The 72,089-nt window shown below is 30.8% G+C and overlaps 9 protein-coding genes across 12 annotated transcripts in view; 6 read left to right on the forward strand and 3 right to left on the reverse strand.

Moving 5' to 3' along the window:
* Positions 1-738, forward strand: part of LOC114383223 (glycine-rich cell wall structural protein-like) — a 1,413-nt gene extending 675 nt beyond the window's left edge. Inside the window, exons 2-3 of one of the 3 annotated variants that reach the window (XM_028342848.1) lie at positions 346-435; positions 463-738. In XM_028342848.1, coding sequence (XP_028198649.1) covers positions 346-435; positions 463-539 — 167 coding nt within the window. In that variant the 3' untranslated portion in view covers positions 540-738. Of the gene's footprint in view, positions 1-345 lie in introns of all 3 variants that reach the window. The other 2 variants (XM_028342846.1, XM_028342847.1) reach the window with 2 other exon arrangements.
* Positions 739-5,103: 4,365 nt separating this feature from the next.
* LOC114384479 lies at positions 5,104-6,158 on the forward strand. The gene has a single exon (XM_028344146.1). It carries the CDS (start codon positions 5,274-5,276, stop codon positions 5,646-5,648), a length of 375 nt encoding a protein of 124 aa, XP_028199947.1. The 5' UTR covers positions 5,104-5,273; the 3' UTR covers positions 5,649-6,158.
* A 17,430-nt stretch (positions 6,159-23,588) lies between these two features.
* On the forward strand, positions 23,589-25,794 carry LOC114383267 (protein transport protein Sec61 subunit gamma). Its single transcript, XM_028342898.1, has 3 exons — positions 23,589-23,757; positions 23,855-23,970; positions 25,412-25,794. The coding sequence occupies exons 1-2, from the start codon at positions 23,664-23,666 to the stop codon at positions 23,968-23,970; spliced, it is 210 nt and encodes a 69-aa protein (XP_028198699.1). The 5' UTR covers positions 23,589-23,663; the 3' UTR covers positions 25,412-25,794.
* A 2,969-nt stretch (positions 25,795-28,763) lies between these two features.
* Positions 28,764-34,508, forward strand: LOC114384948 (indole-3-glycerol phosphate synthase, chloroplastic-like). Of its 2 annotated transcripts, XM_028344801.1 has the most exons (11): positions 28,764-29,061; positions 29,167-29,297; positions 29,547-29,807; positions 29,909-30,085; positions 31,461-31,535; positions 31,647-31,691; positions 31,763-31,927; positions 32,337-32,415; positions 33,461-33,543; positions 33,638-33,706; positions 34,207-34,508. In XM_028344801.1, exons 3-11 carry the CDS (start codon positions 29,634-29,636, stop codon positions 34,291-34,293), a joined length of 954 nt encoding a protein of 317 aa, XP_028200602.1. In that variant the 5' UTR covers positions 28,764-29,061; positions 29,167-29,297; positions 29,547-29,633; the 3' UTR covers positions 34,294-34,508. The 2 variants fall into 2 exon arrangements, with proteins under 2 accessions (XP_028200602.1, XP_028200601.1); XM_028344800.1 differs by having other exon boundaries at positions 28,764-29,297.
* A 2,010-nt stretch (positions 34,509-36,518) lies between these two features.
* On the reverse strand, positions 36,519-39,118 carry LOC114385158 (WEB family protein At2g40480-like). The gene is made up of 2 exons (XM_028345159.1): positions 38,636-39,118; positions 36,519-38,266 (listed from the first exon to the last, which is right to left on the reverse strand). Exons 1-2 carry the CDS (start codon positions 38,840-38,842, stop codon positions 36,806-36,808), a joined length of 1,668 nt encoding a protein of 555 aa, XP_028200960.1. The 5' UTR covers positions 38,843-39,118; the 3' UTR covers positions 36,519-36,805.
* Positions 39,119-43,791: 4,673 nt separating this feature from the next.
* Positions 43,792-44,731, forward strand: LOC114384420. Its single transcript, XM_028344086.1, has one exon. The coding sequence runs from the start codon at positions 43,949-43,951 to the stop codon at positions 44,513-44,515; it is 567 nt and encodes a 188-aa protein (XP_028199887.1). The 5' UTR covers positions 43,792-43,948; the 3' UTR covers positions 44,516-44,731.
* Positions 44,732-48,513: 3,782 nt separating this feature from the next.
* LOC114384326 (peroxidase P7-like) lies at positions 48,514-51,119 on the reverse strand. The gene is made up of 4 exons (XM_028343990.1): positions 50,833-51,119; positions 50,043-50,234; positions 49,425-49,590; positions 48,514-49,166 (listed from the first exon to the last, which is right to left on the reverse strand). The coding sequence occupies exons 1-4, from the start codon at positions 51,061-51,063 to the stop codon at positions 48,775-48,777; spliced, it is 981 nt and encodes a 326-aa protein (XP_028199791.1). The 5' UTR covers positions 51,064-51,119; the 3' UTR covers positions 48,514-48,774.
* A 10,367-nt stretch (positions 51,120-61,486) lies between these two features.
* Positions 61,487-64,677, forward strand: LOC114385289 (peroxidase P7-like). Its single transcript, XM_028345301.1, has 4 exons — positions 61,487-61,800; positions 62,101-62,292; positions 62,412-62,577; positions 64,147-64,677. Exons 1-4 carry the CDS (start codon positions 61,567-61,569, stop codon positions 64,530-64,532), a joined length of 978 nt encoding a protein of 325 aa, XP_028201102.1. The 5' UTR covers positions 61,487-61,566; the 3' UTR covers positions 64,533-64,677.
* A 204-nt stretch (positions 64,678-64,881) lies between these two features.
* LOC114385290 lies at positions 64,882-67,489 on the reverse strand. The gene is made up of 4 exons (XM_028345302.1): positions 67,082-67,489; positions 66,832-66,973; positions 66,074-66,143; positions 64,882-65,245 (listed from the first exon to the last, which is right to left on the reverse strand). The coding sequence occupies exons 1-4, from the start codon at positions 67,293-67,295 to the stop codon at positions 65,108-65,110; spliced, it is 564 nt and encodes a 187-aa protein (XP_028201103.1). The 5' UTR covers positions 67,296-67,489; the 3' UTR covers positions 64,882-65,107.
* Positions 67,490-72,089: the final 4,600 nt, after the last annotated feature.

Here is a 72,089-nt window from a genome sequence, read left to right on the forward strand (position 1 = left end):
AAGGCGTGTTTCTCCTCCTTTTATTGCCAATTGAAATTATACGGTATATAAGACATTATATATTTATTTTCTACATAATCAAAAATAAATTTTATATTACATTATTGCTTGCGCTCTGGCATATATTGGCATTGTTATATAAGTAATGCATACCACCACAAGACCCCATTTCTACCATAATATATTTTTTTCGGGTGCTACAATGAATATTAATAATGGTGTTACTGTTGATTAATTTTATTATGCTTAGTAGTTATGCATGTAAATGTAACTTTTGAAAAAAGAAAAAGAAATAAATTAACAAATCAATGTCATATTTAAAAATGTTAGTCTATACCTGTGCAGCAGAAGAACCAAAGACACAGCCAGATGCCTGGGGAAGAGGTGGAAGTGGGGGGCATGATGGAAGCTGGGGACACGGTGGAGACTGGGGGCATGGCGGAGGAGGACACGGTGGAGGACATGGCGGAGGAGGACACGGTGGAGGACATGGCGGAGGATGCAGATGCTGCGGTCGAAAGGGCTGCAAATGTTGCTGAAGTAAAAATCACAAATATATGAACTGAACACACTCATATACTTGAGTGTACTCCATGTAATAACTAGTATATATGTAAGAAATAAGAAATAAAAGCATGGACTCTATCCGTGCTTGGGCTGGCATAGGTTGAATGTTTTCCGCCAACCATGCATGTAGTTGACACATCTTTTTACTATACAGCATATATATTTCTACCCTCTGCTCTTCTATACTCTTTTAATTAATAATTAAGAAATTAAGTTAATTTAATTATTAATATTAAACTTATCAATAATTTAATTACCACTAAGTGCATGAATCAACTAATTCAAGAATAATTTATTACTAAGTACATGAACCAACTGACTCAAGATTATTATAGCTTAATTAGTGATATTGAATTTAAATCCTTTATATATAACTATGAAAATTTGATCACGGACAATTAAGAAGTGAAAGGAAATGCAGATGCACTACATATATGCAATAGAAGATCATAACTTACCATACTTCTCTAGAAAGTAGAAATCAAAGAGCTTTTTTAAGGAAAGACCGAAAGACATGCCTTCATCAATATCTTCAAGTACTAGCAGAATTGGTATTTGAACAATCACAGACTTATATAATTGGACGCTTGTCCCTCCTTGTAAGCACAACACAAATTTTGGCGAAAATGTGGACACATACATTGATGGAAAGACCCTTCGATATCTTAACAGAATTAGAATGATCACTTGCGTCATTCCGGAAAATCCCATTGCGTCCCATAAAAAGGGTAGCACCTGGTGCTTGTGCGAGGGCTTGTTCAAGAGTTGTCTTCCATTCAAACAGATCTTCTGATGTCTCAGCCTGATATTTGAGAAAACAATCAGAACTTATATGGCCCACAATTAATAAGGCATTTTAGAAATAGTAGTATTACTTGAATTTAATTCTCATTCGCTTAAAAATATAAAAAATGAATCACCTTAAGGGTGAATGCTCTCGCCCACATCCATCTGGAACCGTAAGAATTAGATTTTTTTTTTTCTCTTCAACAACAACACTGGGAAATAAAATTCACAATTTTAAGGCAGATTGACATCAAAATTTACAACTACAAAAAATCAATTTATCCAACATACCTCCCTGTATTGTTTAAGTCAATACCACTCCCGCAATGTTAGGTTTACTTGACCACTTCTCTCAGTTCTCTGTGGAAGGGCACTCTACATGACCAAACAAAGTAAAGACAATTATAAATAATGACAGCAAAAGTAACTCTGATATATTTGAGTCAAAGAAATCAACACCAATAGGCCAGTAAAGAATGACTTTTATAGTATTATCCAATTCCCTATTGGCCTACGGTCACATCTTATTCTGCAATAAGAATTAATTGTGAAGTAAATAAAATGTCATTTTTCCAAAACATATAGCACAAAGTATATGCATACAATGTTAATTAGTTCATATATCAAGAAGCTAAATCAATCATCAAATTAAATTTTGTTGGAAAAATCGTGATCTGCAACCATATTTGCTTAAATAAGAGTTGAATCACACAGAACAACAGAAGTAAAGAACACAAAAAGGGTATCAAATAAAGATCTTATAAGAATGAGAATGATTTGAGAGATACTAATAGGAACAATTTTGGATACAATAAATACTTTTTGCATCGCTATAAGTATAATGGAGGTAGAAAAAACATTTTCTATAACACATGAGAAAGTAAAAAATGACTATCACTTAGAAACGTCACTCAGGATAACTCCTTCCACTACAGATCAAACAAGCGTCAGAAGCCATAAAATTTATTCTTATACTACACCTTTCGAATAAATTGTTGTGTTTGGTAAAAAAGTCGAGAACATAAGTGTTACGTACTCCCCATTAATAGTTAGCTACAATAGGTTAGTAGTTACCATCTGTTAGTTATATTAGTGAGTGAGTTACTCGTGTGAGATTGTTGGCTTCTTTTTTCTATAAATAAGAAGGGGTGTTTTGAGGAAGGGATATCTTGTCATTTTGTAAGAGGGTTGCGACCAATTCCTATATCATTGATTTATTTGGATATAATAAATTAATTTATTGTGTTATTAAACACACTGTTATAAAATTATATTTTTCAACCTAAAGTTTATGTATGTGCATTGCCCTTGTGACTGATTAAATTATTAAAACTTATCATTTCATAACTTGATTTTTAAACTTAATTATGTTTTTAGTTCCTAAAATAAAAACATCTATTTTTTAATCTCTCAAATAAAAATTATTTTTTTAGTTTCTCATATTCAAAAATATATTTTAGTCTTTTTTTTAAAAAAAAATTACATTTTTTAGTCTTTCCAATTTTAAAGATGGACTAAAAAGAGTATTTTTTTTTAAATTAAATGGACTAAAATAAACATGTTTCAAATTAGAGTGACTGAAAAATATAAATTTTTATTTAAAGTACAAAAAAATAGAATTTCTAATTTAAAAAATTAAAAACATTATTAAGCCTTATTTCTATTATAAATAATTATTTCATATATTTTAAACTTGTTTTTTATATAATATTTTAAGCTTGTTATTACCCTATTGTTCATGTTGAATACCAATTAAATGAATGAAACGAGAGCCGAGCTCCGACCAGGTTTGCTCCATACGTGCAACTGGATTTATTCATCATATAGCCTTTTCTTATGATGCTTGGATTTAAACTACAGTGGTCCAACGTACCAAAACAAAATCGTAGATTCTATGCTCTGCATTATTACTGGTAAGAGAATATTTCAAGAACTAAAGAAAGTAACCTGCAGTAAAGGAACGGAGGAACAATGCATCATGGAACATGCATGGATATATGATGGATGACAGGAATCGATCAATAATGATATTTATATATTCTCATATAATATTTATCTATTTTATTTTCTCTTCTATATATCATTGAGTGTAGTATATACTATACTTAGCGAGGTGTACCAATATCATTTATTTTTTCATAGGAATATGCAAATCCACCTAATTTTATCTGATAAGATACGCTGGACGGACATGGCTCGCCAAACCCTACGAATAAAGCTTGAAAATAGAATAATGGGCCACCCTCGAATAAGGAAGATGCAGTTTTCCCAATGCTATGACCCCACTTTGTCTCCAATTTATCACAAACTACAGTGCATGGCTTCTAAAAATAATTTAACTTCCTTGATTTTCTCATGTTCACATTTTCTGGTCCAGTGTCCATAGTATCTGGCACTCACCTATTGGATAACACCATTTTGAATCTCAACCATGAATTACTCTCACTCTCACCGTCACTGGGATAATCTCGATGCCTCACTACTCACCAGAATAAAAAAAGTAGAATCTCTACTTTCTCTTGAAGCAGTAGAAGCCATGCCAAAATGGACAGGAATTTCACTTTGTTATAATATACTAATATATGTATGTTTTACTTTTGTTAAATAAAGTGAAATTTGACTTTCATTTTTTAATTTTAGTTCTTATAAATTTTACCATTTATAAAAAAAAAACTTAGTATATTCTATTTATGATGTCACCTACACACACGTCACTTGAAAATAATTTCGAACATAATATATTTAAATGTATATGATGTTATCATTAAATGATAAAAATTATTTTAAGAATTATAAGATTTATATGAATCAAAAATAAATAAAATATAAAAAAAATATTTATATTTACACAATCTAAAAACATATTTAATCTTTATTTAATTTCCTTCCCCTTTTTCTTTTTACTTTTTTGGTTTTATTCAATGTCGGACGCCAACGAAACGACTAGACTCCTGTTTTCAAGTAATAACTAGACCTAGAAACTTAACTAGTGAGATTGTGATTTCTTTTAAAGGCAAGAGATTGTGACTTTATATTTATATTTATAAGACAAAATTAAAAATTAATCACCTCAACATAAAAAATTAGGATTCAATTTATTTTTTCATTCCCATTTTCTTGTTATCATTTTATATTTTATAACTTTTTAAATTTTCTCCAATATTTATAAACAAAATAAATTTTTTTATAAGATAACTTGAATTTGACATGAAATTTTGGAATAAATTATCTATTTCATCCTTAAAGTATATATTATTCTCGTCTAAATAATCCTTAAGTTAAGCAAATAATATAATTAATCCTTCCGCAAGAAGCAGAAATCTTACTAAATAATCTCTCAAGTTCTAACAAAAATCCTTCAAATTAGTCGCTAAATGTAAGTAATATACATTAATGTAAGACTTAAATTAATGAATATTCAATACTTTAAAAACTTGTATACTCTCAACACTTTAAAGACTATCTAGAGAGAGAAAATAATACTTGAAAGAACAAGAAAAAAATTCTTATTATAAGATTTATGACATCTCTTTTGTCTGTTTCTTATGTTAGTTCTTCGTACCATACCCATTTTCTCTTCTTATTATTTTCTTTCTAACGGACTATATACATTCAAAGAAATAGATATCATACAATTTTTTGCAATAAAAATTGCAAGATAAAAGAGAACTCGATCTCTTTTAATGTTAGTGCCAAAGAAATAATCATGAATGTCGTCCATAGTGATTTAATTTCCTGCGCCCACTTAGTCCAACTCATTATTATATAAACCTTTTTGACCCTACAATCTATTCAAATCAAAGCCCCCAGAAGACTCCACACAATATCTGAAACACCTTCCTTCTACCAAACAAAATCTCATTCATTCATTCTCAACCATTTCTCACTAACATCATCACTATATTTTATTTTTCCTTAACATGGCCAGGTACCACGATCCCTACTACTACTACTTGTGGGAGTACTTCTCTTTCCCACTCCACCTCGTCTTCTTCGTGTTCATCCTTTTCTTCGTGCTAGCGTTCTCGTGGTACATAAACTACGAGTCTTTGTTCGAGGACTTGCTCGTACAGGTGAAGATCTTCCTCGCCCTCGTGCCTCTGCTCTTGTTGCTCCTCGTTCACTGCCTCTCGAGCGGAGCGTCGTTCCCAATACCCTTGCCGGAGGAGAGGGAGTCGCTGCACAGAGCTGGAGGGTCTCCGTGGGGTGTAGCACTCTTGCTTCTCTTCGTGTTGTTCATGATGGCATACCAATCTTCCTTCCACCAACGTTGGTTTCCTTTGGCTACTAGATGAGGTGATGATGCTCATGAAGGAGTTGCAAACTATTGAGTGTGAACCTTTCTTAATTGGTGAAAGATTATATACAAAAAATTATTACATGATTCAAGACCATTTTGAGTAAGAAGCAATTTCCGTGTGACACATACATGTCACGCGAAGATTGATCAAAGTCATCATCAACACGCAAATGATCTCGAACATGTAATAATTTTTGACATATTAGAGAGTAGTTAAGCATGGTTAAAAGATTAATTTTCTTTTGGAGTGGGATCTAGTGAGTTATAACTAGTAGGTTACTTTACTTTTACACAAATATATGGAATGGTCATATTGCTTAGCTTTGCACTTGTATTCTGGATTGATTTTCCCTCGGCTCAGCATAATATATGTTGGGTTACTGAAGAGCAAATTTTCAGCTTTGGAAAGAAATGAAATGAATCAACTTCATGTAATAGTTGTGTAGAGCAAAATGAGCTATGCTTATTTTTTTATGACTTATTAATATTACAAATTGTTGCTGCGTATTGTAACTCCATGTTTAGATCTTTATCTAGTTATTACCCCAGCTACAACATATGTATTAATTCTAGCTTGAATTTTGTAATTAATTGAAGTCTTCCTTCCTTTTTCCACGAACACATCTTTTCTTTGTTGACTAATGGTCACGAAGGAGAGATCACATGACGTACTCTTGAACAAGAGTATGATTATCGCCAAGAAATTAAGACAGAAATCTAGAAAGTGATGGATAAGCAGGAGAAAAAGGAAGAACCGACTCACTTTTCTTATTGTGATTTTCTCTCTTTCATGTCTCACGCTTTATTTTATTTTATTTTTCCTTAAACGTTTGTAAAAATTTTGAGAGCGTGAATAAATTATATTAAAAATTATCATTGTTACTATGTTAATAAAAAATATTGCATAAATATATTAATAAAAACATTTTCCTAAAAAATTTAGGTAAAATATTTTCAAAAATTTTAATCTTAATTGATTTACTCTAAGTGGGAGGATGGTTAGTGTGGCAGTGTGAGTGTTAAAGAATTGAGGGGAGTATTTCATATAAGAAAATTTAATATCATATTTTAATCCAAAAATATAAGATTCAAGTTTTATCCTTATATATAATGTTTAACTTTTTTTATTTTTATTACTCGACGTGAGACTTTATGTATTTTGCCTTAATTTCATGTTTAAAAAATAAAGTTTAGCCCAATCAGGAAAAATGGGTGTTCACTGTTTAGCCAAAATATGGTCCATGAGACATTGCTGAACCTAGAAACGTTTTCCGTGAAAATAGGGATTTTAGAATGAGCAATGGACCAAATTTGAGCCGTGGACGTCGACTGGTCCGCAATGGACCCAATTTGCAACATTATAGATTGTTTGGACTTTGGATGGTTTCGAACATCGAAAAAAAAAACACTCTGGGTGACTGTGGTTTGTCATGTAAAGTCCGAAAAATGATTGGTTTTACGGTTTAGTTTGTAAATTTTGTTCTGTTTGAAAAATTATTTTATTTTAATTATTAAAATATCATCTTATTTTTATTTTATTGTGTAAAATATATTTTTTTATTATTATTATTAAAGTCTTCTCTGGATGTCAAGTGTCAACATTTTATATAATACTTTTTCAGTTTCTTTTAAGAACATTCGAGATATTGATTTATCTTTTAGTTCAACAACTCGAATCCTATAATGATTATTTAACAATTTTTTTTACTTAACATTTTTATTTTGAGTTTGTTGGGAATATATTATGCTATCTCTTTTAATAAAATAATATAATCACAATTCGGGGAGTGTTGCGAGTCTCACATCGAGTGATTCATGAGAATGATTCAATTCTTTTTTTAAAGGGACCTTTCGGATGTCTGGTTGATTCTTTTTTTTTTCTCTGATGACCATGGATGTCATTGATGATTAAGTTCTTATATAACTGAGTAGATTACCCCCCTTATGCATCATTTTTTAAGGGGACCTTCCGGATACCTGGTTGGTTCTTTTTTTTCTCTCATGGCCATGAATGTCATTGATGATTAAGTTCTTATATAACTGGGTAGATCACCCCCTTATGAATCATTTTTTAAGGAGACCTTTCGAATGTCGGGTTGATTCTTTTTTTTTTTCTCTCATGGCCATGGCTGCCATTAATGATTCTAACCCCTTCATTCTTCATTCTTCTGACAATCTTGACATTGCCTTAGTTTCTCATCCATTCATCGTGTTCTCGACAAAGACTTAGTTGCTGATGTGATGTTGTGGATGAATTGGCATGGAGCGGTTGTGGTGCTTGTTTATGCCACCGCATTGTGGTATCTCTTCGAACGTGTCGGTTACAATTTCTTGTCCTTCATCACCAAAGTTTTTGCCAACAAGCTTTGATGCTTGCTTTGGACTCTTGGAAGCCGTCGAAGTTGGTCGAAGATTTCTCGAAGTTTTTATTTTGACCGATGTATTTCTGACATATTTCGTTATATTTCATGTTTTCAAATTTTTTTTCTTTTTTTCTTTTTTCTTTCTTCTTTAATGTTGATGTATTGTATTCTCCAAACTAAAAGTGTTTTCAACACATTCCAGCTTACGGGGGTATTAGACATAAAATTAATTTAGTTAGTTACTAGAAGTTATTTTCTATAATAATTTTTTTCTAATGTTTAAAATTGGCAACTAATAACATGTTTATGGTGATTTATTTGGAAAAGTGGAAGTCCCACGTATATTGGGTGCATCACATAGGTATGCATTGTTAATTAGGATAAGGGATTATGAATGCAAAGGAAGAACTCCCTGAGATCTTTGCCTTAGTACTAGTCTTGTGCCAATTTATAAAGGTTAAGTTGCAAGGTATCTGTGCGCACATGTTGTCATGTATTGTTTTAAAGTTATTTAACTATTAATTTACATAAATATTTTTTAATAATGTTTTATCATTTTTTACTTATTGAAGTTAGTTAGCATGCATACATATTATTAAATTGAATAATATAACTGGCCATCATATCGACTGTGAGGTTGATCATCAAAATCATCATAAATCATCATATATAACTGACCATCAAAGCCAGCAACTTAAATCATCATACAACTTTTTCTTCACAAGTACGAGATTTTACCTTTAATTATAACTATAACAAAATTACTACTTACATAAAAGTTTAATAATTCCTTTATAAGAAGACTCCCCCGTTAACTACAGAGGTATCACTAGACTCCTATAACCAGAGACGGATCCAAGGGGAGTAAGCAGGAATCCTTCCCCTCCCCCCTCCCTAATGATCTTTTTCATATGGTGCAAATGACGATATGGTTAAGATTTTACAGAGTCGCTAGGATCTGATGATGGTATAAATGGCTATGCTACAGTTAAAATTTTGCAAAATAGGATCCAATACCATTAATAGATTACGTCAAATATAGATTCAGATTGTTAACACCTACTGAAGAATTATATATATATACCTTCAGGACCTTTTAGGATCCATCCCTGCCAACAAATCAGAGTATAATCATGAACTTTGTATATTTCAAAATATCTCCAAAATCTTATAGTCTAAATTTATAGTTTTTATTTTCTACAATAGCAATATCTCCCATTTAATACATTTTATATATAATAACTCTTAGATCAAGATTTAAAATAATAAATCTTTTACTTAAAACTAAATTATAAACATCTCTTTTGAGACTATCAATGTTGCCATAATTCACCTCTACATAATGGTGATGGAGTTGGTGGGAATTTTGACAATAAATACAAGTTGACAATGACATTATGAGTATGAGTAGTGGGGGTAACATTAGTTAGTGATCTCACAAGAGATTACTACAATTCAATTTTGACATGATTGATCTATTATTTTTAATATTGATCCAAAGGTTATTATTAATTAGTGATCTTATTTCTCACCATAAACAAATGTTATCATTAAGACTTTATATATCTATGTATATATGTGTCGCGAGAGATCAAATTACATCAGTCTAACTTTTACAATTAATTATTACATCATTTTATAATTTTCAATTGGATGATATTTAAAAAAAAAAACTCACTGTTGGATTGAAAATCTCTTTCACATATACAAAATTTCATATTATTCTAAAATAATTTATTACCCCATTTACATAAATTAAAATAGACATAATATAAATATTTCAAAATATACTAAAATATGAATCATTTGATTATCTTCTTATTTTTGTTCAATTTTAATAAAATTTGACATATATGATCTTGATAATATGTAGATATAATTCAACGGTTGAATAAATAAATATTACATTTTATATCAAGCTATAAAAATGATGTAATAATTATTAAAATTATACTAATATGATTTGATTTCTCCACAATAGATAAATATATGGGGGGAGAAGAGAGTTTATCAAGTGAGACATTTCTTGTTATATGAGAAATCATAAATATAAATTTGGATCGAACAATAATATATAGATGGTGAAAACTAAAAGTTAATTAATAGTCACATTATCATTTTTTTATCAACATATGTTAATTTGTTAGTGGATTAACTTATATCTTTCATCACATAATTAGGTAAAAATAACATGTGCGTTCTTTTTTAACATATATTAATTAATGTATATTTAAACATTGAAATTGGCACAACTCGTGCTTAGCACGTACGGAACTCCTTACTAGTTACTATACAGTCTCACTTTTAAAGTCATCACAAGTATTGGCAAATAAACTATTGTTGGAGAATATTTTATCAATCAAAACACATTGTTTATGTGTTGAACTTTACATATTGTATCTATCATCACACAGCAATTTTTGTTTAAAAAGAAGTTAAAAGAAATCTCACAGATCGATTCACACCATGTTTATATAGAACTGTTGTACCACTAATCCTATATATTGCTGTTTTCATGCATTTAAAATGATAGCACAATCACATCAAAATTGATAACAATGGCATCACTCGAATGTAATGGTATCAAATGCAGTGAACTATCAGTCACACATTATTTTGCTCAATTATTGACATTTGCAAGCTTCAAACAACACGCGATAAGATCGAATCTGCTAGTCCCCTATCGAGTACTTCCATTCAACAAGATTATACTCGAGTTGACTAAACATCTACCACTCCAAATTCCATATTTTACACTGAATTGCTATATAAGTATAGCCATAAATGAGAGACAAGTGCAAATTAATAAAACGGATATAGAGACAAGTGCCATACATACTATCAAATGTATATAGCAATATTCATTTGTTAACACAGTCTCTTATTTTTTTTTTTAAATAAATTATTTAGTAAGCTATAATTTTAATTAAAATAAATTACACTAACTATTCTTAAAATTTTGTATAATTAAATAAACTCTCCGTGTTTTATGTACTCCTATTGTCCTACACCAACCTCTTTAATTATTAACAAATATATACTGATGTCCTGTTACATATATTACATTAACTTTAATTGTTTTAAAAACATCACATCTATTCTCCAATAAGACAAAATAAGTTAAATGTTAAAAAAATGTGTAATTTCGCAAAGTCTCTAGAGTAGTTAGTATAATCTACTTCTTTTAATTATTTTCAAAAATATTTAAGGTATATTCTGTTTAAATGTTTATTTTACAAAATAAGATACTATATATGTTAGTAAATGTGTGTGTGTATTAATTACTTTAAAGTTTATGCGTTATTAGTATAAAAGCTCGTTTGATGGTTATGATATAAGATATAATAAGATAAAAATAAATGCAGGCCAAGAGTATGATACGATAAAAAAAAAAATATTAAGCTTTTGGTATAGTTTAGATATCAAATCAGATAACATTATTTTCTTATATAAAATTATTTTATATTTATGTGTTTTTTAAAAAATAATATACGATTTTTTAAGGGAAATTATATAAGATTTTTGAAATTATAATTATTATTCAAATATTTTTTTTAAAAAAGTACAATTATTATTCAAATGTTTTTTTTTTAAATTATATTTTCTTGTGATCAGATGATATAATATCTCATGAGTCATCACTAGAAATGTACACTCTGCTGGTTAGTCTATATTAATACACCTTTTTGGATGTACATTGTTCCCTAGCAGCTGAAGCTATACAGCTAGTAACGCATAGGGAGAGGAGAGGAGAGGCAGAAGGAAGGAAAAGAAAGGAAACCTAATTAAAGAAACGGAGGAAGACAAGGTGAGAATAAATAAATAAAGTGGATTCGGTCATTCATTCATTGAGGGTTAAGCCTAAAACCATTGAGTGTTGTTTGGGGGGAAGACAAAGAGAACCACCCCAACATGTGAAACAAAAATGCCTTCTTTCCTGGCCCACCCTAAGGAAATTAAAACACTCTTTGAAAACAACATCAACGGGAAATACTCGTCATCTTCTTGGGAACAACCTTCTCCTTCTACCTCTCCCTTTTCTCTCTATCTCTTCTCTCTCTCTCTCTCTCTCTCTTATTAAACAAATTGATACCCCTTTAATTAGTATTCTTAATTACTCTTTCCATTTCCCTATCCTAGCTAGCTACAAATATATATTATGGTTTTAGTTCTTTAAGGCATCAATCTGCAGCATAGTCATGAAGAAGAAGAAGAAGAGGTTCGTGGATGGCACTAGTGGTGAGAAAAATGCCATTGCAACTCATGTGGGGTCAGTGAAGATTCATTTTCAACCTCACCATGGGTATAAGATATGATTTTGAGGACGAGGATCATTGTTTCTGGTGGAGAATTCACCAGTGGAGGAAGATTAATTTGGCGTACATGGGAAAGCCAGGCATTTGTTCATCACCCTCTCATCAACTTGTTCTTTAATTTTAATTTCTATAATAGTAATAATATTTATTTGTGTTGCAAGTTGCAATTGATGATGATCACTTATATTTTCACTCTCGTTATATTTTTGTCGGTTCAGTAAGTCTTAGAGATAGTTACAGCTAGAAGACATTTGTAAACGGTTTTAGGACATCAATGGTCGTCAAATTAAAAACAGTGAAATAAAATTTGTGGCTGGTTTTCCAAGTCCCTCTTCATTTGCATGTTGCTCTCTCTTTCTCTCTCTTATTTCTTGTGTCCAGATTACTAGTATTGATTTGGCATAAAGGAGCCAAATTATTTCTGTCTGCTGTTTCAGATTTGAATGGTGGGAATTAAGATTGATGAGTTTTTTTTTTTTATGTTAATCAATTTCTTTTGTTCGGAGATCACAAATGCATGCTTTAATATAAGGATAATGTTCTGACTCATTTGCAATCCTATATTTGGGGGAAAATCTTTATAATTAGAAAGTGGTGAAACGTAACAGTTTCTGCTAAAAGCCTAAACTTCGTTTTCATGATTCGCTGCCTAATTTTTCCTGCATTAGTTTGTCGGTAACACGGCAAATCATTTGACACTTATTTCTCATATTTTGATAATTCAAAAACCCACCTAACTATACTTTGCATGTGTATCAAGGAAAAGACGATTTAACCAATGGGATAGACCACTAGTTGGTGCAATAATTATAGATGTGCATATGCGTTGATTATTCAGATTTTATGCTAATTCTTATAAGAATTCATGCTCCTAAAAAAACCAATATATGAGTATGTTAAGAGCAAAGGTGAGGAAGAAAGGCTACACTACTTGATTTTGAGGACCAAGACCTCCTTATAATCTAATTATCTAAATTTTTCTGTTTATTCATTCCTTAACTTTTCTTTTATATACATCTTTCATATTACAGTCCTAACAGATTATTTAACAACCCATTAACACACTGGTTGTGGACCTAACAACCTTTATATGGTTGTAACTAACTATTATGGTAGTACTCTTCCTAAGCTGAACCAGCGTGGTGCTCCTCTTGGCCTGCTGCTGCATCTTCTTCCTAACATTCTCTAGCCCATCAAAAACACCTTGTCCTCAAGGTGTTGGGTGCAGAAAATAGAACTTGAGTAAAGTTACTTTGTTTGTGGGCTTGTTTTGGTCAAGTTGATGAAGGCTGTAGTAATTGGAATCTACAATCTTTCACGCTGAGTGACTACCCTTTTGTCAAAATGGTTTGACTTCAATGTTGAAGGTTGTAACACTCATGTCGACGAAGTTCAGCCTGTGCCAGCCATGGTCGTAGTGGAGGTGGTGGCTTCGGTGGTGGTGGTGGATGTGGTGGCGGGTGTGGCAGGGCACGTCGTCGTCGATGACAGACAGAGCAAAGCCGAGTTTTGACGATAAAAAAAATCCAAACCGAGCACGGATGAATCTGATGCTTGATGGCAGCGTTGCTGAGTAGGATGGTGTCATTGTCGTAAGGGATTTTGCGGCAATGGCCGCGACGGTAACAACGGTGGGCGGTGCAGAGTGATAGAGGCAACGGACGACTGAGCTAGATGTGGCGGTTGGTCAAATGAAAGCGGAGAAGTGTCAGTGGTGCCATGGGTACGACTGTTTTGAGTTCGGGATGGTGGGAAACAGCCAAGGGAGGCGGAGCTGACGCAGGTGCTATTGTTGGTGGTGGTTTGGGAGGAGATGGAGATGGAGTGGGTGCTGTTAAGGTCTCCACAGGTGGTGGTGCGTCTGTTGAGGATGAGTTGGGAGGAAAGGGAATGGGTATGAGAGCAAAAGGTCGGTCAAGGATGACGTCAAGCTTGGTAGTCATCTCTAGAGTCTGGGTGGTCATGGAGGAGAGGTTCAAGGTGAGGTGGTATACAGCCTCTTCAAGACGGTCTAGGGTGGTCTGGTGGCTGTAGTGAGTGGGTATGGTTAAAGGTAGGGGTTTCGGCAAGTAGAGGCAGCCATGGGCGACAGGTCAGATCACTTGTTAAAAGTAGAGGTGAGGGAGAAAAGCTACACTACTTGATTTCGAGGACCAAGACCTCCTTACAAGCTAATTATCTAAATTCTTCTATGCTTTATTCATTCCTTAACCTTTTTTTTATACACTGCCTTCATATTACAGTCCTAATAGATCATTTAACAAACCAATGACAAACTGGTAGTGGACCTAACAACCTCTATATGGTTGTAACTAACTACTATGGTAGTGCTCTTCCTAAACTGAACCAACGTGGTATTCCTCTTAGCCTATTCCTACATCTTCTTCCTAAGAGAGTAAGTGTTAATTTGATCGTCAAATTAAATCAATTAATTAATTAAATCATCTTGCGATAAATTTGATATAAATTCATTATTATTTGTTTGATTTTTAGATTTGTATATATGACTTTTCTATCTGACACCTAAATCCTGAATGCATGCAAATCTGAGATAAACTAGGGACCAACTTGGTTTCTTTATTGTCTCTTTCCAAGTTATTCATGTGTTGTCCATTCAAACGATACCGTTTTCATGATTTTTATAGAGTGGATTTACAATTAAATATTAATACAATTATTATATGAGGTTATTTTGAATAGACAACACAAGAATAACTTGAAAATGGACAGCAGAAAAGTCAGATCCATTAAGGAATCTTTTTTTCTTGATTACCTTTTTATAATAAGAACTCCTTGATACTCTTACCTAGTGCTCAAATTATTACAAAATGAATTATGTTAAGTTTATATATTATCTAATTTTTTGTGTTTCTGTTTTGGATAAAAAGATTAACGAAGAAGGAGAAGCCTAACCATTGAAAGAGCTAAATTTTAATTGGTAAAGTAATGTCAATGTTTTTTTTATCAGCAAAGTAATGTCAATGTTTTGGAATTGATGTGGTTATTATGTGCAATCATAAAATAATAAGAAATCAATAGTTTTACCTAGTAATGATAGAAATTCAAAAGGATAAAATATATAAATATAATTTAATTTGGTTTTAATTTCCTAATTTTTTAACGGATTTGGATATTATGAAATGTTAAAATTTCTAAAACAAACATGACTATGGCATGCATCTAATCATTTGTCACACATTATTATGTATTAGTTGTAGCTGACATCACATGCCACTATCAAGTGATAATAAAGTTGGTCCATTTAAAGTCAACAAAAAAATTTAGTCTACGAAATCACATTAAGATTCGAATCTATAACATGTATGTATATTATCTCAAATTCATTATCATTATGTCGAGCCTAATGGTTAGTCATCAAAAAGTAAACAGTAAAACTTGTTTTTAAAAAGTTAGTTTTATGATAAGTAAAATAAATAAAAAGTTGAATGATCAAACTAAAAATAATCATGATAAAAAAATATGTAAATCAATTTCAAAATTATAAACATAAAATAAATTATATCAAAACAAATTACATTTGTACTTTAAAGCTAATGAACAAATAAATTACCTTGTGAAATCTTCCATATGAAATGCACCCTCAATTTCCCTTTAGAGAAAACCTTCAAAATTGACAATTAAAAATAAAAAATTATTTTTTTATTACATCCTCCTACAAATTATCTCTTCCTTTACTAAATAATTTATAAAAGTTAAACTTATTTATGTGTTTAAGATATTTAATATATTTAATCTTTTATTCAATATTTACTAATAATTTAATAGAATATATTAGAAAGATAAAAATAGAAAAGTAGTCAAACTAAATCTCGATGTGAAAATGACAAAATGTGGTAACTATAACTTGTAGAAAAAGGTATTGCTAGTTTATATAATTCCCTGAGCAAACATTAGCGATCCAATCATATTTGGTTGCAATAAAAGTATCCATAATGAAGGCAAAAATATCAATTGGGGTTCCTTTTACAAATTATTTACTAAAATGAGTTTGTTTTGAAAATATTTATCGAGTGGGTCTCTTTTTTACTACTTTACCGTCGGGCGCGTTCAATGTAATAACGACACGTGGCATGACATGATGAGGTCGCAGGAGTGGTGGGACAGTCACTGAACGTGGTGCTGTCGCTGGCGCTTCAGGTCGTGGCGCTGATGCAGGCGCGTCCAGGCCCCTACATCCTGGGATGCACTGTCGGACACGCCGGTCTACCAGGCACGACTAGACGCGTCAGTCTGCTGTGCGCTGTGTTCCACGCTTCCCCTATAAAATTCCTCCTCCTTCCTTCCATTCGCACACATCAAGCGTGGTATTAGTTTTGAGAGTAAAAAAAAAAAGGATACACGACAACGTAAAATTACAAAAAAAAATGAAATTATATCTACTATCACTTATAGATTTTTAGCAGCAAGTAAATATATTGCACTGTAAATTTGTGACGATGAAAAATATTAAAAAAATATAGACACAAATCATATATATTAAAAAACTATTTTAACATTAATCACAATATTAACTATTTAAATGACAAATCATAAATAACACAAATCATACAATATTAATATCATTAAATATTAACAAAAACAATAATATAATATTTAAATGACAAATGATAAATAACAATATTATTATCTATAATTATCTTCAACAACAATTAACAATTTTATATTATTATAAAATAAAAAAACTAATCTAACACACTATAAAAGTAAGAATAATTACTTCTACAAACAAATTCACTAAAAAAATAAAATTAGAATTCTTTAGTAGATAAATGAACAACTGTAAACAAAAAAACAATTTGTTAGATAATTAATAAAAAAATAATTAAAATGATAAAAAAAATTAAACTAACAGGAAAAATATATAAGGATAAAGAAAATGAACTTGTTGAGAGTAAATAAGATTTTGTTGTAAACAAAATGCCTAGCTGCAAAAAAGAAAACATATAAATAATAAAATATAACAATTTATACAAATTAAATAAATTTAAAGCAATAAAAAAAATTATATACCAAATTGTTGTATAACCATCGAGGGAGCAAGTTTCGAGTTTGAAGTGAGAAAGAGGAGACAAGGGTGGGGAAGTGTGAACGAAGAAGGAGGAGACAAGGGTAACCAAGGGGGAGACCGCGAGGCATTATATAGGCCTGGACGCGCCTTCCACCAGAGCGCGACTAGTAGCGCCTGCTTTGACAGCGCGACCCAAGGCGCCACCACCGACAGTGCATCCCAGGTGGCTTCCACCGCTCCCTGCACCTATCTGTGAATGTAGTTGTGTGCGTAGGGGCCTGGACGCGTCTGCGTTAGCGCCACAACCTGAAGTGCTAGCAACAACACCACGTTCAGTGACTGTCCCACCACCCTTGCGATCTCGTCACGTCATGCCACGTGTCGTTATTATGTTGAACGCGCCCGACGGTAAAGTGCGTTGTAGTAAAAAATAGACTCACCTGGTAAATATTTTTAAAACATACCCATTTTGATAAATAATTTGTAAAAAGGACCCCAATTGATATTTTTGCCCATATTCCAAGTAATTTTACTTATAATTGAAATACTATGGACATGATTAATTAAGTTATTAAATTGTTCACATGAATAGAGTTTGATTTAACCATCTCGTACGACTCAAGATTAATTTCATATATATATAATTATATGCGGTACAGCATTAAACCTGAGGATTTGACACGGGAATAAGAAACTAGGATACTCAATGATTATTACATATAAATCTAAAGGGATAAAAGTTCACGCTGCCTCGTTATAAAATTTGGTGGGGGCTACATTTTTTATATTTGACGTCGGAACCACTACGTTCCCGTTACCAAACACATTTTATTTTAAATATTGGATCTTCACCTTTCATTATGTTTATAGATGCGTCTTACTACCATCTTTTAAAACCCTTGGAAATACCATATATATGTTATGTGGTTTGGAAATAAAGGGATACGGAAGATTTTAACAGAGGAGAGACGATCAAACAGGATAGGAAAATAAAAATATAAATCCCTTCTTTTCTATTTGGTTATGAGGACGAAGAAAAAATCAAAGAGGATGAGAGAAAAACAATGAAATTAATGTATTATTATACTCTTATGATAATGAATAAGATTCTAAATGAGTAAATGGTAATACACGAAAACGGTCAGATTGTTAATATATTTTTAAAAAAATTGCAACCAAAAAAAATATTTCAATTTTTTTAAACTCAGTTTTACTTTCTTTCAAATTTCCTAATATTAGAAGATAAAATTGAGAGAAGGCAGGGAGGTTTTAGGGTCTGTTTTATTCACTTGTCACCTTTTGATTTTAAAAACTGTTGTGGAAAATAATTTTATACTATTCATCGGTTAATTTTTCAAATATGATCTATCAAATTTTGAAATTTGTTTTAAAAAAATTAATGTTTTGAAAAGCAAAAAACTGAATCTTATAAGTATTATAATCTTATTTGCTCTCTCCCTTTCTCTCTCCCTAAAATTTTAAATTAAACTAGATAATACTATAAAATTTGCTCATCCCCTCCCCTTTTTCAAGAAAATAGCTAAATACTAAAATAAAAATATTTGTTAAATAATGGAAAAAGTTCATTTAAATTTAATTTTAATATACTATCAATTTAAACAATTTTACACAGTCAATTAATTAAAATAAATATGACTTCTGAAACAATTTATAAAAATAATAATTTTATTATTCATAATAATTTGTAATTAAATCACAGTATAAAAATCATTTCCAACATCAATACATTTTAAATAATTAAAATGGGTAAGAAAAGAACAAGCTAGTATTGTCTTAACCTTCTCTGTTTACATATATAATCATCATGGTGCAAGGTTATATATAACACTCCTCTCAATTTTCATATCAATTTTGTTGAATTAATTTTTTTTAAAAAAAACAGTAATAAATGCTGCACTATACTTTAGATTTTGGATGCATAGAAGTATAAATTATTGTTCTTGGTAGAAGGTATGGAAGAGCTAATTAATCCTTTTCAGAATTATACGGCAGACATTACGCCCGAGGAAGTTGTTGACTTTCATTTTCCCTGTTGATATTCTTAATTCAGTTAATTGTCTCTAGTTATTACACAATTATTTTCTTTTCTTTAATTTTAATTTCTCTTTTAAAAAAATTCAATTTTAATCAACTTAGAGCATTTATCAATTCATTGTCAGAATGGGATTAACTAAAAAAAAAATCACCTTTGTAGCTGGTTTGTTTGAACGAATATTCATTTATACATAACGCAACTTGCAAATATCTGGTCCATTGCATGGATAGATATGAATATAATACATGTAAAAATAAATCAATTAAAAAATATGTAAGGTAATATTGATTTGATTGATAGAATTTTTTATTATGTAAAACATAAATTGAGATATTAAAATACATGTATTTGACATTTCAGTTTAAATGATTTTGATTTGATATAAGATTATTTAATGGTAATTTAAAAATATATTTTTGTCTAATATTAATTGAAAAAATTGAATATTGATTAAAGAAATTAAGAAAAAGGTTCCTTTAATTAAATAAAAAATATAAATTAATTTTGATATAACATTTTTAAATATGTATTAAAAATAAAAATATGTGTATTTAGATGAAAAAAATTCATATGTTATTGGTGCAAAGATTTTTAGATTATAAACTAATTAAAAATTATGCTAAGTGTAACTTTTAAAATAATTATTACGTAATTAAATAATTTTTTCATGCATAATACTACTAGTATATTATCCTATGATTAAACAATGATGTAAATGCCAATGTATTTTGATTAAATTAAATTAAAAATATGTATAGAAATGAATTCATCATTTTCATGAATAGAGACTCAGATGGCATTTTATGGGGTGAATTGAATACAACCATCACAGTTTGCATATATAATAACCTACACGAACACGGGATTGAAAGGTTGTGTCATGTACATGTCATTTGCTAGACTGGCTTTTTTTTTTTTTTTTGAGTTTTTGAGTTTTTTGGGATTGAGAACAAGAGACATTGAACGACATAAATGCCTGGAATTCTGTACGCGATTAAAGCTTGTCAAACTGGGTTTTGTTAAATTTTGACATTGTGTTCCATCCTTTTCACACAGGGATTTAACAAATTTGTCCCTATATGTCTCTCTGACTGTGTGCACGTGTATGCTTGTTTCTTGAATTCAGAGGTAATTGACTTGATCTTTGTTTTGTTGAATCCAAAATGAGGGTTGTCTTGGATGCCTTTTTCTCGGAAAAGTTTGACTGATTCAAACTAGACTGAGAAAGAAGAGTGAATAGTGATGAAAAGCAACGAGTTTGCCCCAGGTTGCTTGTGTTGCCATCTGCTGTGAAATTCGACAAGATGACCATCACAATTTCTCCCCTCTTCAAATGCTACTCTTTTAAAAGAAGCAGTAAAGTCAAAATCCACGGGTAGAAATGAGACATTAATGCATCACAAGCTTGACTATGGCTATTAGCTAGCTAGCTAGGTTCATTAACGATTTGTTGCAAGTTGCAACATGTATTCTTATGATAGTGTATTTTTATTAGCATAAAAATATTTTAATTTGATAGAGGATGGGAGGAGTGTAGTGGAAGTGGCGAAAAAAAAAAGGAGTTGAGGTTATGACTTATGAGATGGGACGAGTGGGGTGGAGGTGGAAAAAAAAGAAAAAAAATATAAATTTAGTTATTAAATTTGATTACATTTTTTTTAATTTTAAATCGATTAATTTGGTCTTTAGGTGTATTTAGTCTTTATACATTGACGACTTGGGAGATTAAATAGGGATTTTTTATGTCAACAATTAAATAAAAATTAAATCCACCTATTATTTTTAATTAAATTGATCGATTTTAAACTACAGGAATTAAAATTAGGTTTGACTGAAAGTATAAATACTAAACACATGCTTTATACCAAAAAAATAATAATAAGAGGTTAGGATTTTGAGACAGGGGAGTGAGGTAGAGGATGGTAGCCAATCGAGAAAAATAAGGATTAAGGTTTTGATGGAACCTTTTGTTTGTGGCAAACTCTAAAATCTTGCATCCAAAAGACATCATCAGGCACGGAGTTCCCTAGAGAAACATTTTTGTTTGTGGCAAACTCTAAAATCTTGCGAGAGGTATGCAACACGTTGCTAGAAGTTCAGTTTTTTTGTGTTATTCTCTAGAAGAAATTGCATTTTTATGTTTTGAAATGTTAGATAGAGTTTTCCATTGAGAATTCGGATATTTGGTATTAGTTTCTCTATGACTTTGCACTTCTAGCTTTAGTTAATCACGATCTTCTTTAAACTTCTATGTTTTTACTCTTCATTCCTGTAAGGACCTTTATATTCTTTGCTTGGCATTGAGGCTTGGACTGGTTTTTAAAGGTAAAACCCTCTCAAATAAAAACTTTCCACATTCGTATCAGGTACAGTTTTCTTGAGAATAACTTATTAAATGCGTCTACAGTTTCATATGTGCTTGATTTCTTTTCTTTCATGTCCTAGTTCATAATAGTAAAATAAAAACAGAAATCATATTTAAATCATAATAGTAACACATTCTAGGTTCTTATTACTAGCTCAATGTATTTTAGTACGGACAGTACTCCAATTAGGAAGTGTTAACTAGCAAAACCAAGACAAGATGATAAGAGTCAAAACTATGTATTCTAGATATCTTAGAAATGACTCGAAATGATAAAAAGGAACCAACTTTGACACTACATGTCTCTTTGTATAGAATGAATTTTGGGACGAAATCTTTTTCCACAATTTTGTATTACTAAAGTCTAGTTGTCCATAAAATTCTATAGTCATCGGACTTATATAACTCATTTCAGACCCTTAAGTTCTTTTTGACCCAAAACTAGTTGCTTAGAAATTTAAGATTTTAGTTTTACCAAATATTTAGTTCATTATTATGTTTAGACCCCTAAGTCTAAGTTCATTATTATGTTCAAATTTAAAATTTTAGTTTTACCAAATATTTAGTTGCTTTATAAATGTCACGTCACATGGAGATTTCCCTTTTTTAAAATATTTTACTTTTTGTATATAGTATAGATTACTAACGCATGCATAAAATTATCGTTCATGTACAAAATCGCTCGTCATGGCCTTCATTATCTCAAAAAAGACATGATTTTAGTTCTTTTCCACATAAATTATTTTTGAACACCTGTCTTTCATAGATTTACATAAAATTGTGAATTTTATCAAATAAAATAGATCAAAATACATCAATTTAACATAAAAACTCATCAAAATATAATAAAAATTCAGATTTATGAAATAATGTTGTTCTATCATTAATTATAATAATCATATCCTCATAATACATTATCAAGTACCATTCAGATTAATTGCATCAAATAAAAATTCAGATTAATTACATTAATTGAAATAATCACATTTCCTAATTGAAGTATAACTTCCAACATAAAGAGAAAATAAAATAGTGACTCACTTATAGATAAAATCAAGTGGAGCACACTAATTCTCACACAGGCAACATGTACGATGAAATGAAAGAATTAACATATTCGATGAAAATCTATTCCACCGATTTGAAGCTACAATTCAAGAGAACTTAAAAAAATCAAGAAAATCGATGAAAATTAAATCATTATAGATAAAAAAATTATAATAATGGGGGAGTGAAGCAGAATAGGGTAATTGGAAGAAAAAAAATAGTAGTTAGCCTTTTGAGTTTTGACATAAGAGAATGAAGAGTAGTTAGGTAAAAAAAAAAAAAAAACAGGGGATGAAATATGAGATGAATAGAGGAGAGTGGAGTAAGAAGGGTGACATGAAAAAATGTTGACTTTGGTTTTCAGAGAGAGTGGAATAGAGGAAAGTGACTCAAAAATTGGAATTTAGGGTTTTGAGACAAGGATTTGAACTGGTGAGGGTGCAAAAAAAAAAGAGTTTAGTTAAATTTTTTAATTTAAATTTATTTTTAATAATTAATTTTATATGATTAAATTTTACTATACATCAATGTCAAAAAAATTTACACTAAAAATACATATACTATTTTTTAAAAATATATGATAAAAACTTATTATAGTTTTATTTTATTCTTATTATTAAATGAATCTTAATTTTTTTATATTTTTAATGAGTAAAAATTATATAATTTTTATATAATTTTTAAAATAATTATTATAAATGAATAAACTCAACACACGTTTTGTGATTTTAGATAAAAATCTTCGTGCATATAAAAATAAAACTCTTTCAACAAAAAATCAACACCCATTTCAATTCTCAAATCCAAGCTCGGGAACAGAGAAGGAGAAAGAGAATGGACGCCATTGATTCTGTGTTCGATCCGTTGAGAGAATTCGCAAAGGACAGCGTGAGGCTCGTGAAGCGCTGCCACAAACCCGATCGCAAAGGTGAAACCCTAATTCCCAATTCTCCTTCTTCCGTTCCACTTCGATTCAAATCTCTGTGCTGTAGATCCTGATTTTCCAATGCATTTTTGTATTTTAGAATTCTCCAAGGTTGCCGTGCGTACCGCAATTGGTTTCGTTGTGATGGGATTCGTGGGTTTCTTCGTGAAGCTTATTTTCATTCCAATTAACAACATCATCGTCGGATCTGGTTAGGTAAATTATATTACTTCACACAAAAATGATCTTTTTTTAATTGTTTTCTGTATTCCTCTTTTTGGTTACTCGGATCTCTCTGTTTATTATCTGCTCAAATCACAGATTGCGATTTTTTTTGTGTGTTCATATTTTAAAAAAAAAATATATATATATATATATATATATATATATATATATATATATATATATATATATATATATATAATTTGAATGGCTAATTTGGTTGATTGGTTGGGAAGAAGTATTGTTTCAGCTGTTCGCGTCATTTTCTCGGGATTGCATGTAACATTAACAACTTGATGTGAAGTGAATATGGCTTTGATTGGATATCTAAATGCTGTGTGAACGGTATGGAATAAGCGAAGTGTAATGGATCAATGTAGAACAGAATAAAATTACCATTATCTTGTTTGAATATTTTATAAACAGTGAAATGGAAAATAAGTAAGTAAATAAGGGGTGAATACATTTTATGGTGTGTCAAGGATGTGTGATGGATTGGAGAGGTTGAGACTTGAGATTATTGTTTGATTAACGACAGAAAAGAAAGTTTGTTTGTCTGACTATTGTACAAATTAAGATCAATTTGTATTTTGTCTGTTGTTTTCGTCCTTATCAGATCATCCTTTAAAAGGAATGGTGAAAATGGATGGTAGATTCCCAGCTTAACTTTCTTCTCATGCCGTTATGAGTATGTTTGTTTTCTTTGATTCCGGCTTCCTGATAAATGTTCAACGTGAAGCTATGTCTCATGAAGCATAGATGTTGAATGTGATTGAATGCCAAATCAAACACACCATATTTCAGTGAACTTTATGATCACTCTATTGGTTTTTAGGGTGTATAACTATGCTAGTTTTTCTCTTATAATAATGCTTGCTTATTGTTAATTCCCAGTCTTAATTGGCAGGTGACTTTCTGTTCTCTGACTCTGTTATGTTCTATGTTGTATTTTGCTTATTTTGAATGGTATTGCTTTTAATGTAAATCATAGAATTTGTCTGAAATGCCAATAAGTAGATGAGTTGATTGATTGCATTATAAAATGGTTTTCTTAAGATGAATTCTACTGCCGTTATTTTCAAACGAACCTATATGACAATAAGTTGCTATGTTTTCATATTCAAACATCTTGGGGAGGAACTACATTATTGGTACTTGTGTAACAGTGTAAGAGATTACTTTTATCGGGAGACTTTGAAATGGCTGGCACTCTTTCTATAATGAGAGTTTTGTCTAGGACATTTTTATGGAATTTCTACATTCTTTGAAAAGCTTTTATAGATAATCTGGTTTTTGTCAGTAATTCATTGCTCTTTTTATTTAGTATTTTGTCTGATGTGACTTGTGAAATGTTGGCTGTGTTATTGATGAAATTTGTGTCTTGATCAAAGTGTGCTGAATGAATGAACTAAATAACCCTTTATTTTCTCTGCAGGATGAAGGGTACTACAATCGCCTCAGGAATTCAGGTTGTCAAGCAAAAGTAGGCAGAAAGAGTTCCCACATCAATAGATCATTCTATGCCCTCAATCTTAGTTCTGTTTTCATTTTTGTTTTTTTTTCTCATCTCAGGAAGTGTTACTTACTTTAGACGTAAAATTTTATGTATCCTCTGTTAGACCTTGATACATTGTTTTGATTTAGGATAAGGAGGAAAAACAATGTTGAAACTGTAGTTTTGTTTGATTCTATGTTAACTTTGCTTTAGAGTTTCCTTATGATGGCTTTTTATTGGCCATCGAACTGAATCCGAGTTTAAAGTTTCAAAAGAAAAAAAGTTGAAGGTATCTAGGGTGGGGGTCGCACTCCTTTGCAGAATAATGTTTTGTTTCATTTAGCAAGAATCTGCAGATAAATTTTTCAATGATGCCACTCTCCTGGTCTTTATGGTATGGTTTACTTACTCTGCTCCATCATATTTTTTTTGGCTTAATTTTTTTTGGAAAAAAATATTGACTAATCCAAAGTTTGACTTCAGATCCATCATATTTGTATCCAATAGTTTGGTTTTTTTTGTGTGCTTAATTATCAATTTGGTTTTAAAATTATTTTAAATGATTTAATTTGGTCTTCAAGTTTTTAAAAATAAATTAATTTGGTCTTTAAATTTTTAAAATGTTTGATTTGTTTCTCAAATTCTTACGAATGAATCAATTTACGAATGAATCAATTTGATTTCTAAATTTTAATTCAAACCCAAGTTATAATAATAGTAAGCATGTAAAATGCAACAAGTACAAATGAAATTTTTTTTGGGCATAGTTGGAAATATTCATTTATAAGTGGTACGAGTCCCACTATTGGCAACGGGATAAAATTGGATGTTATTAGGGACAATTTGCACTAACAACTCAGAAAGGAAATTGAATGATATTTGGGACAATTTTCACTAACAACTCAGAAAGGGAAGGGTGACAAAAATTGTTTGATTCAAAGTAAGGGAGGAAAATAATCTTAATAGGAGGAAAAGGAAGAGAAGAGAAAAATGAGAAAAAGGGAGGAGAGATGTAATGGCCAGCTAAATTACCAAGGTAGGGTTATGGTGAAAGTTGTGCTTGTGAAACCTCAATCAATTAGAATTTCTCATTGTTTTTAATGATAGTAATGGATAAGGTCTAAGTAAGGTCCTATAGTAGTGGTTATGATATCCGAATATTGGTATTGGTATCTGATCTCATATTCATGTAAATAGTAATTTTAATTTTCATTTTTGTATCCCTTAGATATCTATATATTCATCCCTACACTTGTGACTTACCCTTTACTTATGTATGAGATTAATAATAATACATTAATAAAACAATAATTAAAACAATTACTACAATTATAATAAAAATTCATTTTTAAATAATTCAAACATAACATTAAAAACATATACACATAATATTAAAAAGAAACAAATATAACATTTATTTGTCCAGACTTAAATCATAAATAAACAAAATTATAAAGATAATCTTTCAATATAACGATGGTTAAAATTAATGTTCTAATCGCTTAATAAAAATTTTAATTAAGAATTTAGTATTTTCTACTCTCTAATAGTATTACTCTTAGATATTAGAAACTTAAAGTATTAGTCTAAAAAACTATAATTGTTTTTACAGCAAATTATATATATATATATATATATATATATATATATATATATATATATATGTATATATGTGTGTGTGTGAGAGAGAGAGAAAATTAAATATTATAATATTGATACTTGCAAATATTTTTACGGGTATCCCCCATATTTTTTCATCTTAATTGTTTTAACTGTTGGCTAAAGAATTGATCAATCTAAGCATGTTGAAAATGGTTAATAGTTGCGTGGCTCGGCCACTGGGTGACATTTTTACACGGGACTATTGATTGTAGTTAGAAAAATAGTTTCAAAATTAGAGCAGAAGAATTGACTACCTATGGCTAAAGTTTATACAGGGTTATTTATAACTTTTCTTGATATTGCAAGTTTGTTATATAATGTTAATAAACTTTTCTTTATTATTCATTATGTTGAGTAACATATTTCATTTGTATATTTTAAAATATATTTGATCAACTTATTTTTATACCCTTATAATTCCCGGATATTGATGAATTTCACAAAGTAATTATATAATATTTTACATTATTTTTATCCTCGGGTTGAGAGGTGAAAAAATAATATTTCATCAAAGTATAGAAAGTTATTTTCTAGCATAGTTATAAGTTCTATTATTGCTTTTACGTTATCAATAAATTAAAAACCACTTTAAATATATTTTAAAAATAATTATGATAAAAATCAATAATATTACCGAATATGTCTATCTATGATTGAATCACAAATGTAAAAACATTTACATTGTAAATATATTCTAATTATTTTTATCTTACTTGCAAATAAACCCGCATTTTAAAGAATGTTAATTATTTGAATATTAATATTTCATTTAATGTTATATTTTTTGTCACCTATACATCCATGTGAAGAATTTAATGAATTTGTTAATGATTCATTTTTTTTCAAAACCTGATTAATTATTTTTATTGGATTTAACTTTCTAATCATATTTTTTATTCATAAAATTCAAACCTTTGTTTAAAAAATCACAATTCAGTTTCACTCCAACTAATGATACATTAATTTCATTTAATATTATATAATTATTTTTGTCTCATAGTATAACACTAATAATATTTGGAATTTAGAATTTTACAAATGTCACCTTTGTATGTCTGATATGATCAACTCACATCTCACAAAGGAACACTATCAGAAAATTTTGATAGAATATATGTTCATTGGTTAAAACTATATAGATTAATAATCCATTCAAAGGTCCAGTAAAAACAAAAAAAATAAAATCCATTCAAAGGTACACACTAATTCTTACAAAACAATTTTAGAAAAACCTATGCAACAATATGACATTTCCTTTTTCATTATATGAAACTACTAATAATATTATAATTCATATTCTTCTAAAAAAAATATGCAATATTAATCACATAAAAACGTGTACAAAAAAAAAATACTAATGTAACAAAAAAATCACCTAAAAACAAAAGCATTAAACATTAATTATAAAAATGAAAACATTAATTATTTTATTTAATATATTCATTGTCTCTTCCACACCAGATAAAAAATAATTGCAAGCATCAATATATTAAACTAGAAAAGTCCACCCATATTTTACATGGTAGGTAGAAATAATCAATTTGAATGAAAATAGGCATATCCAAGAATCAAACTAGGATCTCTTATTAAGTTAAAATAACTTCAAGCTCGGTTGATCCAAGCCAGCATAGCAAAACATTTGATAGAAGAGAGGCAAATTCATACTGTAAAGTTAAATACTTCGCGGTGAAAGAGAAAAAAAGGCACAGACCAAAATCAATGTAATGCCCTTCAATTTTAATTTTGTGCCATTTTTAGCTCTTTACATGTGCCAATCCAATCCCAGCCGTGGTACATTCTCTTGGGGCCAGAAAAACCATGAACACGCCGTGGCGTCGGAATTGAATGCGCGCGTGCGCACGTGTCGAACGCTACAACAATTTTCTTCTCCAATTCAATACTAGTACTATAACATAGAAGATTAGACGGTGTGTTCTTCTTTTAAACCCTTGTTTCACTTTCCGTTTCATCTTTCTTTTTTGTTGCTCAGCAATCCCTCCCATTTTTTTTCCTTCAATCTGCTTCAATGGAAGGTTTGGCTTCCCTCAAGGCTCCCTTTCCGGCCACCCCATTTCTCTCTTCCAGACCCAGAACCTCTATTCTTCCATCCCAAGCCAGTTTTCGTAAAAGAAGCTCCTTTTTATCCTTTTCTGTTCATGCCCAGGTGAGATTTTTTTTTTTTTTTGTTGTTGCAAATTTTGTATCTTTTTGCAACCTTTTATCGTGTCATCTTATGGATTAATACGGGTCTCTCTCGGTTTTTGTTTGGGGATTTGTTGGGGTTCAGTGGTAATGGAAATAGGCCAGTATAATTTGGGTTCAATTGGGGGTGTATGAATGCAGGATTTTATGCTATGAGGAACTGCTTGTTGATTTTTCATGTGGGTTTTGGATTATGTGGTGTTTTGATTAGGTGGAGTCTGATGATGGTTCAGCTGTAGTAGCCACATCTGGTGAATCTGTGACAGAGGTTCTGAAAATTAAGGAGTGGGAGGTGGGAATGTTCCAAAATGAGGTTGCAGCTAGCCAGGGTATAAGAATAAGGAGAAGGCCTCCATCTGGACCCCCTTTGCATTATGTAGGACCATTTCAATTCAGGTTGCAGAATGAGGGCAATACGCCCCGGAACATTTTGGAAGAGATTGTGTGGAATAAGGACACAGAAGTCTCACAGGTATTGTGATTGATTTGCTTTGTGCTCTATTGTTCTTAATATATATGTTGTTTTTCAACCAAATAGATTGAATGTATTACTGGGGACTGTGTGATTTTCAGCTTAAAGAAAGAAAACCCCTTGGCGTGCTGAAGAAAGCTCTTGAAAATGCACCTCCTGCTAGGGATTTTATTGGTGCTCTAAAGGCAGCCAACGAACGAACTGGACTTCCAGGGTTGATTGCTGAAGTGAAGAAGGCATCACCAAGTAGAGGTATCTTGAGAGAAGACTTTGACCCAGTAAGTTTGCATTTTTTCCCACATCATTTTTACGGATAGAATATTAGAATTTTTATCTCTCTACTTTATTTGTAATTTTATGAAGTTGTTTCTGATGTAATGTGTGAAATGTTTGAACTGGCTGACACCCCCCATTTCATCTTTTGGTTAGAGTTAGCCTATACAATTTTATTTCATTTTAGGACTGTTAGGGGGTTTGAGGGGGGATTGTGTGTTGGTGAATAGAATGTAGAAGCTGTTGATGTTGGAGGTTGTTTGGAGTGAAGATGTTGTTGTTGTTCACCGAGGTGGGAGAATTATCTGTCATGAAGATGCATTGGTTGTTGGGAGGTTTCCATGGGATGAGTGTTTAAAAAAAAAACAAAAGGCTTAAATATTTGGATGGCTGGTGTGGAAAGATGGAAATTGGTAGTTAGCTTAGCTCAATGTCAGATTGCAGCGTCAACATGTTGGCAGATGAGTTTGTAATATCAGGTCAGTGGGATTACTTATTTTGGCATTTGAACAAACACTATATGGGTACTGTTAATGTCATGTGACTTGGTGTGGAAATACGTGGACTTATAGTTATGGCTACACAACAAATTGTGAGATGTGTCTAATTTTAATTGTAATAATTCCCGACACATGATTTTACCCGGGAGGTTTTATAGCTTGCATTGGACTATTTTTGCCTTTAGGTGGGACGGGGAATATCTGTCTGTTTTAGGCTAGCTTGCTGTTGAGCTTTATATTATACAGCATCATTTTTTGTATTGAGTATTGTTTTGGGCACCTCTTGTGCTCATTGCAAGCATTCTTATATTCATAAATTACTTTGCTTATAAAAAAATATTTCAATTTTATTTGGCTTCCTGACTGACAACCTATTGTATCTAAGTTGGTTAAAGTTAGTCTATTCAATTTTATTTGGCTTCCTGAATCTACTTGTTATAGAATAAGTGCTTGATCTGAGTCATGTTTGCAGAGATATGTCTTAAATTGTTTTATGATGCATATCAATTTCTTCTCCTTTGCATCTTAAGCATTTTGCTTCTTCGAATTAATTTTCTACCCCTTTGAGATGCATGCCCATCAACATAAATTACTTCATCTCAAATCTATCATAGGCTCTCTGTTCGCTTTTACAATTATTGCATTTATGAAGTCAATCCTATAGTTTTTAAATGCTATCTTCTGTAAATAAGGACCCGTTCTGAATTTATTGTATCAGTCAGGAATATGCTATGTTTTCTCATTGAGTATCTTGGTCTCTTAGTTTTGTTGTATCAGTCAATGTATCATGCCCTTCAAGTAACTTATTTGACAATGTTGTTAGTTTGTATTTTTCTTCTCTTCATGGTATAAGCTGCAATTTTAGAGGTTTCTGTGATAGGTTGAAATTGCTAAGGCTTATGAGAAAGGTGGAGCAGCATGTCTAAGTGTTTTGACAGATGAAAAGTATTTTAAGGTAAACCAACAAACCTGGAATTTGTTATGTGTGTACTGCTAGATAATATTTGGCTGATTCAGTACTAGGTGATATTGCAACAAAATTAACTCTAACTTAATATTGGTCCAGGGAAGCTTTGAAAATCTTGAGGCAATAAGAAAGGCTGGCATAAAGGTTTGTTTTGTGAATTGCATAGTCCCTGATATTGGATTTATTATACCATCAAATGTTTTTTGAATATGCAGTGCCCTTTGTTGTGCAAAGAATTCATCATAGATGCATGGCAACTCTACTATGCTCGAACTAAAGGTGCAGATGCAGTCCTTTTAATTGCTGCTGTTTTGCCTGATCTTGACATCAAATACATGATTAAGATATGCAAATTACTCGGATTGACTGCGCTTGTTGAGGTACCATTGGTGCTTTTTTTGTTTGTTTCCTAAATTTGAATGACATTCAACTTCAACATTAACAAAACTTTTTAAGCTTACTGATATCTGATGTTTAATATGAATCTAGTCCTGTGCTATGTTTTGAGTTTATCCTATTTTGTGTAAACTTGGTCCTAAAGTGGGTCACTTTGAGTTTTGAATAGTGCTATTTACAAACAGAGAACCTCTTTAATATTATGATTCTGTACATGAAAGCAAGAATTGAAGTGTATTAGATTTAAAAGTATAGAATCTTTAGATTGACGAGACGAATCGTTATGTTATGTTCCTTATTTGTGATTACACCATAATTCTAGGTCTACCATGCAGTCTTTTATTTCCTGATGAACATGAGAATTTTTTTACATTTTATGTTCCTTACTCACAGGTTCATGATGAGAGGGAATTTGATCGTGTTCTTGCAATAGAGGGGATTGAGCTTATTGGCATTAACAACCGCAATCTTGGTATGTCTTATCACTCTTCTCTCTGTCTCCCCTTCCACTTTTTTCTTTTTGATGAAATGGTATCTGACCTCTCTGTCTTTCAAATTAAATCCTTTTGATGTTTGATCTGCTTGTTTTCCAGTACCTCTCCAATTTCATGGGCTTTTTATTTCTACTTTTGCTTTCATTTTCTGTATATTCCAGTTTCTTCATTAATCTTCTTCATCTTTCTTATCCTTCTTCTTGATACATTATCACTTTCTCAAATCCTATTTGTACCTTATTACAACAATCTCTTAGAACTCATAAAACTATGATGTAATACAATTGTTTTTATTTGTTATACTTTATGCTATTGCTTCCCTCAGCAACATCTTTTTTTTGCTTAATTGTACATTTTGTCTTTTTAGTTTGAACTTTGTGGATTTTAATCCCTGAAGTTTTTTTTTAAAGCAAATTAAGTTCCTCTATTTTTAAAACCAAGCAAATTTTGTCCCTCTGCCAATTTCCTTATATCTAAAACCTTCAAATTCTCATTTTTCTAAATAATTGTGGGTTTAGGATGGATTTAGAATATAAAATAATTTTAAATATTTAAAAGAAAAAAATTTATTTGAAATTTTAAGGATTTTCTAGGATAAGAAATTAGGGTTCAAATAGAGGAGGAAATGATAAATTTTTTTTAAAAAATTTGGGTGAAATTTAATGTTTTGTCTTGATTTGAAGAAAGTTTAAAAAAAATTAATTATTTAAACTTGTGAATATTTCAACTAGAAAATGAGAATTTAAGGGTTTTAGGTAGAAGGAAATTGATATAACTCCTAGAAGGACTTAATTGGCTGGAAAATTTTAAGGGACCAAAATTGTGCATAATCCAAAGTAAAGGGACCAAGAGTGCAATTAAGGGTCCTTTTCTTTTTCTCCTATCTCGTGTGCACACGAGTTTGAGAATATTAATAATTTTCTACTTCATTTTTTTTATCTTTTGTGCCAATGTCTGAATATTTAAACTTGAGGATTTGACTCATGACTCATCAATTGTAGCTTTTCTTTTTGGGGATTGCAGAAACATTTGAGTTGGATATCAGCATCACAAAGAAACTTCTTGAAGGAGAGCGAGGCAAAATAATCCACGAGAGAGGCATAATTGTATGTGGCTTTTCCTTTGTTTAGAGCTACTTGAAAGAAATATTAATTTATTTTGAATATCAACATCATGCTGATGATTATATGGTTTGTTTAGATGGTTGGGGAATCTGGTCTCTTTACCCCGGACGATATTGCCTATGTTCAGGAAGCTGGTGTTAAAGCTGTAAGTATTGACAATTTCATTTCTACTCTAAGTAAACACCTGGGAAATGGTAATTAAAATACTCAATTTCTTCCTAATCCTAACAGCAGCTCCAATGACAATTCTAAATCCCTTGTATTCGAGTCAGTCACATAAAATCTGACATGGCCATGCGGTTTTAACAAATTTTAAAAGCAACCAAGGTACTAACAGGATTTTTTTGAGATACTAAAATATTTATACAAAATATAGTGGTGTCAGCCAAATTACTCATCATATGCCACCAATGTCCTTGCAATCATGTTGTTTATTGCAATTTTAATAATAGTTTGAGTAAAAGAACAAGAACGGTTGAATTTCGTTAGATAAGGGGATTACTCAGGTTATGACAACTATCTAACATTTGTTACATGTTGATCATATTTAGCAAATTTTCCAACACTTAAACCAACAATCAACAGTTGTTTCACATTATTTTACTCTTTATCAGACTCATTATTTTACTCTTTTCTTTTTTGTAGATATTGGTTGGAGAGTCTATTGTAAAACAAAGTGATCCTGGAAAGGGAATCAGCAATCTCTTTGGCAAAGATATCTCTTTGGGTTGAAGTGAGCTATATTTCTTGAGATATAAGCTTTTGAGATGACAGATTTTGCTCAGGTTAATGATTTGATACCTTCGACCTTTGCTTGTACCAAATTATCAAAATCTTACCAGTAGCAAATATGTACCAAAATAAACTCTTATTGTTTAATAATACTTTGCAACTAAATGATATCATTTTGAGATAATAGTTTGGCGACAATTTGTCTGTGTCCTTAACTTTGCATTGAATCTCAATCCTTCATCTTGTAAAATCATATTTCGTTTTCGCCACTAACAAATTCGAGTAGTTGTGTGGTTATATTTTATAAACAACATTTAGTATGTGTGATAACCTCATTAGCTAGGATAGGTGCTGATGTGGATTGAAAGAAAATGAATAAAGATACTTACAAATTTCATCTTTACAATTTCACATTCCGAAGTAGATCCGAAACGTGCATTAGTGTGCGAAGGATTTGTGCAGACAAAATTTGTGCAAGTTGGGGTTTTTTTCTCTCTAAAAAATAAAAAATAATTACATGATAGTTTAAATTTTAATGAAAAAATATTTATACGTAAACAAAATAAATTAATATGAACTTAAAAACCAATATATTTTAATAGAAAGTTTTTAAATTTTCAATGTATGAAGGAATTTTCAGAACTAAGCTAAAATTATTTTTTAATGGAGGCAATTCAGTTCTTCATTTGAAAACCTTATGTATGGTATTTTGTTGCTTCTACAATTAGTTAGTAGCCGAACTCAGCCAAAGATTTGATGTCCTTGATATTGTGATAGGAGAGGTTGCCTTTTACGAGTGATTAGGTTAGACTTAGACTTCGTTAAATAGGTTTGACTATAAAAAATTTAGATTTGATTTGTTCTATTATTCAATCAAAAATTGTTTTTAGGTTTGAATTGACCTTTTTAAAAACGTCTTATTTGACCTATTAAGTTAGGTTTTTTTTTCAAATGTTTATTTTATTTATGATATAAGATTATTAATTTATTATGATATTAAATATAAAGTATAATATGTATACTATTATTTTTTTTATTATAAATAAATGAATAAGCTGATATATCGGGTTCAATAGATTTTTTTTATAAGTCCAAGTCTAACATATTTAATTAAATAGGTCTTTTAAAGAGTCCAAATATATCTTTTGTATTAAATAGGTCAGGACATGTTAAACTTTAAACAGGCTAGGTCACAGACTCTTGTTGACAGCTCAGTTTATTTTCATCCATACTTGTGATATAATACAATGGCTACCTAAAACCAAAGACTCCCTTGCCTAATTACAGAGGAGCTCGATATGCAGGGTTATAGGTTTAGAGTGAAAACATAAGGGTTTATATTCCACTAATTCAAAGTTAGTTAAAATTCTAAAATATTTTAATTCAAATCAAGGATAAATGTATTGTATTCTTACTTCGTCACTTTTCACTTTAGAGAAACTAAATCCTTTGAAATATTCTTGATAAGGGATCTAGCATCAAGCTGGGGGGAGCATATCTGTAGCCAGTATACTCAGTCCATGTATATTTATGTTTGGACCTTAGATAACTGGTTGTTGCCTTTGGAGGCAAAAATGGAACTTGATGTTGTGGTGGTGGAGTGGAGTAAGAAACATTGGTAGATGGTAGCATTGTTGATGTAGAGCATGCCACAAGATTTTTGCCAAATCCCATCGGTTTGGGGATTAAAATGACATCTTTTATCGTAATTTTAGGAATATTTATTGTTTTATTATAAGAATTTTCAATATTTTGTTGTTTCCGATTATGGAAAATTAGGAAGATATAATTGTTATCTAATTAGGAAGATATGATCCTTGTTTAATTAGGAAAATTAGGATGATTGATCCTTATTTAGGTTTACTTTGTCTATATATGGACTAATTTTATGTATTCTTAACAGATTGGAATGAAATGAAGTAGTGAGGTTTTCTCATGCATCAACCTCTCGGTATTTTAGAAATAACAAGTTGTTGACCAGTTTCACCACGTATGTTGCATCAATTGTGGAGATGAAGCGGAACATGGACATGCTTGGAGTTGGAAAGTTTGGTTGTGTGTTGAGGATTTACCCCTTTAAAGGGGGAAATGGTTGTTGGGGCCAAATGAAAGATAAGGGAAATCAACAACCTAATCCAATTGTTTGCAACAGATCACTCACTTTTACCATCGCCGTGTCAACGGTAGAACCTCGAAAATTACCCGATAATACAAGACATGTGTAGTGTATTGTAAGTGACTTTATATATATCACACAGCAGTAAAATCTACTAGTCCCGTTAAAGCTAAGCCAGTTGCATAAAGTGAGCAATCACACAGGAAACACTAAGTTTACAAAACCAAACAATCACAACAATAGCCTTATCTCACTAGATGAGTATTTTACAAAATCAGTCATAAATTCTGTGTGACTTAACAAAAAAGCAGCAAAACATAAGAATCAATAAAGAATGGCAAGACACTGATGCATGAATTCTGGATATTGATCCATGCATAGGCAATAGGATTAAATTCATGCCTTTTTCTTACTTCGCTTTCCCAAGGGGAGTGATATTTGGATGAATCCAAACTTTTTCCTCTGTGCTATGAACTGCCTTTGATTGCTCCCATCTTTCTCTGGTATTGTAGGCAGAGTTTGATCCTGCCTCAATGCTCGAAGCATTTGACTCAATGCTACCTTTCTTTCAGTGTGCTCTTCCATCTCCTTAGTTGTATATTCTTCAGGAACTTGCTTTTTGCTAAGTACATCTCTCATTGAAACTGAAGACTTTAAGATCGGCTTCTGATCATTGTTCACTGTAATCGACCTGGTTACATCTGGTAGAGGAGAATCTTGACAATTTCCAGCTTGATTGAACTTCTTGGGCTTAATATAGTTGTACACTGGCTGACCTCTTAGATCATCCTGAGGAATCCATCTCCGAAGTGCCTCTTCAGCAGCATGTTGCTTTCTGTTTGCACTTTCAACACTGTTTAATGCCTCATTTAAGATTTGTTTGCTGCGTGTAACTTCTTCTGTTGCTTCCTCCAATTTTTTCAAAATACTCAGTTTAGAAGAACTTATTTTATCAACTTGGAACTTGGAATCAATCACCTTCTCCAAGGTTGACTCTTGAGGAATTTGAACTATGGGGTGCAGAGGAGAGCGCTCCCCTAAGGCAAATGGCACTTTCTGATGTTGTGGAGGAGCAAATTCCAATGATATCTCAGGGTTACATAGAGCCTCAATTTCGGCCAGAGCAACAGCTTCTGCTGCCATTGCAGCTTCCTCCATCTTCTTAGCGGCAAACCACCTCATCTCAGCAGTCTTGATACTAAATCCATTTTCTCCAAACTCAGGCAATGGCCTTGAAACTTCAGAGCTTCTTGTTTCACTCATTAGATTGCACTGTCCAGTATCAAATTTCAAACTCCTCGCAATATTTAGGGGATGATGACAAGTGCAACCTGTTCCTACAGTAGCTTCAGGTGGATTTAACCTTGTTTCTTTCTTGGCCACTTCTTGAGTAGATACAGTTGCAAACTTTGATGCTAGCTTCTCGCGCGTCCTCTCAACAAAAAGCTTCTCCTTCTTCATCTTCTTATTCAAAGCTTCAACAGAAGACTGTATCACCCCGAGATCACTTATAGTTTTACCAAGGCTTATTTTAGCTTGTCCTAACTCCATCATGAACATATCAGGGGATGAAGTAGCACACGGACTCTGACATTGCAATGCCTGCTCTTCATTATTGATACCATTCACACAATTTTGAACAGCAGCTCCAACCTGTTCATATGAATTTCCACCCGGAGTTGCAAAACAATTCAATGCTTCTGATTGTAGCTGCTGCTTTAATTCCTCCAAAATTGCTTTGGTAGCTCCCAGTTCTTCAAGCACGTCAAGTGTTTCGAGTTCTTTCACTATCAAATCCTTTTCCAACTTCGCCGCTTCCTCCTCCACTCTCTTTATGTCAAAGTCTTCAGCACTTTTCTGTTAACAAACAATCTCCAACATCAGAGAGTAAATCACCACAGGGGCATAATTCCACAAATCAAGAGCTACACTATGTTTGAACTGAATGCAAGGAGAGTCTGAGAGGCTCAGAAAAGGAAGCATTTTTGCAGCTCTTATGCAAAAATATTTCTTTTTTAAAAATAAAGCCGCTCAGTAATCAAGTTCCTTCTCAGAATTGCTGCATTGCTCAATTACTTGAAAATTCATTTTCTTTCCACGTTTGTATGTATATAACCAATTATCAAGCAAAAGGTAAATAATAAATAACACTAGAAACACATAACACATTCAAAACTTAAAAATTGAACAATAAAGTAGAAACAAAACACAGAGATGAAAATTTACATAAGCCTCTCCAAAATTGAAAAGGGGTATCCAAGGTCCGGTTTTTTCAAAACGGATCACCGCTTCCTTGACAGACCCAAACGGCGGCGAAGTATCAATTTCAGCTCTCAAACCCACTCTCCTTACTCCCCAGTTTTGACCCGACCCGGATCCGGCACCGAACTCGGTTGTCAGTTCCGGCGTTTCCGGCGGGGACGACTCGGCCATTGGCGCAAAGAGCAACGCGAACGCGGGTTTCAGAGAAGCATCGAGAGCTAAAGCAACATAAAGGTTCGAGCTTTGACTTTTTTGAAGCACCCATTTGTGTGATTTATTGCAATACCGAGGATGAAGGAAGGAGGAAGGGTGCGTGATGATGGTGTCGCGGGGCCACACGACGAGCGAAAGGGGAAAGCAGAAAAGAGAGAAAAAAGTAAAGGGGGGATAGTGGTGGCGGAAAGCGCTTCTGGGGGACGTGGAGTTACGGTGTGGGCTATGGTATGGTTGGTTGGTGAGGAAGAACAGTCAAAGGTTGTGGTTACGTGTTGTGAAGTGTGGCCAATGAGGTGGTGCCACGTCAGATGGTTTTGGTGAGATGAAATTGTGGTTTCTGTAAGATTTGTGGTGATTTATCCAAAATGGTTCATCACTCTCACATATAATTTGGAGAATCTTTTATTTTTTTAATTAAGTGATTTAAGATTTAAATTTTAATTAATTTTAAATATAAAATAAAATTTATTAAAAAAATATTTATTTTATGTGTATTTATAATAAATATTTATTAGTATTTTTTGACAGAAAATTTTTTATATCAATAAAATGATTAAAAAAAAAGATTTGTCATGATTTGGAGCGTGATTAGCGGTCAGGGAAAAAAGGGAAAAACATTCTTTTTAGGTTTTTGATTTTTCATGCATGGAAACGACGACGTATTATTGCGTGCCGCTGTCTGGAGACGGCTGGGTGGGTCTGCAATGATCTTTAGTTACAACATTGCCAATTTCCATAGTGCTGCCTCAAGCAAAAAGAAAAAGAACGAAACTTATTTAATGAAGATTAATGAATCCTTAAACTTTAGAATAAATGAATAATGTTATTCGAGCATTGTGTATACTAATAATTAAAATAAGCTATTCGTGTCTTTTCTTTCTTTTGTCTGCACAAGAGGAAAGAAAGAAAGAAAAATAGGGAAAAAATATAACTACTAGCTAGCTTTAAAAACAAAAGACAAGGATAATTGAATTGTTTAAGTATGTTGAGAGGAGTTTATTTTTTTGGTCATACGTGTAGAAAATATTTTGTTGTAGTAGAATGAGTGTATTATTAACACTTTTGGTGAAATCCATCAAAATTTATAATTTTTAAATTTTATTATTCAATTTTAATCAATAATAGATGATGTATTAAAGAGTATATCTTTAACAACTTAATTTATAATTTTTTAATCTAAGACAATTGACATTTAAGTTTACACAACTAGGTTAATATTAATCTCAACCCTATGATAAAGAATCATTTATAGTCTTATCTTTGACCAAAACTCTAATTTCTTACATAAGTTGAATTCATAATAAACTTTCAATTCAAGAACTCATATACGGACCACACATTAGAGATTTTTATCCATAAATCAAGAATAAATGATTTGCAGCTACATATCCTAACCAAAAATTCAATTTTATAAAAGAAATTCAAATTAATAATATCAAAATTGAGAAAATAATCAATTTAAAATCATTAATGTATCAAGGGCATTGCTCAATCCCAAAACTAAAGAAAGAATTTAATAATATATATTAAATTAAAGAGAAATCACAAATATGAGACAATAACATTTAAATCGAGAAAGGGAAAGAAAAATGAATTATTTTCAATCTGGGTAGTCACTTCTTCCCTAAGCTAGGTTAAAGTTAGAGACTTAATTACTAAAGCAAGCTCTAAAATATCTATCAAACTTAAGGTCCTAAAAAAGGTTCAAGGTCCATTACAATTATAATACAAAAACCCAATGTAAAATAGAGTGTTGTAGTAGGTTTCACTTGCATGACCAAAATCACAATCAAGACGTGAGATTCTTCATTAAGGTTGTAAATAATTTTGTGCTTAAAATTTAGGAATTAGTCTCCCGTTGTTCTAGTTCCTACAACTCATTATATCATAATAATATTGAACTAATGTCATGTTGTCTTAGTGCATGCCATGACCGTGGAAATTCTCACACCGTAGTTGTTGTGGGTTATGGTTGTCAGTTTAATCTTTTTAATATGATGCTTGCTACACCTTGGGTGTGGCAACTTTTGGTTGTTATTTCTCCAATTTTCTTCAAGTTTCCAGGCTCCCAATTGTCCTTCTCTTATTTCTGAATCACTCCAAGCCTAGATCCTTAAGTTCCAAGGCCAAACCAATCAATGACAAACCTCCCTGAAACATATAAAAACACACCTCAAGAGTTCCAAGTAACTTATAATTAAACTAAGGAAACCAATAAAACAAAGATAAAACTACTAATAAACCCAAAATGCATACAAACCTATATGGTATAAAAAAATGTTACACATCACTTACAAACACATATGATTAAATGTAATTTTGTTTTTATACTTTCTTTGTCACACACACAAATAGACTTTTTTTTATACTCTTTCCTACTCTTACACATAGAGTTTTCATGATTATCAAATATACAAATTAATTTTGTAATAATTAATAATTTAATTACAATAAAAGTCAAATAATAATATTGTAATAACATATTTTTATACAATTTAGCTTTTCATTTTTTTGATTTTAAAGATTTTTTCATATCTTTTTTACATATTTAAATTGGAATTTTTCCAATATATATAATTTATTTAAAAATATATATCACTAAATTAAATTGATTAAAAAAAGAATAAGAGTAGGTTCCAGCCACATTAATTTTCTTGATCTCAATGAAGACAGTATTAGATACTCTCGTTATCTCAAAATAAGTGTTGTCTTAGATTATTTTATATAAATCAAGGAAAATTAATAAATAAATAAAAGATAATAATACTTTTACAAAAATTAATCTTATTAAATAGATTAAAGAGAATGATATTAATATTAAATTCAAAAATTAAAATAGTATTGGTAGAAAAAGAATTAATATTTTATTAAAAATTTAAAAGTGATACTTGTATTTTTTTTTTAGATACGATACTTATTTTCAAACATGTAATATAATTTTGACAATTCACTATCTCCAAACCTAATCCCAGCTTTTTCTGTTGTGATGTCTAATTCAGATCATTCTTCGTGATAAATGAACAAATCAAAAGCAAATTTCATATCAGAACGAAGTTGTTTAGCACCCATATGGAGCGTAACGAATCTGCCCCCACAGCATAGCAATGGCAGTAACAAGTGAATTCTGTTATTTAAAGTGCAATATATATAGAAAAAAACACATGAATAAGAGGTCCTAACGTATATATTCCGCATCTCAACATGGCATCCTTGAGTGGAGTAGTGTCAATTAACCATAACTTTCAGATTAGTGAAACAACATATTTAAATCCTTATAGATACACAATTAATGCTTAGCTTGATTTCATTTAATATGTTATTATTTCACCATTCAATGTATCTGACTCACAGTAGATTTCGGAAACTCCTGCATCAAATTCTTTTTCCAGTACTGGACCATTGCATGCATGGTCCTGCATGCTGTTGATAATTCACCGCTAAGTGATATCGATATATAATGGTAATTTCTCTTTATAGTAATGGGCCATTTTTTAATTATTTTATTACACGTCGCACAGAATATCCAATTAGTGAGGTGCATGGTTGATAATGAACAAATTTTCATCTGGCGCAGAAATTAGAATTATATTTATCTTAAATTAGACTCCATTTTTAAAACATGCTGGTATGGGTGGGTTGATCAAATAATCAAATTTGTTTTGAGAACTTAAGACTGAGCAAAACGTGTACGAAAGATCCAGTTAACGGTATCCACATGTAGGTGTAATTCTCCAATGAAAAAGCATAGGACTTTTCTGATCACAGCTCATCCCATATGTGACATTTCATGGCTAATAAATAATGGTAATACCCTTGACACTGTTACGTACTGTCTGATATGTCTCTATCCGCGAAGCCCGAGTAGGTGTTGTTCATTAATTTCTTCCTGCTATTTAATGAGGATGAACTTTCAGCATCCAATATATCCAAGCTTGGGTACAAAATAAAGTTTGGTAGGAGAAGATTATGGTGCAAAATGCAGGCCTCTCAAACTATACCTAACACATTGTACTAGCAACAGATAATTAGATGGGTTTATTTATTCATTTATTTGGTTAGAAGAGATAAACGTTGCCAATCAGATAATAATTCACGTGGCATGCATTGATTAATTTTAGTGTCCTTGATGTCATTGGATTTGTTTATCTTTTTCTTTTCTTTCTTCATAAATATCCTCCTTAAAAGATAATTTTTTAACACATGATTAGACATAAAATATAGGTATCTCTCTTATAAAAAATTCAAACCCTAATTCGATACATTATGAGAAATTAATCTTTTTTAAGGATTCAATTTTATTAATATGTCATGTGATACGATTCCTTGATCATGTAGAACTTTGAGACCTTTCACATTAACCCTGTTGATCGATGTTACTTAAATTGTGCACGAATAATAAACGAGTATTAGATTTCTAGCATATGGTATTTCAATTAGGTAGACATGAACTCTTTATTTAGGAAAGCAATTATACAGTACTAGTATGCAGTATATATATTTACAAATTTCTCCTTTCTCATTCATGATCACGACATGTTTTCATTTATTACAGTGTTCCCCCGTAACCAAATTCCCTTTCCCCTCATCCGTTTCTGAGCACCAATGATTTATAAAGGAACTACCTTCGCTAGTTTAGTCAATGGTCCAGATTCTTCCATAAATAATTGAGCAACTACCACTAATAACCCATTCAATTTCATAGTTTAATTACCAACTATCTATATCATGCATTAAATCTCGCCACAACTAAATTCGTGCCCTCCAAAAAATCCCTATCATTAAATTGATCGAACAGCCCGGGCCCTCCGATCCTTGATTAAATCCCTATGCTTAAATCAATTCCCATATGAAGTAACCCAATTCTTCAGTAATTTTAGAAGAACATGCACCCTTTATTATATTTATACGTTTTAACTCTTAAGAGAATTAAGTACGGGGAAGTCATAAAACAATATTTCTAAGGTCTAGATAGCAAATATAAGAGTGTGCACACCTTGTTGTATGAGGCATGTTATAGATTATGGTTGAGATAAAAAATAATCATAGACTTCAATATCCGAAATGCTCAACGATGGTGATGCCAATCATGTCTCAATTGAGAAGTCCTTCAGAATAAAAGAGGATGATAGGTTCTTCTCAAGGCTAATGTCCAAGGAAATCTCCATGGCTAACTCTTCTTCAAGGGTCTTCTATTATGGAGAAACATCAATTGCAGTCCCTTTCATGTGGGAGGCACAACCTGGCACCCCCAAACACCCTTCTTCTGAGACTTCTCTGCCACCCCTTACACCCCCACCTTCATATTATTCCAATTCCAAGTCCAAAAACAAGAGAAGAAACTCAAAGGCCAATATATTTTCATGTTTTATGCCAAAGTTTATAGGGTCAAGAAAGGCTCATGTGTCACCAACATCATCTCGCTCATCTTCCTCATCCTCCTCATCATCATGGTCATTGGTTTATCCAGCATACTCATATTCCATGAGGGACACAGATCAAGGAAGCATCTCTTTCTCACGCTCTACAACTGTTCGCTCTTTTCTCAAACACAAAGCTTCAAACGGTTTTAGAGGCTTCTATCCCTTTGGAAACATAAATAATGCAATTGTGAGCCATGGAGCAGTCTAGTTTGTGGAGGTAACATAATTAGGACTTGATTTTCTACACGGTTTACATATTGTGGAAAATCTTTGAAAATGTAGTTGTTTGGTTGGTTATTGTGTGTGGGCTTTAAAGGTGTTGGACATAATAATTTCCTATCTCATGATTTAGGTTGAGATTGTATATGCTTTAAATTAGAAGCCTTTTTTTTAATATAATATACTTGAGTATAGTTAAATCTTCTAATTAGTTAATTATAGCAAATCTACATATTCAAGTGGCCAATTTATACATGCGCCTAAATGTCTAATTGGAATCATAACTACCATATCAAAATAATAATTAGAGATGAGTACAGTTCTATTTTATTTTATTTTTGGCGATACAGAAGGGAAGTTAAAAAATAACTACAGCAAAACACAACATGACGCAAGGTGAGTAAATTTGGAATTTTGAACATGAGATAATTCTGTTTTGGGTACATAAAGCTTGAAATTTTTATTCAATTTAAGCTAACTTATACTGTCCTTTAAAAATTCATGCACACCACGTTTCTTAAGTTTGATATATTGGCTTGAACTTCTAACATTGTACAAGTTCTGTGTGATCTAAAGGTCCTTCTCCACTATTTTATCATCACTTCGACCCGTTTCCGTAATAATGGGACTCTTTATCTTAATTCGTTTTTTTATATAAAAATATATCATTCTTTTATTGGACTATCATTATCCTAAACTGGTGCCTTTTTCATTGCTAGGCCTTTCCCAATCTAATCCTCCATTTTTGCCAAATCCCATCCTTTTCCTCTTATAATCTAGGAATTGACTGGTGTATGACACAGAGAGACGACCAAGTTACACAAGATGTTATTTTGTTCGTATTAAAATTTTCACCTATCTCAATCACTTAGTGCTTGCGTTATTTTATTTGTGTTGTTTTTTTAATTTACATCAAATGCATCTGTATCGAACTGTTAGTAGCTTACTATGCTTTTTGGGTCAAATAAGAGCTGGATCTGACCACAAAAGCCCTAAGGCTAAAGCCCAAAGATAAACAATCTGTTTTTTTTTCTTGGGCAAAGATGAACAATCTAAAAATGTTCCATTCGTTCAATATATAAATAAATTTAGAAAAAAAAAAGTATATTTACATCTCTCGATTTTCGTCTAAACTCCACTTTAGTTCTTATACTTTAAAAATGATCATTGACTTCATATATTTTATAATTGATAAATTTTGTTTCTCACCTAGTATCTTAAGTTCCATAAAGAAAAATAAAATTTATTAATTATACAAAAATACGAGAATTAAATTATGGTTTTCAAATCAAAATCAATTTTGTCCAAAAATAAGAAACTTAAAAGATATTTTACCCATGAATTTAACAAAAACATGATTGAGTGAAGCAAAACAATGTTTTAATGTTGATAAATGACAAGTCATAAGCTGGAGTCTCCATTAAATTTTTTGAAATGAGATAAATATATATTTTGTACAAATGCTTTTTTATTACAAAAAAAAAATAGATTTTCCCTATCTTAAACTAGGATATTATTACCTCCCCTGAAGTTCTTTTGTTCCGAAAGACAACAAGAATCTAACAATTTCATTGAAAAGCTTCAGGAGAGAGCATCTAATTCCCCTCAAAAGCTAAAGACGAAGATAACATCATGATAGGATTAATCTAATTAATCTTGTTTGGCTCAAAAACAAAATCATAATGCATTTTATTTCGTCATTAATCATAACAACTACTCATGAACTCAACGACAAAAACCAAGAATTTGGGCTGAAAAAAGCCCGATAGAACCAAAATACGGGTATCTATGACTTAGGCTCACTAAAATCACGATTCGATTATGTAATCTATAATTGAATTGTGATTCCATTACACTCTTTTTTTTTTTTTTCACACTTCATTAGTGTAATAGAAGTGTGTTTCCATTGTGTATCTAGGTGTAAAAAAAGTATATAATCAAACCATAATTTTGTTGTACAAGTGAGAGTCAATTAAGAAAGTATAATGAAAGTATGATTTCATTCATAATGTGCTACGGAATCAAACTTTTATTGTACATTTTTTTTCTAAAAAAGCGCAACAAAAGTATTGTTTCACTGCATAAATTATTACATAACGGAATTATGATTCTGTTTTGTCACAATTTAGTAATGTAACGATAACACAATGAAAATATAATTTCATTGGTTTACCAAAAAGGATAGGTGGGTGCCAATATGAAAGGGAAGAAACAAAAAGACATTTTGGTATTTGCACATTCATGGTAGAGGCCCAAAACAATTTTGGAGAGACCAATATCAATTTTCTTTTCGGTTCTTAGATATCAAATGGGCACACGCTCCATTGACCCAAAACAAAGACAATTGCTTCCTTCGGCTTCAATGTTGCTACCTGTACCTTTTTGAACTTCTGGAACATCTATTTTGAAAATGTAAAATTACATTTTGGAATAATGTTTACACGAGGTTGATATTTATTGGATCATTGTACGTGATTTTTTTCTTCTCTTGATTTTTACATTGACTATTCCGAAATGTAATTTTACATTTCAGAATAGGTACAGGAAGCAATTAGAGACGTGCAGAAAGTAATTGCCGGAAACAAATCAAGAGAAGAAAAAAATCAGTTCAATGATCCAATAAATATCAATCTGGTGTATTTAATTGTGAAAAAAAAAATTATTGCTTATATAGATAGTGCGGACAAAAGAGATGATCAGAGTATATTTCTTTGTTGTGAAAATTAATTTAAAGTTCAATGCTTTAACGAGGCACCAAATTGTATGCTTAGCGCCAATTAAAACTAGAAAAATAATGGAAACAAACACCTAAATAATAAACGAAGTCATGACAAGCTTTTGACAAGGAGGTGAAGCGACAAAAATAAAATGGATTAGCTCAAATAGGAAAAACTTATGACATAACAAAAATTAAGACAACAACGTTTAGAACACATGGTACTTGTTCTTAAAGATATGGTTTGAAGTAAGGGTAGGGAAAAATCTATCTGGTTAGGTGACAAGACTCATTCATTACTCCTTAGATTCTTTATATTAATTCAACGCCCTCAATTTTACGGCAAGTATTAAGAGCGGTTATCTTCTTTACTTTCATATATAGTTGAGTAATATCCCATCGGTTGATATCGATATGGTCGTGGTTTTTTTTTGGACGACGTTAGTAAATGTCAATTAGTGTCTTTGATATTGGTTAAGAAATTAAAAGAATTTTTTTTTTATTGAGATACATTCATGACTTTTTTATGCACTTCTATGATCTCTAAAATAAATAATTTTTTCTTTTAATTTTTTAATTAATGTACTAAAAATATCAATTAGTAAAACTCAATAAAGTAATAATAGAGTCAATGACTAGTTCCTTCACCTAAATGCCTTTTATTTCGTGGCTCATATAATTGTCTAATCATGTATTTTCTCTAAACTTATATATAAGTAAAAATAATTAATTTTACATTAATTAAGAAAATTAGTTGAAATCATTTAATTTTCTTAATCTTAAGTTAAAAATAAAGTTATTTTTAAAATATTTTTTATTAAAACTTATTATAATGAGTTATTGAAAATAAAATTAAAATTAAAATTAAAAGAATGATATTTTAAGAATAATAAGATTAAATGAGATAAAAATAGTTAAATTTATTTATATTTAAATTCAATATATAAAATTATTTTTTTTCTTATATATGAATCCATAGTATTATATTTAGCCTGTACATTTGACAGTAAACAGTGAGGAATATCCTCAACGATGAACCTTAATTAGCTGGCAATTAGACCCTAAAAAATGTTTGAGATGTCGTGATCTCAGTTCACATTTGATAATTTGTCATTCGTAGATGAAAAGAGTCATTGAAAAAGCTACTAAAAGAATTAGATGAGATGTTAAATGTGGAAATTCACATGAATTATTTGCGTACGTCAGAACAAAAGTTTGGTAACAAATATGAAAAGTGAGCTAGAAATTAAATTGACATAAAAAGCAAAAAATAAAATAAAAATGGGAGTGTAATTATGATTAATTATAATTGTGAAAGGAAATTAAGTGACCAAGGAACTTGTACATCGAAGTCCTTCAACTTCAACATCACCACTTAGAAGCAAATTAAATTAACGTAATAGAACAATGTAGGTACACTTGGTAGCACACAAAGTGACAACATAGAAATGAAATCAAAACACTCGTTTAACAACTTATTACACACACATGCATTGATATCCAAATTATGTGTAGCTCTTTTAACACTTCAATTAGTTGACCCTCCTGCAGTTCTCCCTTATTTCTCCGCGGGAGCCAGTAAGGGGACTAATGTCTCCCATCCTGATCATGGCGGCGGAGAAATCGGCGAAAAAGGAGGCCGGGTTGGTGCTGTAGGTACGCACTAAGGAGTCAGTGGAACCACCATTGAAGAGTTCTTGGTCGGAATGGATGAGACCCTTCTTCTGAATGAGGTTCTTGAAGTAGTGGTTGTCAAAGAAAGTGGGAGTGGCAAAGTTAATGGGTGCAAGGTTGTTGTCCCCTGATCCTGAGGTTCGGGGACACCTAGATTGTCTCATGCGGGCAAAAGAGCTATCTATGTTGCTCTCGTTGTAGATTCGGGCTCTAAAGGTTGTGCACCTTGCTTGTCCAATTGTATGACCCCCTAGAATATGCAATGGAATGAAATTAAAATAATAAAAAAAGAGAGTAAATGATTGTTGCTAAGGTAACAAGTTAATAAAAAAAGTACCAAGAGGAACTCATTTTAATTTTGAGAAATGTTATGAACACAATTTTTAAATTACTCTTTTCAATCCACTTCTAATTGAAGGAGTCTCGTTTTGTAATTTTTAATCATGTTTATAGTATGTTAAAATGAATGTGTTAGAGAGCATAATATTAGGCTCTTCTATAATAGTACCAGATAGTGCGACCAAGTCCTTGGTGGAAAGTCCGAGAGTGTTAAATCTGGATATAAGTTGGTTGAGGTTTGAAGTGGGTCTTGGGATGCCATTGTTGGCAGCAGATTGGCTTGCCGTCCTAGAGTCTCTTCTTCCAAGTTTCACATCCCATGTTGGGCCTCTAAGCTGATCAAATTCAACAAAATTTTCAGTTCACGTATACTTGCATATGTTTCTGATGTGTGTGCAGAATGGAGAAGTGGAGATTGTTTATTCATGTACATAGGAAACGCGCAAGCTAAATTTTCCTCTGTTTAGATTGGTGTGAAAATGGAAGAAAAAGAAAAGGCAAAGAATGAAAATGACAATAACTGTTTTCTCCAAGTGATAGAGAAACAAATAGAAAAATAAAATTTTAAGGATCGAGGTTAATGGATGTCTTTTCAAAAAGGATACTTTGTCTTATATAAAATTATTTATCAGGAATATCTTAAACATTTTATGCATTATTTTTCTTTTCTTTCCTTATACAACAAATAATTGCCATGCCGATACTCTTTTTTTATAATATATACATATATATGCATGATTAAAGTATTAAACTATATGCAATGACATTGAAATAAATAATTGCTTACGATCTCAACAGAGTCTCTGGCAGCGATGGCAAGAATGTCAGCGCAAGAAACCACACCCGGACACACTTTCTCCACAGCTGATTTGATTTGGTCGATCACTTCAAATCCACGGGCAGAATTCCTGTTAGGTCCCGCGTTCTTCTCTCCGGTGAAGCTTGATGTGTCATCAAGTAGAATCGACCCATCACACCCCTGCAACATATATAATATTTATTTATCCAATTAGAAAATTTATTAGTCTCTTTATATATATATATATATATATATATATATGTATCAACAAAGTCAAACAAAAGTAAAATTACTATCGGACATAAATTACACTGATCATGAATAACCACCATTGATATGAACTATGGTGACAAAAATAAATGGGGTTACTTTAGTAATTTATTACAAGAGTTGTACAAAATGTAATTGCAAAAACTAGCTACAAAAGTTTGCTTTTATGTAAAATAGTTGGTTAGAGAGGTGAATTTGATTAAACTTAAAAAAATAATTTTAAAATAAGTGTTATTTTAGAAAATAGATAAGATTTGTTTCTTAAAATAAATAAATAAATAATTTAAGCAAACACAAAAAAAATATTTATTTTATTAAAATAAACACTTATTTTAAAAAATAAGTTTAAATAAACTAACCCATATTATATATAACTTAAATCAAATGTAAAGTAAAAAAATGTTTGGGAAAGAAACAAGAAGGCAAAATTTAAAATGTTAACTTCTAGCAGTAAATAGAATTGAAAGAAGAGTGTTTAATTAAGAAATGTTAAAAAAAAATTACGCACATTAACAAAGCAATCGTGGAAGAACAAACGTAGGAGAGAAGCACCCATGCGGGTCTCCTTTGATATGGCCGATTCCACTGTGCGTTTCACAGTGTCAAAGAGTTTTGGGCAAGAACTGTAGTAGAAGTTTGTGTGAAGTGTTGGATTGGCATTGGCACTACTAGTATTAGTCCCCAACACGAGGACCAAAAGGGCCAAAGTGATCATAAAGCTAGAACAAGACGAAGCCATTTCTCTAAAACCCTCCAAGTAAGTAATTAACTCTATATGATGAGAATATGTGTTTCCTAAGTGCGTGCATATGTCACATATTTATATGGCCACTAGTCCCCTCGCAAGGTTAATTAGTTAATGTGAGATTAAATCTCAAGGTGCTTTGTCTCTCTTCCGTTACCTAACCTAACACGCAGAACTAGCAAAGAAGTTGTCAATGCATGGAGTTGTTTACTTTTGGTTTGTAATTTGATTAATCAATTCATAAACCTGCTTCGTTTTTCTTTGAACCAGTGACTTGCGTCGGCTAGCCATGATTTGTCAAAGTGTTGGCAAAGTAGTTAGTAGATTTTTTTTCAGGGTCCCATATTATAATTATATGATGTTACATTGTTACCCACAATTTGATGCGTGATATTTTCATGCAATCGATACAACTTGGCAGCCAAAAATGCGAACCTTCTTCGACTGTTGATTTAATCTAAAGATTCCAAAATAAACACCTAAAGAGTGAAGGAAATTTGAATTATATACCTGAATCGATTTAATCATGTATGCACCTTATATTATATACTCTATCATATATGCATTAATATCAAAGAGGAATTCATCTTTAATCAATCTTTATTAAGGAATAGTAGTGCATGGAACAATAAAAAAACGTGAGAATGATATATACCTCCCTCTTTTTGACGATTAGGGTTTACATGTACCAAAAAATTGTTTGATAAGGCGCGCGTGATCCTCAACTTATTCTTGTAGTGGCTTTAGTTATTTTTCTTCTCTTGTAGACTTATACACTGTGAACCACATTATACATACATGTTATAAATATTACATGCAAAGGCGCCAACAGCTTGGGAAGGGTTCGGGGATCAATTTAGTCGGTGGCACTGCTGTCAATATAAATTCAATGAAATAAAATTTTGGAGATTTAAGATGAGTTGGATGACTAATGAAAAAGGAAATAAGAGTAAGATTACGGGTTCTCAATTTTCTCTCTTAATAAAATTAACATTCTAACCATGAATATTTGCTGAAAAAAAATTATATTTTATTTAAAATGAATCCTAGATGGACCGTACAATTGATAGATCTCGTTATTGTATTACTTAATGTAATAGGTGGTTCCCTCTAGATGTTGGGTTGAAGTACCTCCAGTATACTCTCATAAACAAAATCCTCTCTTTTATTCATAAAAAAATAGGAAACAAATATGATATAATGGAAACTATATTATTCTTTGGACGGTAAAATGTGTGCTGTGGAGAAACTGTGGAGAAAGAAACCACAACAAAAAAAATTAATAATTAAAACCTTCAAATTATAAACTTTGTTCAACAACTTTTTTAATGTAACAAAGAAATCCACAATTTTTGTTGTAAACAACACATTCCATGTTTAAAAGTAAATTAAAAACAACTTTATAATGAACAATGGCAGAGCACCGCACCCTAATGTTAGGGAAATACTAGTGATTATAAAGAAAAATAATATAATTTATTGAAAACATAATGACATATTGGTACTCACCACAAAAAATATTAGTTCATTAATTATCTTGTTAGTTTTCAAGCTTGTCTTTGTTAATATAAATTTTGTTTGATGAAAATAAACTTGTAAATATATATAAATACTCTAAATTTATACTAATGATGCATTATATTAATGGGTTCTTCTAGTGGCGTAGAAAATTGATATATACCATACATAGTTGTATTTACTAGCAACAACATAATAAAGACAGTCAATCAATATAGATTGATCCGAAATCTGAGATTACATTGCTACACTATGATACATTAATTATAATGTTAGAGGAGAGAAATGAAATGACTAACCATTGGCACCCTACAAATTTTTTTGGTGTTAATCCATAGAGATTTTTCCTTTAATTTTTTTTAAGATATTTATTTATACTGATATTTACTAATCCACCAATTTACCTGAAAAATAATAATTATAGCAAGCTAGCACTTAGGATGGATCAACAAAAATACATTATTAGACTAGCATGGTTTCTAATCATCAATTGTGAATGGATCATGGGATCATAACCAGCGAATTTAAACCAAAAATCAAAAGAGAACTGCTTTATCTGAAGTGGAGATAAACTTCCTAAAAAAAAGTGGAGATAAACAATAAAGATAAAAAAACTACGAAGCAAACTAAAATTGTTCCTCCACTGTTTCAAAAAGATTATTAAAACTAGAGTATGGTGGAGAAAGTAATGGGTGACGGTCAAAGTTAAAGGAGGGTTGAGTTGTTAGGAACAACCGAACAAGGGATTTTTCCCCTGGTCCCTCTCTTCCTCCCTTCAAATTCTTGGAGTGGTTGAAGTACAGGCAGATTGAGTTTTTTTTTTTTTTTTTTTGTCTGCCACTCATTTCCTTGTTTGAAGTAGGACCATTCTCAATAAGTATTTAACAAGAAAAATAAAATAAAAAAGTAAATACATTTAGTATTTTTTAAAAACTAAAATCAACTTATATACTTTAACTTTTGAAGAAATTAAATAAAAAAAAACTATAAAAGTCATAAGTTCAGATCAAATTATTTTACCTTGTACCTCAAATCATTTCAGTAGTTGTATTCTCTTTTCTTATAAATATTTAAGAATAAAATCATCTAAATAGACTTAGGTTGTGCATCTAAATATTTAGTAGTGAGAGTTGGTAAAGAAAGTTATTAAATATTTACATTCACCCGCGAAAAGGCTAATCCCCATAAAATAGGTAACAACAACAACAGCATGTGTTAGTACTCCTAGAAAAACAGCATGTGTTATGTTAAACAAGTTAGCTCATCATGATTAGCGGGCAAATACCAAGTTTTTGAAAATGAATTAAGAGAGAAATTAATTGATACAATCCTAAGTTCCACGTTGATAACGGTGAAATTTACATTAAATTAATAGTTAATTCTGATTAAGAATAATTACAATTTTTTCATTTTAACATTATTTTTAATAAAATAATGAATAAATTGATATCATTGTAATTTTTTACAAGCAGGATTTAAAAGAAGAAAATCTCAAATATTTTGGAGAAAAATTGATGCAAAAACGTAAAGAAAAAGTTGAAGATTGTAACAGCCCGCTTAGCACTCACTCAGGTGTCAACTCAGACTTAGTGCGAAGAAGATTCATGAAGAAGCCCAAAGGCACCCTTAATATGAACTCTGCCCTAAGCGCGTGATCATTGTCATACTCGCTCAGTGCAGGGAAAACAAAGGAGAAATAGATACAATGAGACTCAGAGTTCTCTAAAGAATATATCCTTCTGGATCTCAAATAGGAAAAATCTTCTTTGTTATTATCCCCTTCTCTTTCTTTGTTCATCTCTTTCTTTTATCTATCCACATCAGTTCCTAAAATGTAAAATCTCTCTTGACAATGAGAGACTAAACCCCATGGTTGGGAGTTTGACATGCCAACTATAGTAATGTAAATTTGTCATATTATCTATATAATGCAAACTCTTTTTATTGCTTTTTTCTGTGTTTCGTTGTTTATTGATTATGGTCTAATCACTCATGCTCATGGACTGTCTATTCATACTCAGACTTCTATTCTATTTTATTACTTATGACAAATTGATACACTTGTCAACAAGTTAACACACATACAAATAATTTTTAAGTATATAATTTGTTAAATAATTATGCTATTGCTCATGGTCTCAAAAGAGGCACAATACCATATCTGGATGGTTTAATCTCCGACTCTTGCCTAGAAATACCCTGAACACTTTGAAAAAAAAACAAACAGACAGACCTTACAAAATAAGTATAATGAAGATTGTATTTAATTTTTTAGTTAAAAATCACAACCGTGGAACTAGTTATTATACTAGTATTTTAGCATCTCTTCACCAAAAAAATACTAGTATTTTGGCATCTAAATTGTATAGGCTATATATTTTTCTATATAATTAAAATTCATCATAAAAGAAATATTTTAAATAAATGTTTCATGTGTGAAAATAAGAGAGATTGAAGAGAAATAAAAAACTGTAGGTTCCATTTTTTCTTCTTCCACAAATCAGTGTGAAAATGCTACTGCATTTTAAATCATACATAATCAATTATTTGATCATCATAATCAATTATGAACATTTTTTTATGCATGAATTATCTTGAATTCATTTGATTAGTTAAAATGATGGTACTACAGAGCACAAGATAAAAACACAAGCTACAGGATAATCTTGTATATTATTTGACGAATAATGAAAAAAAATATAATATAAAATTTACTAAAATACATAATATTAATTATCTTAATGCAATTAATATTAAATTTAATGAGTTTACTGAGATGACAAAAGAGAGATATTAGAATAAAATAATTTGATGTGTCCTTTTTAAAATGATGATGTTGGTTAGTTATTATTTTTTCGATTACTAAAGAAATATAAATAAAAATATATGTGTCTTTTAATACTCTACCTCTCTATGACAAAAAATTGTTATATAGTTTTTTGACTAGCAAAAATTAGAGATTTTGCCTCATGTTTATATGTTTGATTTGTATTCTCCTTTATTTTATTTTTTAAATTAAATGTGAAACAAAAATATTTGTTATGTCTAATGCTATATCATTTTAACGAATTAAACGGATCTTTAGTTTTCCAAAAACAATTGATTATGAATTCTTCACAATCAATTACTTATCTTAAAAATTGATTTTTTTCTTAAACTAAATACTCTTATTTTTACTTTATTTCTCAATTATTTTCATTTATTCTATTTCTCTCTTCTCTATTTTCATTTTCATGTATTTCTTTCTTTCCTACCAAACCAAACACATTGAAAATTGCTGGAAAAAATGGCTTTTAAGTTTATGTTGAGGGTACTCTCTATAAAATGGGATTAAATGAAAGAAAATGTAGACTTCAACTAAAACTTTAAGGATAAATATGATAAGAATCAATAAGTTTTGGATGATTAGGGAATGACTTTGTCGCATTTTGTTCCCTTGTACCCTTTTATATTACGGTAGGAAATAGATGACTTCCATGCGCATGCATGGCCCATACTCCCTCCTACGGTGCCTCTTCCAAATTAAAGAAAATTGCATGCTGGCCGCGAACAGAGTGCCCTTTGGAAAATTAAGAGGAGATTTAGGTTTAGAATTATTGGTCTTGACCATATATCATTAGAAAATGAAAGCGGTGTTATTCATTTTAGAGTATTTTAAGTTTGACGAAGTGTAACGAATCTCCTATATATATAGCCTGACCCTGCTATTGATTAAGATAATCAAGCCTTTATTATAACCCCATCGCTAAAGCTTAACTGATACCATTTACTAATTATATAAGAAGATTCGATTGTCGATTGCTTTGACATAACTACACACAGTTCCTGTTTTTTTCTGGCAACATTTCCTACACAATATTTGTGACACGAGGCTAGAAACTTGGTTTAAATGTAAACAGCATTATTAGTACATTGTTAGCATTCAATATAAAATAGAAGGACACAAATGGGTGCCCCAACCATTTACAAGATCATCAGAAATACATGTAGCCCAAAGTTATACCATATTCACAAAATAATGTGAATATAGATTAACCAAGGGATCATGGTGGCTCCAACCAAACAAAACGTAACCACTAACAAACCCGAAGCATGCCATAACAAAAGCATTATGTCTATATATATATATATATATATATATATATATATATATATATATATATATATATGTATGATTGGGTTCACATTAATATTGTTTGAATTGTCAAAGTTTAGATAATGATCCGCTGGATAGGATCGGGGAGAGAAAGAAAGTCGTAAGAAGATATAATTACTATTACACTTTAGGCCTTTACAAATGAGCTGGCTAATTTGGAAATTGATTAAACATCTCTTTCACCTCTTTCTTGTTGCTTTATCTTTCTCTACGTTGATGATGGATTAATTAGAATATAATCTTACAGATTCACGTACTAGTATAGATAGATGGTTACCAACTTATAATGACCTCACCGACTTTATATTTCGTTAATGATAACAACTAATCCTTCTTCTTCAAATGATACTCCTTAATTAAATATCTAACAAAATATTCTCACATTCAAGTAAGATCTCCATCAAAAACAATAAATGAGAATAATTAATACAAATTAATCATGTTTTTATCTTGATATTCATGTAATTATCCATACGTACCTTGATTAGTACGTCTTAAATCTATATGCCATTTTCTAAGGTGACCTTTTTAGGTAATACCCCTATAATTATCAATCATTAGGGAACTGATCTCTCACTTAATTATTCTTTACCAGTTAATCTAGATAATCTCTCTACATAAATCGTTAAAGATCAGATGAGACATGTTTGATCTTGAGTTAGACCGGATACTTAACAGGAGTATCATGTATTCGGTTAGGCCTGCATTGCAATCATGTAAAGTTTAAATTGTAACCGGTTCACATATGTCACGTCATTCGTTCAACTCCAAGATTGATTCTTGTATGTTTATTTATGGAGTTTTATAATTAGGTACCAAATTCCAAAAGCTAAAAATATGATCGATAAAGACAGTGGTGTCTAGTGGCCACAACTGACACCCCAACCTCAGATACAATATGACTGTGCATATTGGCATTTTGCTAAAAAAAACTCGTTATTTATTTATTTATTTATTTATTTATTTATTTATTTATGTCACGAACTAATGATTTATCGAGTCATGAACTGATGCTTAATTATCTTTTTGTAAATGTCGCAACTTAGAGCTAAGCTGTGAATCACCAACTAACCTGTAGTCGAGATAACATATTGATAAAGGAGGAAAAGTACTAAAAAAAACAAAAGAGAGCGAAGAAAACAACAAATCGTTGAATTTGGATTTTTTTTTTCTCAAAAATTTGAATTTAAAGATTACTTACAGTAAAATTATATTTAAATCACTTTAAGGATACGAGTGATGATTCAAATTTATAACTTATAGAGGTTAAATTTTATCTTTTATTCGATATATAGATGTTAAATTTTATCTTATTTTACTTTTGAGGTTTTCCTGATATTAATGGTCTGTTTCGTTTAGGAAATAAATTAAATAAAAAAGTGACGTTATTTCCTGTCATTTGGAAGGTAGTGGATCTAGTGATGCTGTCGGTGAAATTGAAAATCGTGTGAGAAAGCTACTTCTCTTGCTTAAGAACAGAAGCAATTCATACATGAATGAGACAACAAAAAGTAGTACTACTTGTATGATTAAGAAATTTCAACTAATTCCAAAATTAGTGGGTGAATAAATGTTACCTTTATAAAAGTCAATAAATATGCTAAATCAGTTTACAAAAATTATAATAAATAATTAAATTTGTACAAAATTAGTGTATTTGGGTAACCAATTGTAAGTTAAAATTAATTTTGAAATAATATGATTAAATTTTGTTTTTTTGTTGTTCTAGGTTAATAGTAAAACTGTCTTTAAAAAAAGTTAATAGTAAAATTTGGTATAAGTTTTTTATCTAACGCAAAAACTATACAAAGTGAATGTTTGGATATGTGTCATAAAATTTATTTTGAATCAAAGTAATTTTACATAATTGATTATAAGTAGCTGTGAATTTGTAATAATGTAATTTTTGTTTAGATACTAAATATTTTAAAAAAATTATTTTAACATATAATATTGTATGAAAATTACAATTAAAAATGATTATCAGAGTGTAATTACCAAAATGACTTAAGTCGTCTAAGGGTATAAGTGAAACAAATAGCATAATTAATAGTATGCATAAAGGAAATAACATTAATTAAGAGCACGTTTATTTTGCTTCAGCGCCTGCTATGATGGAGATCCAACAAATGGACGCAGAAGTAAGGGAGGAGATGCGTTGACAAACCTCTGTTTGGTGTTCCACCAATGGATTGTCAAACATGCACTAAAGCTAATGTTGATACAAAAGTTACTTCTAATAGCATCAATGAGACTTGAATCTAAAACTCAAAATCATGTTTCCAACACAACACCAAACATCATAGTGAATAGAAAAATCATGTTTAACTCACCATAGACTCAAGTTGAGAGACACTAATCGTGTGTTTGGAATGACATTATTTACATTAGACCTAAAATTCACATCAAAATTGATAATAGATGCATAATTAGTTATAAATATTTACTTGTCTGAGACTTAGATCGAAATTGATGTAACTTAGTTTTAAACATGTATTAAATGTTGATGAAGTCACATCCAAAATTGTTTTAACTTAAAATTGTTTTTGGTAGTATCTTATCTCATATATTTTGTGTGGACATATTGAAATAGAAGTTTCTTTTCCACTTTAAAAAAACCTTAAAATTAATTATGAATTTATAATCAATTCTTCGACATAAAATTCTTATTCTTCAACATGAAATTAAATATATAAATTTTTATGTGAAATCATGCTAACTTATATTTTAACATGATTCTATATCATCTAACCTGAATTGACTGAATTCAAATACACTATTATATCATTTCAAGAAAATAAAAGTCATTGTTATCGTAATTCTTTTTCTTGTGACCTTTCTTTTCGTGATTTTATTATGGAAATTCAGTGAGTGCTTAATTTTAATTTTAGAAATATCTTTTTTAATACTTCGTTGAGAAAGTCAAGCAATTTCATATTTTCTCCTTAATTTATGATTTCCATTTTCAGCTTGTCACAAATGAGAAGCCTCTTGCAACGAAAAGCCACGTTATCCAGCCATTAAGCCCAAAAAAGATGCCAAAATCCTCCATAGATCTTGCATTAATTCTGCTTCAAATAAAATTTGACCTATGCACAGGGTATATTCTGGTTTCATGACTAACATCGCAACAAATTTCCGCAATTCAGCTGGACAGCTAATTTAGCTCATTACTTGACTTTTTTTTTATTTTTAATATTGATACTGTGGTTCATCTTTCCAATCAATAATTGTCATGTAAAATCAAACTAAACATTTCCATAATATAAAATAATTAGAAACTATTATTGTGATGCCTTTTTGTACATGACCATATCAAAAAGATGAATCACAATAACATAAAAAATAACAATAATTATTATAAAAGTTAATAAAATTATTATACATCATAATATGATAATTTCTAATTAAATGATAATATGTAAAAAAAAATTTATATTGATGACACATTTTAATAAATATTAATTTATGTAAATTTATTATATATAAAGAGCTTAAATATGCTTTTTTTTATATAAGTTTGTATTTTTCTAGTTTTGATTCTTGTAAAGAAATTTGTCTATTTTTAGTATAGTAAATTTTTATTTTTTTAAATTTTAGTTTATGTAAGATATTTTGTTCTTTTTTAGTCTTTGCAAGTTTGCATATTTCTAATTTTGATTCCAGTAAACATGAGCTTATGAAGATTATAAATAAAAAAATTGGAATCTTAAAGGGATTAAATTTAAAAAGTATAAACTTAATTACAAGGACAAAATATAAAAACAAAAACTTATAGGAATTAAAATTGGAAAAACATGGATTAAAATTAAAAATTGAATTTACAAGAATCAAAATAAGAAAAAAAAATAAATCAATATAAAAAATAAAAACAACAAGGTATATTTTTACATGTATTTTTTGTAAAATAATTTTGAAGGTTTTCCAGTCTCATTGTCACAGCATAGGAACCCTATCACGGGGGTACTACTCCTCCCACAAAACAACAGTGATTGAGCCCCACAGGAGCAATTCATGCACAGAAGAGGCGAAACAATTATGATACTCACTTTTGGAATAACGAAACTGCTAAAAATTGTCACTGCCACGAGGCAATAATTGTACCCGTAAATTATTGATTTGGTTAAAAGTAGATTAGCTAGGTGTGTGTTTAGATTTTTTTATCAGTAGGAAAATTAAACAACAACTACGATCTAAAAGACACTCATGCATGGTGCGTGTTTAGATTTGAAATCTCCAGAACAGATGTTCACTCACATTTTCTAAAGAGAGGAAACCGATAATCAAGAATGTTATGTCAATAAAAGATGTCTCAGACTCTCAGTGACTCAAGGAAAATCAGCGTTTATAAACTACATTTAGCCTCAATTTTCAAGTAATATAAGATTATTTTTTATATACCGGAACAATATCAACAATTGCTTTATCATGAGAATGTTTGAAATTAAATTATTTATTTACTAATTTTGATAAATAGGATTAAAAAGTCTAACTAAGTTCTTAACCACTTTTATCTCTCAATTGTTTCAATAGTTTTCATATATAATTTCCTCTAAACCCTGTTCAATGGCACAAGTTTTGAAAAACTCACAAGATTTCTCACTGAACATTTTTTTTCCCAATACATGGTAGAGACTGTGAAACTTATTTGAAAATAAATCATTTGCTCGGCCACAATCTCATTGGTAATAATACAGGGGATATGGTGTATATCATTGTAAATGACTCTTGGCATATTTTGTGCCTCATACATAAATACACATGTTTGCTTATTTAAAAAAATAATAATAATTTAGTCCAACCCTGTATAAGAGATAGCTCAAATGATTGGGTATGTCTTCAATACGAAAGCTCCAATGGCTTCTTACTACTTCCTCTTGCTTGTTCTCGTCGGTGCAACTACAGCTTCTGGGGCTGAACTATGTGCAGACTTTTACTCATGCACCTGCCCAAACTTGTTGCCTATAGTGAAGAAAGGAGTGGCCAAAGCCATTCAGAAAGAACCACGCATGGGCGCTTCCTTACTCCGATTGCATTTCCATGACTGCTTTGTAAACGTGAGTATATAATTAATAATGTAGTTTAATTAATATGACATACATTTTATGTTTACATCATGTAACCTTTTTTGTATAGGTTGCAAGTTGCGAGAAACTATTACATTGTCTGGCTCATTATGATCCAAATAATCTTCATATGACACGTAATTAAGTGTTAAGTGTTATTAGTTTTTTTAAAATTAAACAAAAAATTGAATGAATGTCACCTAGAAATTGATTGAAACTATAAACATGTAGTGGTCTGAAACTATCTAATAAATTCCTCCAAGTTGCTTTCCTAAGATAGTGATATTTCAGGGTTGTGATGCATCTATACTGTTGGATGATACAAGCAACTTCATTGGGGAGCAAACAGCAGCAGCTAACAACCAATCAGCTAGAGGGTTCAACGTGATTAATGATATTAAGGCCAGTGTGGAGAAAGAATGCCCCAGAGTAGTGTCATGTGCTGATATTCTTGCTTTGTCAGCTAGAGATTCTGTAGTTTATGTAATAATACTATACTAATATTCTGAGATTCTATTTCTATCCCAGTCAAAGTTATCAATTATTATGGCCCTTGAATTAATAGCACTTACTATATATCTTTTTGTGTAAAACATTTTCAGTTAGGAGGACCTTCTTGGGAAGTGGGGTTGGGGAGAAGAGATTCTACTACAGCAAGCAGAAGTGATGCTAATAATAGCATTCCTGGGCCTTTCCTCAGTCTAACTGCTCTGATAAACAATTTTGCTAATCAAGGCCTCTCAGTTACAGATTTGGTGGCTCTTTCAGGTGCTATAACAATTTATGAGATGTCTTGAATCAGTTAAAACAAATGCTTTCCAAAAAGAGAAGACTTCCACAAAAATAAGTTAAAATAAATGTTTTTTAACACGTTTGGCTTCCAAATTAAAGTTGTGATTTTATATGTGTAGTGATTGTGATCAATGGCGGATTGAGGGGACCTAGGTTCATTTGAGGGAGTGCACTTGCACCTCCTCATTTTTTAAAATTTATCAAATTTGTAAATAAATTTTTATATTTTTGTATTTTATTTTATCTATATTTATATAATTGAACCTTCTAATTTTATTTTTTATAATTTGTAGCCACTAACTTAAGGTCTTGGATTCACCACTTATTACGATGACATGTGCAGTTTGTTGCATTAGTAATTTAATTATTTGACTAAATAATCCCTATTAAATAGAATTTGCAAGAGATGAACTCATAATAAAAAAATTGAGGAAATTGTTCTTTCTTTTCATTTTAACTAAATGAATAGAAGTGATATTAAAAAAATTAATAAATGCAATGACAAAAAAATGATAAATATTATTCGTCAATTTTTCAATTATTAAAAATAAGGTGGCTGAAATTAAATAAAAATTGATAAATAGTCCGTTTCATTGAGCTTAAAGAAAGTAAATTTGTGATTCGGCCTTTCCAGAGCTTTTTCCATAAACTAATTCTTTTCACTTTTAAGAAAAATACTAAAATATTTTTTACTTTTCATTTTTAAAAAATTAAAACTTACATAATTATTATAATTTTTTTGAACATATCTATAATTAAAAACTCACTTTTCACTTTTAATTATTTTATTTCATGCAATCCAACAAAAACTCATTGTTTACTCATCTGCTTTCCATTGAGGTATGAAATTTGAACCGATTAATTATTTATTACTTTTCTTATTATTCCGTTTAGTTTACTTCTTAAATAATGTGATAAAAATTTCTTCCTAAACATAAAATATAAATAATCAAGGGCATTTGATCTCATTTTATTTGAGTTCATCTCATGTTATCTCTTTTTCACTCTATTCATTCATTATCAAATATCCCATCGTATTGATCTAGGTGTCTTTATTTGTTTCTACAAGTCAACGGATTCTAGTACTCTTAAGTCTTGGTTGTTGAGTGAGTAACAAAACAATCCTTTTATCAAGGGAATCTAACTAGATGATTGAGTGAGTTATTGGAGACTATTACCTGTAAAAAAAATAAAATCTTTTCGCGGTTATTGTCATGATTAAGAGTGGTGTCCTATTCCTATCTATCTATTATCTAAAACCATCACTCGTCAGTTTGAGTTTTGCTCAACCTATATATTGCCAAAAGAAATTACCACTTTGTTGTTCAAAAGTTGTGCTAGGAAAAATATTTTAGTGAATTTGGTCATTTCATTTTTTTCTGGAGAATAAATAATAATACCTTCCATTTCCTGCACTGAATTGTGTTTTCCTCTGCCTTTGTAAAAAAACTGTCGTACTAAAGAAATAAGAGGATACTAATTGAATTTTGGCTTCCCATATTCACAAAGTGCTTCAACTACCTAACAGCATCTTTTCAATAACAGGGGCACATACAATTGGCCTGGCTGAATGCAAAAATTTCCGAGCACACATCTACAATGATTCCAACGTTGATCCCTCTTACCGAAAGTTCCTGCAGAGCAAGTGCCCCAGAAGTGGAAATGATAAAACACTCGAACCCCTTGACCACCAAACTCCAATCCATTTTGATAATCTATACTTTCAGAATTTGGTGAGTAAGAAGGCCCTTCTCCATTCCGATCAGGAGCTGTTCAATGGCAGTTCTACTGACAATCTGGTAAGAAAATATGCTACCAATGCTGCTGCATTCTTTGAAGACTTTGCCAAGGGCATGCTCAAAATGAGCAACATCAAGCCTCTTACAGGAAGCCAGGGCCAGATCAGAATCAATTGTGGGAAAGTCAATTAAACGTTAGCAAGTGATGATGTATAATATGTTTTTAATATAAATTTTATTTCCCTCCTCCAAAGTTATGTCGAATAATTTGATCCTCGAACCGTCAAGCAACCTGGTTTATCATCAATGAACTACGTAGTTTTATATGTACACCATATATGCACATGACTTTGTGACAAATGAACGACAATCAACATAACCAGCAGACTTATAGCATCAAATGAACGACAATATCTAGCTATCTATCCAGAAAATTTGTATCTCTTTGCATTTGCCCGGTAAGGATTTTAAAGAATCATCAGCCTAAAACAAAGCAGGCATTAAAATCACAAATTAAATGAATTATAACTTTGAGAAGAAATTTACAAGAGAAATAAGAGAAAAAATTCTAAGGACAATTAATGTGTTACAGTGTTAGGCACAACAATTTTAACTTCGATTGTTCCCACTAGAATATTACAATATATAGTCAGAGATGGCTGCGAGCTAGTTACTTCATCTCATGAAAATTACGATATCTCAACTATACAGCCTACAAAAACAGAAATTTCAAGCTGCTATTTACAGTTATATTACATCTCTTCCACCTAATCCAACTCATCACCAGATTCAACCTCCAGTTCAAATTCATCAATCTCTTTAAAGTAAGCTTTCTGTTTTTGTATAAATTCTTGCAGCTGGTGATCCTTGAACTCATCTTTTTCAGATGACAAAGCACGCTGTTTCTGAAAATTCAGAAAATATGCATCAGACACTAGCAAAATATTTATTTTGCATGATTGAACATAAAACCAAGAAACAAGAAGTATGCAGAATCTATAGCCTGTAAGCAAGCCCCCTGCCAAAAGAAAATGTCATGTGCAGGAGGAAAAAGAAGTGTATGAGCTAGAAAGTACCAGAAAATTATATATTCTACTTCCACCCAACAACTATTTCAAAGATTTTATTAGGACAATGAGTACAGTGTGATGGCAAAGGAAATCTAAATAGTTGGGAGTCACAACAACTATCTGCGATTGAAATGTGATCAACTTCCATTGTACCCACTATAAAACTACTCCAAATGCTATAAAAATGGTGGTCCAGTGAAAAAGGTTCCCAGTACATCCCAATGAATGAATACGTTGTATCTGAGGCTATATAACCCGTGACCGGATCACCAGGTGGCAATCTTACCATTGCATCAGGATTCACCCTTCACACAAATTCAAATACACATATAGTGAAAATACCCATTATATTTTAGATGTGAGTAAATTTCATAGACATTATAAAATTGTCTATGTAGAGATATCAAGGGAGGTTGGCATAAAATTGTTTGAAGTATAGATGACAGACATAAGATTACTCATGCCAGAGATTGACATACCCACTAAAAAGGCAGGAATACTCATCTTAAACAGTAAATAAACAATCCTCGGAAAATGCTCATTGCAATATTTTTAACAAGAACAAGTTCCTGCTGAATAACCAATTCAATATCCCTACAGTCAAGGGGTTTGAGTTCCCTAATAAAACCACAAACTCGGGAACACAATAGTAAATTAATATACCTTTGTACGAGGAACTGTCATTGCCTTGGCCTTGGGTAGGTTCACACCTTCAAACTCATCCTCTGTATCGCTGTTTTTTCATCACAAAATCATACACAACAATAATTATATGGTAGAACTTCCAGGAAAGAGACAATAAAAAGCAAAAATCAAATCCAATTCCGTAAATCAAGACAAGAGATATAATGGATCTATCCAACTATAACATAGATACCAACACAGAATCGAATGAAACATAAAATGATAAGGGTATAAAGCATTGTAACAGCAAAGCAGGACCGACTAAAAAAAAAAGTGAAACAAAAAGGGATAACTCTGAATCAGTAACCTATTCAGGAAAGCTTCACAAGACCAAGACTTTTCCATGCATTCATACATATATAGCCAATCCAAACAGCAAAGTCCACAAATACTTTAGCAAACTCCTTTCAAGAACTGTGAAATGTTTAAGTAGCAACACACTATCTAATAAACTCTACTATTACTTAAAATTTAGTAGAAGTAAAATTCATTAAATGAGAAGTAGGTCTCACAATTTTATAATTTCCAATAAATTTCAGCAAATAATAATAAACAATGTGTTTAAAAGAGTGTGCTACTAGCATTTCTCTTAAAATCCACTCTATCACAATGTTTAGCATTTAATTACCCAATCACAGAAATTCGAAAATCACTCCTCCTATTCTCCCTCAATCATTGTTTCTTAAACTCAACACAACTTCCACTAGGCAAAAGAGAAGGGAATTAGTAGTAATTACCAAGTATGAGAGATCTTGAAATTGGGCGTGGTAGTGAAAGGAACAGCCACAGCCTTCCCTTTATCCTTCTTTCTTTTGTTTGAAGAACGTCTTCGGCTGTACACGACTGTGATAGGCTCGGAAGCTTCAACATCAACAATCTCTGAAGGAAAGAAGAAGAAAAAACGATAATTATAGGCAGTAACTAAACAGAGCAATTAAATATGCTATATTAAAATTGAAGTATTGCTAAGCTGGAATGAATAATTACCGTGGAGAGAGGGAGAGGGGGTTTTGAGCGATGGAGAAGGAGAGGTAGGGTTTGGGGCACTATCGAGATTGGTGGCGGTGCATTTAGCGGGTGCGGAAGAAGGGGTTTTGGTTTTGAGAGGTTTGAGGGGAACAGCGGAGGGAGAAGAAGTGTTGGTGCGATCGGAGAGAGGCTTTCTGCGAGGTAGCACTCGTCTTTCGTTACTTGCTTCCATTCTTACTTCTTCTGCCTTTGGCTTTGGCTTTCCATTTTACTGTGGTTTAAGAAAATGAAGTTGAGAGTGCGGAAATTTAACAGGGAAGTACGAGAAGGAAGAAGAAGAAGATTGAGGAAGAAGCTTCTGTGTTAGCGGGAATTTTTTATTTTTATTTTCGCTTGAAGAAGAAGAAGAAGAAGAAGAACAAAGCACGGACAACGCAATTTGGGTTGGGTAATATGAATACTTCGTACGGAGGCCTTCTCATCCAATACGGGCTAGGCCTTACGGTCTCTTTTGTCTCTCTTGGTAAAATTTTCTAGAAACACCAGTGGGAGTAAAAAATAAAAATAAAATTAAAGAATTGAAGGGAATTGATATTGGCACCTCCAAAATTGCTTCTAATCCCTACCATCAATGCACAAATACCAAAATATTATTTGTCTCCTTTCCCCCAATATTGGCACCCACTCTTTCCCACCTACAATGTCTCTAACACAACAGAATCATGATTCTATTGTGTTATAATTTATGTGATATAATGATTTTGGTGTGCTATATAAATTTTCATACAATGAAATCATAAAAATTTTGGGTTGCAAATTATGCAATTAATACCTAAGTTATTTCTATTTATCAAACAATAAAAAAAGCAAAAAAAAAATGTATACTGAAAGTATGATTCTGTTATATATTGTGCAATGGAATTATACTTTGGTTGTTCATTATTTGTTAATCCCCACTTGCACAACGAAATTGTAATTCAATTATGCATTTTTTTCATAGTTACACAACAAAATACATTTTTGTTGTACTAATGGGGTGAGAAAAAAAATATACAACAAAATCATGATTTTGTTATACAATATTTTTTACACTCTCATTAATATAATGAAAGTGTATTTCTATTGTGCATTATGAGAAAGGGCTTTTTTTAAAAAATTCCGGAAGATGATAGGAGCCAATAACAACTTACTGGAACTAATAACAATTCCAATTCCAAAGAATGAAATGAGTTTTTGGATAAACTAAAATGAGTTTTCTATTAAATATCCTCTTAGAAACTATATAAAAGAATTTTCACAAATTAATTAATGTTGGTTAAGAGAATTCATTTTAAATAATCGGAAAGTTCATATCACTTTTCTCATCTTATTTTTTCTCTCAAAAATACTTTTAAAGAAACTCATCCAAATAGACTTTTACTCTTTCAATATTCATTCGTAGGCCTCATTAATAGTTAGAACGTAATTTCTTCTTCTTTTTTTTATTAAAACTAGTCCAATAGTAATATTTTGCGTTTGTATTAAATTTATAATTTATAATTTTTATATTATTCTGTTTTTTTATTTTAATAAAAAACATTTTAGTATAAATGCATTTGAATGTGTATAAACAATCATAAATATTAGTGTTTACTTAAATAATTATATATATTTTATATCGTTCTACTTTATATAAACGTGTCTTATAAAAAATATCAGCTTTATAAATATACTTACGTATATTTTTTTATACTATATTATAAGTATAAAGTATTCACCGATTTTCTATTCGTTTTAACTCTACACACACCCATAATTCTTCTTCTTCATCCTCTATGAACCCACTAGACTGTAGTCGTGGTTGATAATTTGTTTGATGCTAAGCATATATTATTTTACAAAAAGAAAAATCTTAAACAAATCGAAGTTCTTTTTAAAATATGCTACTTTCTAATGTTATGTGTATCGAACAAAATAAAAATTATAGATGGAAAGTGGTTTCACAACAATCTTAGACGCCAAGGGAAAAACATTGAACCGAGAGTCTGTCCTTAATTAGTGGTTCAATGTATCTTTAGGAGGTTCAAAACGCATATGCAGTTTTATAAATGGAATCAACAACTATCCAGGCTGAAAAGTACTGAACTTGATGCTCTTTTTGCCTTAATAGTGCTGTATTATAAAATTGTAATGTCACCACACTCCAGTCCCAATATATTAATAGTAGTAATATTTTTTGTAATACATTGTTTTTAACGGCTTTTCCAGCTCCAAAATATTACTTATAACTTTTATGATCGCTTCACCAACTTGTCAAAATTGTGGTGCTCCTTTCTACATTATCCTTTTTTCTTTTCTTTCTGGGGTGAAATGCTATGATCCATTTCTATTATTTCCATGCACGTGGAAGACTTTATCTTTTATCATTGTGTCAATTTTTAAAACAGTTATTTTAAAATAACTAATACTACAATCTAAAAATAATAAAAAGTTTGTAAAACCTAAAATATAAATTTACTTATTTATTTCTTGAAGTACATGCGATGTAGGCCATGTTAACGGTGGCGTGAAATGCAACTCATGCAAGTGTTTTTGGTTAACTGTAAGCATAAGGTGGTATGGTAGATTGGTAGAGTTTGGACGGGTCTCACTTGACCTTATCCTTTTTTTTTTTTTCCCTTTTTTGGTCCAGTAACTTGACCCTATTTTGATTTTATATTTAGATTAAACTAACTATTTGGATTCAGATTCGGATCAAAATTATGATTTCATTTTTTTAGTTGGATTAATATAATATTTTGGTAACAGAAATTTAGACGTTATGAATAATATTAAACTACAAAATTTTAAAATATAAAATAAAAGTTAAGGTATGCTTGACATTATATATATTAAATAAATTATACCAATATGAATATGACCCTGTTGATATCGAATCCAATTGAGCCAACATAAATATGACACGCATAATGATTATTTGCATTTATGAAAATATTTTATTAGTCTTATGATAAAATATTTTTAAAATTAATTAAATGATTGGACACAAATAATTAATATGTTAAAATTAAAATTAAATTGCTAAAATAATATTCAAGTTAACAAAAATATTTTTTGTTTGATTTTATTTTATTTATCTCTCAGTTGAATTTTGATTTTTTTTTCCTGATGAAGGACTACTTTAATTTATTTTATTTTAAGAATTGGTATCTTTACTTCACACTAAAAAAAATACCCAATCATACATTCTAGACCCTTAACACCAACACGTGAGTAAAGTTAATTTTTATAATAGTATTCACAATACTCACAGTATGTGTAACTAAATAAAAATAAATTATAAATATGCATGAAGATTCGTTTAATTTTAGAATATGTTTGGATTTAATAGTAAAAAATGACATAAATTAAAGTTTGTTATATTTTACTTTAATTTGTTAACTCCTTTGTGTTTCGTATTATTTTTTTATTTTTATTTGAAATCAATTTTAAAAATATTTTTCCAAAAAACTTTCAGATAATTATAAAAGTACTCTCTAAAATAAATTAAACTAGATATGTAAAATATAAACTTAATCAATTCTCTCATAAAATATTTACATAATACCATAATAACTTTATTGTATCTCATTTTTGTTTATCCTCCATCCTTTTTGCCGACATATTATTTTATTCCATCCATCATTAAACACTTAATCATGCCTTTATGTATCTTAAACGACCACCAAAATCCACAAGGCTCATCACTACTTCACCTAAAGCAACATCGTCCTCCAAAACAAAACCAGCGTAAGCCTCCTCTTGTTTAACCTTTTCACAGTTCTAATTAAACAGACAGAAACCCCCTGTAAATTAATTAACAAACCAAGGGGCCACAAAAGAAGCTCAAATTACAAACTCACCCTCTCCCTCCCTTAACCTCTCAGAGATCGAGCAACAAAAGATTCTACATGGATGCAATTCAATTTTGGGTTTCAAAGCACAAGTTAGCCACAGTTGGTAAGTTATGTCCAACTAATTAACAAGTTTTCCCCCTTCCCCATCATTTATGTACTCTATTTTGATCATAGAGAAACAATAGAAAAACTCTCTAATTAACACATTTTTTTTGTACACTCTATTATGTGTCTCATGTTTTATTTAATCAAATTTTCTTTCTGATTTTCTAATTTCCAATCAATTTTATCCAATAAAAGAAAATATATTTAAAAGAATGTGTTAGCTAGAGAATATTTCTTACCAATGTTCTGAACTTCCATAAATGAAAAAGACAATATTTGTAACCATATCAATGATTCAAAACAGTATTTTATTTAATATTTAATCAATGTGAAATCTCTACTATCTAGTATAACAAAATTTATAGTTGGTGATAAATCTCGTTATAACTAAATTACATTGGTGTTGGTTGTAGGGGGACTGTGGGGCCTCTGGAAGGTCTCCAATGAAGCCTAGTCTTAGACTTATCCATGCCATATGCATGTCCCACAATTGTACATACACATTGACGTCCATAATAGTGTTCCTCTGAATTTTTGTTGTTTTGGTTTTAAGATTGCATGGCCAAGCGTTAACACTGGCAGTGTTGTCTGGTGTCGCGGCTTATCATGCTCCAAGTGTGGCCCAGCTTGTTGAATGAGACCTCCTCAGTCCTTACTAAAATTATTAAATATTAAAATAAAATAATGCATATTTAGATGAGGAGAGGGTCCTCTATCATATATATCATCAACTTGCTGTACTCTTTTCTGTTTCTTTAATTACTTATATTTAATATTATCAGAGGGGGGAAACAGACAAGTTTCTATGTTCTCAGATCAACTCGGTGATTGAATTGTATAAAGCCCATGGAAAAGACAACTGATATTATAAAACTTCTATATTTTTCTATAATATTGTTTTAATTAAAAAATTATAATATTTTAATGGTAAATAAAAATTTAGTATAAATTATTCGTATTGGATCATATTTAGTTATAAAAATATAAATGTGAAACACGGATATATTTAATGGGTTATTTCAAGAATTTACTCAATTGTTATTAGG

The sequence above is a fragment of the Glycine soja genome, chromosome 14 (assembly GCF_004193775.1).
Source record: "Glycine soja cultivar W05 chromosome 14, ASM419377v2, whole genome shotgun sequence".
Lineage (NCBI taxonomy): Eukaryota > Viridiplantae > Streptophyta > Magnoliopsida > Fabales > Fabaceae > Glycine > Glycine soja.

Coding starts and splice junctions, on each gene's coding strand:
- LOC114385290 (XM_028345302.1), bottom strand. CDS start 67,295: ATGGAAGCAAGTAACGAAAGACGAGTGCTACCTCGCAGAAAGCCTCTC. Junction 66,974..67,081: donor CCCCTCTCCCTCTCTCCACG/GTAATTATTCAT, acceptor TCTTTCCTTCAG/AGATTGTTGATGTTGAAGCT. Junction 66,144..66,831: donor TTCAAGATCTCTCATACTTG/GTAATTACTACT, acceptor ATGAAAAAACAG/CGATACAGAGGATGAGTTTG.
- LOC114384479 (XM_028344146.1), top strand. CDS start 5,274: ATGGCCAGGTACCACGATCCCTACTACTACTACTTGTGGGAGTACTTC.
- LOC114384326 (XM_028343990.1), bottom strand. CDS start 51,063: ATGGCTTCGTCTTGTTCTAGCTTTATGATCACTTTGGCCCTTTTGGTC. Junction 50,235..50,832: donor TCCACGATTGCTTTGTTAAT/GTGCGTAATTTT, acceptor TATATGTTGCAG/GGGTGTGATGGGTCGATTCT. Junction 49,591..50,042: donor CCAGAGACTCTGTTGAGATC/GTAAGCAATTAT, acceptor GAATTTGATCAG/CTTAGAGGCCCAACATGGGA.
- LOC114385289 (XM_028345301.1), top strand. CDS start 61,567: ATGATTGGGTATGTCTTCAATACGAAAGCTCCAATGGCTTCTTACTAC. Junction 61,801..62,100: donor TCCATGACTGCTTTGTAAAC/GTGAGTATATAA, acceptor GTGATATTTCAG/GGTTGTGATGCATCTATACT. Junction 62,578..64,146: donor AGATTTGGTGGCTCTTTCAG/GTGCTATAACAA, acceptor TTTCAATAACAG/GGGCACATACAATTGGCCTG.
- LOC114384420 (XM_028344086.1), top strand. CDS start 43,949: ATGCTCAACGATGGTGATGCCAATCATGTCTCAATTGAGAAGTCCTTC.
- LOC114383267 (XM_028342898.1), top strand. CDS start 23,664: ATGGACGCCATTGATTCTGTGTTCGATCCGTTGAGAGAATTCGCAAAG. Junction 23,758..23,854: donor CCACAAACCCGATCGCAAAG/GTGAAACCCTAA, acceptor TTTGTATTTTAG/AATTCTCCAAGGTTGCCGTG.
- LOC114385158 (XM_028345159.1), bottom strand. CDS start 38,842: ATGGCCGAGTCGTCCCCGCCGGAAACGCCGGAACTGACAACCGAGTTC. Junction 38,267..38,635: donor TCAATTTTGGAGAGGCTTAT/GTAAATTTTCAT, acceptor GTTTGTTAACAG/AAAAGTGCTGAAGACTTTGA.
- LOC114384948 (XM_028344800.1), top strand. CDS start 29,160: ATGGAAGGTTTGGCTTCCCTCAAGGCTCCCTTTCCGGCCACCCCATTT. Junction 30,086..31,460: donor TGAGAGAAGACTTTGACCCA/GTAAGTTTGCAT, acceptor TTTCTGTGATAG/GTTGAAATTGCTAAGGCTTA. Junction 33,707..34,206: donor AGGAAGCTGGTGTTAAAGCT/GTAAGTATTGAC, acceptor TCTTTTTTGTAG/ATATTGGTTGGAGAGTCTAT.